This window comes from Lolium rigidum, chromosome 2, assembly GCF_022539505.1.
Source record: "Lolium rigidum isolate FL_2022 chromosome 2, APGP_CSIRO_Lrig_0.1, whole genome shotgun sequence".
Classification (NCBI taxonomy): Eukaryota; Viridiplantae; Streptophyta; class Magnoliopsida; order Poales; family Poaceae; genus Lolium; species Lolium rigidum.
In genome coordinates, this window is record NC_061509.1 from 45284041 (window position 1) to 45354934 (window position 70894).

The following is a 70894-nucleotide window of genomic DNA, read 5'->3' on the forward strand; positions in this document are numbered from 1 at the left end:
GTTCCCCTTGTGAAGACTTTGCAAAGTTCTCATGTTGACATGGGCTAGGCGGCGATGCCACAACCAACCCACGTTCGCCTTTCCGAATAGGCACATCGCACTTATCATGGTGGTCCCCGAAAAGTCCACCACATACAAGTTGTGTTCGCGATACCCAACGAATGCGACTTTTAGAGTTTTGCTCCACAAGAGGACCACAATATCATTATCAATAAAGACGGCGAAACCCATCTTGCCAAGGGCGGAAACGGAAAGCAAATTGTAACCAAGGGTTTTGACAAGCATGACATCCACAAGAGTAATGTTGTGTGCAACCACAACCTTGCCAAAACCCAATACCTCGGATGTAGAATTATCGCCAAAGGAGACGGTGATATGGTTTATGTTGGGCCTCAACTCCTTGACGAGGTTCTTGCCGCCGGTCATATGACTTGTACATCCACTATCAAGTACCCATTTTGAACCTCCGGCGACATAGTCCTACATGAGATCAATTCTTGGATTTAGGTACCCATTTTTCAATGGGTCCTCTTTTGTTAGCAACAAGGGTCTTTGGGACCCAAATAGACCAAGCAACATAACCATCATATGGACCAACATATTTAGCATAAACATCACCATAATAATCTTTAAATAGAACATAGTGAGGGTTATCTATTCCCGCACCATCATCATTAATGGTTTTGCCCTTTCGGGTTTCACCATTAGCTTTCTCATGTGCGGGTTTAGCCTTTTTCTTGTTGGCATTATTAGCCTTGGTATTAAAACCAAGTCCCTCCTTCCCATTGTTTGACCTTTGCTTACTCAAAAGATCATCCAAGGAAAGTTTATTTTGGGGAGAGGAGGCCTTAGCAAGTTCATCTTTCAACCTAGCATTTTCCTCAATAATATTTGCATGTTCACATGAAGGAGTAGAGGTACTAGGTATGTCATATGAAGCAAGCCTAATTTGAATTTGCTCATAAGACTCGAAGAGGAGAGAGTATTCACTCTTCAAGGCTTTGTGAGCCTTGTCTAGTTCATCTAGATCCTTCACAAGTTTCTCATGATCAACACCAAATTTGGCCTTTTCCTTTATAAGCACTTTGGTCTTAGCTCTAGCAAGATCTCTAGCTTTAGTGAGCTTGTTAAGTTTATCTTGAAGTTCTTCAAGATTTTCTAGCTTCTCTTCAAGAGATGCTATAGTTTCTTGACATTCCTCAAGAGCATTTTTAAGAGCATGTATTTCTAGAGAGTCTTCTCTCTCTATTTGGCACTTTTTCTCAAGAGTATCATTTAGTTGAGCCACACGTACCATGAGACTTGAAACATGCTTCTTAGTGTTACCTTGTAGGTTACTAATGAAATCATCAAACTCTAGCATTTCTTGTTTCACTTTTAGACTAGCGGGGTCAACCCCTAGATCATTAGAAATGTTAGGCATAGAGGGGTTAGGAGATGATATCTCGGAAGATTTAGCCATGAGGCAACTTTCTTCCTCCACATGAATGACTTCATTGGGAGATTCACTTGTTGATGAAGAGTTAGTAGAGAGGGAGGCAAGGGCAACCAATCCATTTGAGGTTGCATCTTCTTCATCATCAACATCTTCATCTCCGGAGGTATACTCTTCTTGAGTTGATAGCACAATAGATGTGTCCAAGGTGGACCTTGCCATGAAGCAATGTGCATTCTTGCGTTCAGGGTTCTCATTGGGTGAATCAAAGAGAGAGGAAGAGGGAATGTTGGTGGTGACAACGGCGGCCACTTCTCTTGAGCTTTCCTCTTCATCATCACTACCACTTGCAATCTCATCGGAAGAGTATTCTTCATTAGCAACTAGCACAATCCTTTAGGGCCTCTTGCCCTTCTTGTTCTTGTTATAGAATTTCTTGTTGGGGGGCTTTGAATATTTGCCCTTTGAGTCTTTGCTCTTGTCCTTGGGGATGAGCCTTCCACCATGAGTCTCCCCATTCTCATAGGGACATTCGGCAATGAAATGGCGCTTGTCATTGCAATTGTAGCAAGATCTTGTTCTTGGGCCCGAGCTTGAGGGACCCCTTGAGTTGTTTCTCTTGATGTTGTCCTCCTTGGCCTTGGAAGGATCAATCCAAAAGGTGTTTGCATGGAATGCCATGTGGTCATGGTAGTGGTGTTCCAAGTCTTCCGGATAGGTCATGCTCCAAGATGCCCTATAAGATTCTTGAGGAATCACTTCTTGCACGGGGTCAACCACCAAGGCAAGGTTGGACCCTTTTGTCATCCCAATGGCACGATTGCGGGAATCATGAGAGTTTTGCTCAAGCACCTTGAGAGCTTGCATCTCGTGCACGGCTTGTTGAGAGGTGAGAGAGGCATAGCATTCTCTTCCGACAAGAGTCTTGACATCAATAGGCTCGAACGGCATCATGCACTCAATGTACTTCTCCTTGATCCAAGAGTCATTAATGTGAGCGGCTCCAACAATCCGGAAGGCGTCGGCAACGGTGAGGAGTCTTCCATACATGTCTTCATGATCTTCATCCGGAAGCCTCATGAATCCTTCGGCTTTATTCCGAAGAGCATTATACTTGTTCCTTCTTGTGCTCTCACTTCCAATGCAACTCGTGGCCAAAGCATCCCAAGCATCCTTGGCGGTGGTGAAATGCCGAACACGAGACAACTCCTTTGTCCCCACGGCAGTTTGAATAATGTGCAAGGCGGTGTTGTTGAGTTGACTATCAACCACTTCTCTTCTAGTCAACTTCTTGGGGTTGTAAGGATTGAAGCCTTCCTCGATGATTCTCCAAAGTTCATTGGAGGCACTGCGAACATGAGAGCTAAACTCAAATTGCCAAGTATCGTAATCATTAACGGAAAACTTAGGTGGGTCGCCCCGGATGTTTATATGAGGATGGGGAACTGGTATATCGGGTGATTGGAAAGGTGGAGGTACTCGATTGTAGCTCTTACTTCCACTAGTTCCCTTGGGAGATGCAATGGGGGGTTTGATAGTGTTTAAGTTATCACCATCCATGGGTGTGGTAGCGGAGGGTAATACCGAAGTATCACCCTCTACAACCGCATCCGTGATATTAACCTCTATGGTGGGAGCCACGGGACGGGGAGGAGCCAAAAGCTCGGAAATCATTTTTCTCATGCTTTCCATTTGAGCATCCATGGATGACTTCAACGAATTGATATCCTCCATGGTGACCGGCCTAGTCTCCCCTTCCGAAGGTCCATCGTCCGGCATACTCTTAGGCGGTTAAGCCTGAAATAAGAGCCGAGGCTTTGATACCAATTGAAAGGATCGTATGCCGCACCTAGAGGGGGGGGGGGTGAATAGGTGCTAACCAATTTTTAGTTCTTTTTCAATTTAGGCTTGACACAAAAGGTAAATTCTCTAGATATGCAACTAAGTGAATTTACCTATATGACAAGGCTAACAACTAAGCAAGATATAGCTAAGCAATATAAGAGATAGAATAGGATAGAGGTAACCGAGAGTGGTGCACGCGGTGACACGGAGATGATTCCCGTAGTTCCCTTCCTTTGCAAGAAGGTACGTCTACGTTTGGAGGAGTGTGGTTGCTACGAAAGCCAAACCAACAGCCACAAAGGCTTCACTCAGATCTCCGGTGAGCAACGCCACGAAGGCCTAGCCCACTTCCACTAAGGGATTTCCTCGAGGCGGAAACCGGGCCTTTACAAGGTTCTTGGGGCACACATCCACAACTGAATTGGAGGCTCCCAAATCAGTAACAATACAACAATCAACAACAACACATCAACACAAATCAACTAGGGAACCAAATAGGAACACTAGCATGAGATCCCTCAAACAAGAGAGGGGAAATGAAGAACGCTTCGGTGAGGATGTAGATCGGTGTCTTCTCCTTCGAATCTCCAAAGATCAAGAGCTTTGGTTGGGGGATGAAGGAGATCTTGCAAATCTTGTGTTTCTTGAGGTGGCTCTAATGGAGGTGGCTTGGCAGATTTCTTGTGCAATGATTGAGCAAGCAACCAAGGTAGAAGAAGGTGTTATTTATACCCCCCCAGAAAATGAGCCGTTGTAGCTTCCGGGGGGCCGGATATTCCGGCCTAAGTAAGGGCCGGATAATCCGCCCCCCCTGATACGTCTCCGACGTATCGATAATTTCTTATGTTCCATGCCACATTATTGATGATACCTACATGTTTTATGCATACTTTATGTCATATTTATGCGTTTTCCGGAACTAACCTATTGACGAGATGCCGAAGGGCCAGTTGCTGTTTTCTGCTATTTTTGGTTTCAGAAATCCTAGTAAGGAAATATTCTCGGAATCGGACGAAATCAACGCACAGCATCCTATTTTTCCACGAAGCTTCCAGAACACCCGAGAGTCGCCAGAGGGGGCCCACAGGCCCACCAGGAGGGTGGCCGGCGCGGCCTGGGGGTGGCCCGCGCCCCCCTATCTCCTCGCCGCTTCTTCGACCCTCTGACTCCGCCTTTTCGCCTATATAAAGGTCCTCGACCTAAAACCTCGATACGGGAAAAGCCACGGTACGAGAAACCATCCAGAGCCGCCGCCATCGCGAAGCCAAGATCTGGGGGCAGGAGTCTCGTTCCGGCACGCCACCGGGACGGGGAAGTGCCCCGGAAGGCTCCTCCATCGATACCACCGCCATCTCCATCAACGCTGCTTGTCTCCCATGAGGAGGGAGTAGTTCTCCATCGAGGCTCGGGGCTGTACCGGTAGCTATGTGGTTAATCTCTCTCCCTATGTACTTCAATACAATAATCTCATGAGCTGCCTTACATGATTGAGATTCATATGATGATGCTTGTAATCTAGATGTCATTATGCTAGTCAAGTGAATTTTACTTATGTGATCTCCGGAGACTCCTTGTCCCACGTGTGTAAAGGTGACGGTGTGTGCACCGTGTGGGTCTCTTAGGCTATATTTCACGGAATACTTATTCACTGTTATGAATGGCATAGTGAAGTGCTTATTTATATCTCTTTATGATTGCAATGTGTTTTGTATCACAATTTATCTGTGTGCTACTCTAGTGATGTTATTAAAGTAGTTTATTCCTCCTGCACGGTGTAATGGTGACGAGTGTGTGCATCGTGTTAGTACTTGGCGTAGGCTATGATTGTGATCTCTTGTAGATTATGAAGTTAACTATTGCTATGATAGTATTGATGTGATCTATGCCTCCTTTCGTAGCGTGAAGGTGACAGTGTGCATGCTATGTTAGTACTTGGTTTAGTTGTGTTGATCTGTCATGCACTCTAATGTTATTTAAATATGAACATCGAATATTGTGGAGCTTGTTAACTCCGGCATTGAGGGTTCGTGTAATCCTACACAGTTAGTGGTGTTCATCATCCAACAAGAGAGTGTAGAGTCTAGCATTTATCTATTTATTCTGTTATGTGATCAAAGATGAGAGTGTCCACTAGTGAAAGTATGATCCCTAGGCCTTGTTCCTAAATACTGCTATCGCTGCTTGTTTACTGTCTTACTGCGTTTCTACTGCCTGCAATATTACCACCATCAACTACACGCCAGCAAGCACTTTTCTGGCGCCGTTACTACTGCTCATATTTATTCATACCACCTGTATTTCACTATCTCTTCGCCGAACTAGTGCACCTATTAGGTGTGTTGGGGACACAAGAGACTTCTTGCTTTGTGGTTGCAGGGTTGCTTGAGAGGGATATCTTTGACCTCTTCCTCCCTGAGATCGATAAACCTTGGGTGATCCACTTAAGGGAAGCTTGCTGCTGTTCTACAAACCTCTGCTCTTGGAGGCCCAACACTGTCTACAAGAATAGAAGCACCCGTAGACATCAAGCACTTTTCTGGCGCCGTTGTCGGGGAGGAAAGGTAAAAGGCACTCATACTCCGGTTCCAGGTAACAGTACTTTTCACGGCGCCATTGTGTGTGTGCTCGAAGCTATTTCCTTTAGATCCTGCAATTGCATCTTTTTGTTTCTTGTTTACACTAGTTAGGCATAATGGAAAACAACAAAAATATGAGAGATCTTTATGAACTTTATCTTGAATTAGGACATGATGTGTTTGAAGAGAGAATTAAAAAACCCATGGAACTTTATATGCATGCTAATGGGAATGTTATTAATATGAATGCTTTGAACACTATTGTTGCTAATGCTATGGAAAATTCTAAGCTTGGGGAAGCTGGTTTTGATGAGCATGATCTTTTTAGTCCCCCGGGCATGGAGGAGAAAATTTTCTTTGATGATACTTTGCCTCCTATTTATGATGATTATAATGATAGTAGTCTTTTAGTACCGCCTGTTATGGAGGATAAATTTGATTATGATTACAATATGCCTCCTATATTTGATGATGAGAATAATAATGATAGCTACTTTGTTTAATTTGCTCCCACTACAACTAATAAAATTGATTATGCTTATGTGGAGAGTAATAATTTTATGCATGAGACTCATGATAAGAATGTTTTATGTGATAGTTATATTGTTGAGTTTGCTCGTGTTGCTACTGAAAGTTATTATGAGAGAGGAAAATATGGTTGTAGAAATTTTCATGTTACTGAAACACCTCTCTTTTTGCTGAAAATCTTGAAGCTGCACTTGTTTTATCTTTCTATGCTTGTTGCATTATGCTTCTTGAATTTATTTATTTACAAGATTCCTATGCATAGGAAGCATGTTAGACTTAAATGTGTTTTGAATTTGCTTCTTGATGCTCTCTTTTGCTTCAACTACTATTTCTTGCGAGTGCATCATTAAAACTGCTGAGCCCATCTTAATGGCTATAAAGAAAGAACTTCTTGGGAGATAACCCATGTGTTTATTTTGCTACAGTACTTTTGTTTTATATTTGTCTCTTGGAAGTTGTTACTACTGTAGTAACCTCTCCTTATCTTAGTTTTATTGCATTGTTGTGCCAAGTAAAGTCTTTGATAGTAAGGTTCATACTAGATTTGGATTACTGCGCAGAAACAGATTTCTTTGCTGTCACGAATCTGGGCAAAATTCTCTGTAGGTAACTCAGAAAATTATGCCAATTTACGTGAGTGATCCTCAGATATGTACTCAACTTTCATTCAATTTGAGCATTTTCATTTGAGCAAGTCTGGTGCCTCAATAAAATTCGTCTTTACGGACTGTTCTGTTTTGACAGATTCTGCCTTTTATTTCGCATTGCCTCTTTTGCTATGTTGGATGGATTTCTTTGTTCCATTAACTTTCAGAAGCTTTGGGCAATGTCCAAAAGTGTTAAGAATGATTGTGTCACCTCTGAACATGTGAGTTTTTGATTATGCACTAACCCTCTAATGAGTTTGTTTCGAGTTTGGTGTGAAGGAAGTTTTCAAGGGTCAAGAGAGGAGGATGATACAATATGATCAAGAAGAGTGAAAGCTCTAAGCTTGGGGATGCCCCGGTGGTTCACCCCTGCATATATCAAGAAGACTCAAGCGTCTAAGCTTGGGGATGCCCAAGGCATCCCCTTCTTCATCGACAAAATTATCAGGTTCCTCCCTTGAAACTATATTTTTATTCGGCCACATCTTATGTACTTTACTTGGAGCGTATGTGTGCTTTTGTTTTGTTTTTGTTTGAATAAATGCTTGTGTGGGAGAGAGACACGCTCCGCTGGTTCATATGAACACATGTGTTCTTAGCTCTTAATTTTCATGGCGAAGGTTGAAACTGCTTCGTTAATTGTTATATGGTTGGAATTGGAAAATGCTACATGTAGTAATTGCTAAAATGTCTTGGATAATGTGATACTTGGCAATTGTTGTGCTCATGTTTAAGCTCTTGCATCATATACCTTGCACCTATTAATGAAGAAATACATAGAGCATGCTAAAATTTGGTTTGCATAATTGGTCTCTCTAAGGTCTAGATAATTTCTAGTAAGAGTTTGAACAACAGGGAAGACGGTGTAGAGTCTTATAATGTTTACAATATGTCTTTTATGTGAGTTTTGCTGCACCGGTTCATCCTTGTGTTTGTTTCAAATAGCCTTGCTAGCCTAAGCCTTGTATCGAGAGGGAATACTTCTCATGCACCCAAAATGCTTGAGCTAACCACTATGCCATTTGTGTCCACCATACCTACCTACTACATGGTATTTCTCCGCCATTCCAAAGTAAATTGCTTGAGTGCTACCTTTAAATTTCTATCCTCTACCTTTACAATATATAGCTCATGGGACAAATAGCCTAAAAACTATTGTGGTATTGAATATGTACTTATGCGCTTTATCTCTTATTAAGTTGCTTGTTGTGCGATAACCATGTTCCTGGGGACGCCATCAACTACTCTTTGTTGAATATCATGTGAGTTGCTATGCCTGTTCGTCTTGTCTGAAGTAAGGGAGATTTACCACCTTTATGGTTAGAGCGTGCATATTGTTAGAGAAGAACATTGGGCCGCTAACTAAAGCCATGATCCATGGTGGAAGTTTCAGTTTTGGACATATATCCTCAATCTCATATGAGAAAATTAATTGTTGCTACATGCTTATGCATAAAAGAGGAGTCCATTATCTGTTGTCTATGTTGTCCCGGTATGGATGTCTAAGTTGAGAATAATCAATAGCGAGAAATCCGATGCGAGCTTTCTCCTTAGACCTTTGTACGAGCGGCATAGAGGTACCCTTTGTGACACTTGGTTAAAACATGTGCATTGCGATAATCCCGGTAATCCAAGCTAATTAGGACAAGGTGCGGGCACTATTAGTATACTATGCATGAGGCTTGCAACTTGTAAGATATAATTTACATAACACATATGCTTTATTACTACCGTTGACAAAATTGTTTCTTGTTTTCAAAATCAAAGCTCTAGCACAAATATAGCAATCGATGCTTTCCTCTTTGAAGGTCCATTCTTCTACTTTTATTGTTGAGTCAGTTCACCTATTTCTCTCCACCTCAAGAAGCAAACACTTGTGTGAACTGTGCATTGATTCCTACATACTTGCATATTGCATTTGTTATATTACTCTATATTGACAATATCCATGAGATATACATGTTATAAGTTGAAAGCAACCGCTGAAACTTCATCTTCCTTTGTGTTGCTTCAATACCTTTACTTTGATTTATTGCTTTATGAGTTAACTCTTATGCAAGACTTATTGATGCTTGTCTTGAAGTACTATTCATGAAAAGTCTTTGCTACATGATTCATTTGTTTACTTATGTCATTTACCATTGTCTTGGATTGCTGCATTCATTACATGTGTTTACAATAGTATGATCAAGTTTATGATGGCATATCACTCCAGAAATTATCTTTGTTATCGTTTACCGCTTCGGGACGAGCAGAAACTAAGCTTGGGGATGCTGATACGTCTCCGACGTATCGATAATTTCTTATGTTCCATGCCACATTATTGATGATATCTACATGTTTTATGCATACTTTATGTCATATTTATGTGTTTTCCGGAACTAACCTATTGACGAGATGCCGAAGGGCCAGTTGTTGTTTTCTGCTGTTTTTGGTTTCAGAAATCCTAGTAAGGAAATATTCTCGGAATCGGACGAAATCAACGCCCAGCATCCTATTTTTCCACGAAGCTTCCAGAACACCCGAAAGTCGCCAGAGGGGGCCCACAGGCCCACCAGGAGGGTGGCCGGCGCGGCCTGGGGGTGGCCCGCGCCCCCTATCTCCTCGCCGCCTCTTCGACACTCTGACTCCGCCTTTTCGCCTATATAAAGGTCCTCGACCTAAAACCTCGATACGGGAAAAGCCACGGTACGAGAAACCATCCAGAGCCGCCGCCATCGCGAAGCCAAGATCTGGGGGACAGTAGTCTCTGTTCCGGCACGCCGCCGGGACGGGGAAGTGCCCCCGGAAGGCTCCTCCATCGACACCACCGCCATCTCCATCAACGCTGCTGTCTCCCATGAGGAGGGAGTAGTTCTCCATCGAGGCTCGGGGCTGTACCGGTAGCTATGTGGTTAATCTCTCTCCCTATGTACTTCAATACAATAATCTCATGAGCTGCCTTACATGATTGAGATTCATATGATGATGCTTGTAATCTAGATGTCATTATGCTAGTCAAGTGAATTTTACTTTTGTGATCTCCGGAGACTCCTTGTCCCACGTGTGTAAAGGTGACAGTGTGTGCACCGTGTGGGTCTCTTAGGCTATATTTCACAGAATACTTATTCACTGTTATGAATGACATAGTGAAGTGCTTATTTATATCTCTTTATGATTGCAATGTGTTTTGTATCACAATTTATCTGTGTGCTACTCTAGTGATGTTATTAAAGTAGTTTATTCCTCCTGCACGGTGTAATGGTGACAGTGTGTTGTGATGACCCAGCGTACCACTGCATGGTGTAGTACACAAGTCGTTGACATAACACAAGTGAAACACCGTTCCACTCATATTACATCTCTCAGAGTGGTACAACAGAAACATATGCGAGTCCAAGGTATGTCTATATAAGTACACACGAGCTGTTTACATAAGATCCACACAACCTCCTACTTTACAGTGAGGTAAAACTTCAAATAAAGCTCCAGAAGAACGACTCGTAGTCTATCTTATTGCTAACTCAAGTTTAAGAGCTAATTGGCTTGCTATAGAAATCTAGCTACTTAGGTGCTAGGATTAGGGAAAGGTTCCCTTCTATTACTAGTCTAGGTTTCCATTATAGTTGGTGCAGAAGTTGACTCCATTGACTTCTTTGATTGAATTCTTCATCTTGTTGCAGTTGACTCCTTTGTCTTAGAGTTCCACGGTAGTTTCTCCTTCGGTGCTTTGATCTAAGAAGGGGGTTCAAACGAGATAGAATGAGTACGAGCGTACTCGAGCAAGTTCATATTAGGAAATATGTGTATCATGCACTAGCTACAGCCATAGACCATAAAGTCATAGGCCAATGCAAGTTTTTGTAATCATTTCTTCAAAAGGTTTATTTTATTCTGAAAACTATGCCCGTCGGTCTTCACGGAGTTGACCAGAACTTCATGGAGTTCCTTTCTGCCGCGTTCGCAGTTCCCTTCCCGGAACGGGGAGTGACGACCACAATTTGATACACTCGCAGAGGTGCGTTACTTTTCCCATAAGAGACCTTATCCTTGTTGCCAACCAGGCGATATCTTTCCCGTCCACACTTCCTTTGGTGTGAGGCCAGGTGTAAGATCCAAGCCCACACCGCCTTCTCCGCGACTGCAAACCCACCCTTTTGTCCACCCGCACACCTCCAGTAGACTTTCCCCCGATAATACGGCTTTACTCATGGTGTACTTTGGACAATCCTTCATAGATCGGAAGAGATTAACATCACCAATGGATGGGGATTTAAAAGGATTTCCCAACCTATTGCGGCAGTGCCTCCAGCACCCCACCGTCTCTCCGATCCGTTGGCGTGCAGAAGGGAAAAGATACAGCTGGCTTCCCCAGAGCCATTATAGATCTTATGGTCAACGCGGTTTGTACGGCGCTAGAATCACTGGACGGCATTGGTAATTAATCCTAGGGTGATATAAACCCATGCAATGGAACCTCCACCATATCAACACATACCATGGTTCCATTGCCCACCACATAGTCATATTCATAATTGTAAAATAATATTTGCTTTTCAATGCATGAGTGATAAGTATAGTACTTTGCATATAGTTTGATAAAAATAATCAAATGACATGAGCAAGCGATGAACTTGCCTTTCTTGACTGCAAGATTATGCAGGCAAAAGCTTCGATACGTGATAACTCCAAATGCTGAAATACCATCATCGTCCGGTAAGGACAATGTTTAAAGAACCGGCAAAGATGCTATAATGCATAGTATGAGATGCAATCGTCCCGAGCGTAACCTAACCTCGATGATTTAGGATGGATGAGTTGTAAAGATTTCTTTAGGGTTGGTTGCACTTTTAGAATGGTTCTCAAACAAGGTTCTTATTAGGGTTTGGTTATATTAGCATCATAATCAAGTGATATAAGACATCATAACAAGTACACACATAAAGAATAGTGGTGGTACAATATGTAAAGAACAGTTGTCAATTTTAAGTTCTACGGATCATGGTTGATGATTACCGATACTATACAAAAAAGAATAACTTTTGAAGAACATGTTGTTTAAGAAATAATGAGTATTTAAATGAAGAACTATGGCTTCTATGGTTTGATTGACATTTGTACTTCAAAAGAATAACTTTTGAAGAACAGAGTTAAATAAGAATATGAACTACTATACATAGGAGCTATGTAACTCTAGGGTTTACTATTGAGTTCATTTGGTTATACTAATAGAAACTAGTTGGGTTCTTAAATAGAATGGGTTTCTATATAGCAAGTATTGGTAAGTTTATTGCTATGGTTTCTTCTAAGCATCATATCAAAGGATGGTTATTTAAGATGGTTCTATAAATTAGCTATTAGGGTTTACTATGGTTTCACAATTTCTTTACTAAATAGTCTCTAATGGTTTCTAAGCTAAGTGGTTTATCATTTACTAAGTAGGGTTGAGTGGGATAGGAACATGTGTTGTGAATTATTACACAAGGTTGATACTAGGGTTCATAATTATAGTTCTACTAAATTATGATGATTAAGGTTGATCCTAATGGTATGGTATATAGTAATGAGGATCAATGGTACTAATTCAATTAACAAGTTAGGGTTTATACTTAGGTGATACTAGTGAATCATGTAGGTTTTAATTAAGAATAGGAACATGAAATGATAATCTCATGTGACTTGGTTTTTATGCTAGTGGATCATAAGCATGCATTCAATTGGTTACCTATCAAGGTTCTACAAGTAAAGTTGAAATTCACATGATCACATGTGATAAGCAGCTAGGGTTTTAGGGTTAAAGCATTTTCAAATGATCACATGAAATAATGTGATCAAGGTCTTACTCAAATTGAAACTAGGGTTTCTAAATTATGGTACAACTCCCAAAATGCTAATTGATAAATAGAGTTGTGGTTACTAATTACTTTGAATCAAAATTAGTAATGGTTTAACATTTTATTAATTTTCCATAAGAATTAATAATTAGGGTAACTCCTATTTAGGTTTAATTAAGAATCAGGGTTTAATAATTGTTATTAGGTTTAAAGTATTTAATTTGTTAACTTAAGAATGTTTAAGTAAATAAGTTTTGATTTACCAAAATAATATTGACTTATAATATTTTCTTGAGTTATTACTTATTTAAAGAAAATAGAAAATAGTAATTTGCAAATTAGGGTTTATGAATTACCACTAACAATTAAGTTAAGGCAATTATGGTAAATAAAATTAATCCTAACATTTTACTTAGTTACCGAATAACTAATATTTAATTTTGAAATTTCACTAATTATTGAATTCGAATTATATTTTGAATAAATGAAATGGCATAATTAATAAGATTAAAAATAAGTGAATTTTTATTTTGACACACATTTTTGTTTTGTATTTTATTTGAATAGAGTTTATTCTTGTGAGCATTTTGATATATTATTTATATTTTTCTGAGTTGAATTGAAATTTCTATGATTTTGGAAAGTTTCAGACATTTTCTGGAATTTGAAATAAAGTGAAAATGCTAAAGATACCGATCTAACCCTACTCCCACCCACTGACTCGTGGGGTCGATGATCGGGTCCATTGCCACGCGGGCAACGACCAAGTCAAAATGACCACTGGGTCCCCACGGCCACGTCACCCTACCGGCGGCTTAACGCCGGCGAGGCGGGGCACGACGGAGACGCCGTTTTAAGGCCTCCCGGGACGGGCCATCGGCGGCATTCGATTCACCGCAACATCCCGAGCAAGATAGTGGTGATGGTTTTCACGGGGAGTCACCGGAGCGTCGACGGCGAGAGGAACTGCGGCGGTGAACTCCGGCCAATATGCGAAAATAAGCTACGTGACGGCGAGAAGAGGCCAATTAGGGATCTATGGATGCGCAATCTTACGCTGAAGCTTCAGGCGTGGTCGACTCCGGCGATTGTCGACGGAGTTGATGGCGATTGACGAACTCCCGGCGAACCCGACGGAAAGGGAACGCCGAAATTCTTCCTCGACTTGGCTTCCCCCGATGCTCTACTCCTCCAGACGACTCTACTCGATCAGGCGCGTCGATCGAGCTACTGCACGGACCCTGGGATGCCCTCCATCGACGGCGTCATGGAGTTCGCCGGCGACAGTGAGTGGAAGAACACGCGAAATAGAGGATGTCTGAGAAGCAATGGATGGGCGGCGAGGTACTAGAGTTTCACAACGGAGCTACTGGTGGTTTTATAGCGTGAGGGGAGCTCTACAGCGGTGATGCGGTGGCGGAGACGGCCGGGATGCGTCGGTGAGAGGGTGAATGATTTGGGCACGAATCGGGACGCACGTGAAGATAAGACGGACGCGAAGATGCTTGTACGGGGTTCAGAGACCGTCTGCGACGTCCGGGGCGTGCTCATCCTCCACGAGGACGTGGCCGAGCTCGCCGTCGCCGTGTCGTCTGCGGGGAAGAAGAAGAAACTTCTTTTCTTCCTCGCCGAAACGGTACGGTGGACTGGGTGGCTTTGTTGCTGGGCTGGGCCAGTGCTGGGCTTCGGCTTGGGCTGCTGTGTGGGCTGCTGCGGCCTGGTAGGGTAAGTCCTCTCCCCTCTCCTTTTTCTCTTTTTATTTTCTGTTTTAAACTTGTTATTTAAATTCCAATTTGATTTCTGTCTATTTTTGCAGGTTCAAAAATATTAAATATCAATATCACTTCATAAAAATACTTACTGCTTAGTTCTATTGTGTAAACAACTATTTGATGGGTGATTAATTGGTGTTCTTGTGAAGTGCATTTTAAATTTAACATAGATATGGTTTATGTGTTTATCTCAATTGCCTTTTAATTTAGGAACCAGATATATTTAAATGGTTTGAATTTTTTAATAGGTGCATGGTAAGCATATTACTAAATTTTACTAAGGTTCTTAACAATATGAATGGTTCACATATAATTCTCCTTATGGCTAGAGTTTAAATTAAATGGTAATGAGAATGAGATGAATTCATCATTTTATGTGAAGGATTATTTCTAGGGTTTAAGAAGATGGTTTGATGAAATCTATCTTTAATACTCTTGCTTAGCAATTCTGGCTTGGCTTACTTGAAATAGATCCTAAGCTCATCAGGGTTAATTCACTTGTTAAGGTGATTCTATTTCATACCCTACTATTTCATTTGGTTCCCAGAGCAAGTACTTGGGAGGCAAAATAGAATTGAATATTGGTTCACTCTACTCACCAAAGGCATTTAGTCCATAAGCATATATGGCTGGGTTTATTACTTGTGATACATGATACACAAGTTAGGTAACAATATTTTATGTGGGATGGATCCTATATGAAAGGGTTAGAGTTTTAGGAATACTTCACTAATTGAAGTATTGAATAGGCATGAGGCATGGCAGGGTTATATTTATACTCCAAAGTGATACTTGGATTGAAATGCAAAGGTGATCTAGGGTTTTAGTTGTGATCACCCAATTGATACACAACCAAGAATTAGGATATGGACATAAGCTTTGGTTATGTTTCACTAATGGAACATGGCTCTTATCTACAAGATTAAAGGTTGGTTTAAACAAGTAAGATGTAGTTCTACTCTAAAATTCTCTAGGATAGACATGGCTATGGTTAGCATCTATAATCTCTCACACTTCTAATTGTCTTGTAATAGCCTAAGGTCCTACTCAAGATATGATGATATGATCCTCTAAAGATATGGTTTGCCTAGGGATTCTACCTTGCAATATTATGTAGCTTGTTCTTCAGAAATCCGATAAACCTGCATCTTGTGGTATGCCTCCACCTCCTAGCTTCTTCATCTTGATCCTAGCTAATTCACATGGAGTGGCTCTATGTGTTTTCTTCCTTGTATCATACTACAAGGTGATCAAATGGATGAAGGGTGTGGCTCTATTTATAGGCTTGGGCAAGCTCTAGTATCATGACACATAAGTGGTGACTCTTGGGTTGGTTTGATGAGTAAGGTGCTTGGTTGTCATGCCCTCATCCATAGCAATCCTTTGAGCATGAGGTGGCATAGCTTGGAAAGCAAGTCATGTAGATATTTTCATCCCATGTGGCATAGAGATTATCCTCTCATATGATTTATTTTTGGATAGCCAAGTGGCATTTGCTACTAAATATCTTGTGGATGGTTTTATTATTGTGGATGAGTCACTATATCATATTGGATTGGATTTATATCATAATACTGATCAAAAGATCAAAGTTGAAGGTTATTCCTCAATTTTTGGATAGATGGGTTTGATTTCACCAAGGCATGATCATATGAGTTTCAAAATACTCATAGTTAGTTTTATTCAAGTAGTGTGGACTATAATTCGTAATGTAAATGGGTTTAGTTTTATGATATTCCATATACTTAATAAGTTATGATTTAAATAAGAATGTGTGGCTTTTATGCACTTTAGACCCTATGGTTTAACTTATTTATAAGTGAATTAAATTACACACAAAGGTAGTTGCTAACTTTTAAGTGTTAATAAGTTAGAGTTTGATTCTTAAAGAATGTGTTGTTGTAATTCTAATTCCATTTGATCTAATCCATAGATCAAATCATCTCTACCCAAAATAAGGTTTTAGCAAAGATCACAGTGAAGTTTATAGCGCTGAACTTGATGATCTACTTCAATTCCAGCAAGTCAAGTGAAACTTCGATTCATCGTGGTAAGTTTTATTTGAAGCGCGAAAATTCCCCGGATTTTCTATGCATGAATGCAATGCACACTTTGGTGTTCTCTTATTTTATAGCCTCTAAACCTGGGATATTACAGCCTCTCCCCCTTAAACTGAACTTCGTCCCGAAGTTCGAACGCTCTCATGTTTCGGATTTGTTGAAATGTCTTGAACAGATCACCATCCTTCAACTCCATGGTGATCACACTAGATATAGTGGAATATATCCCTTGTCCAGATCCTTCCTGGAGTCTTCTGATGTCTGGCACTGATACTTTCTTCTATTCAATGATTTCTTCCAACACTCTAAGCTTATAGGCTTACTCTCCAAAGATTCTTGGATTAGGACATCTTATTGTGTTAATGGCCTTTACTAATGGTTGTGATGACATCTTCCTATTTGGGTACTCAAAGCTTGGTTCTACCAGCTGCGGTAATCCAGCTGCGATGTAATATGGCACTATGGTGTACCAGCTGCGGTGTCCAAACCTTAATTCTAAAAGATTCATTTAAGGTAGGGTATTGTTTTCCCTTACTACCATAACGAAAGTAATGGTACTTGGTATGGTATTTACAATAGGCATGGTCCTGGTCGTTTAGTCCTATGAATGGATTAGACTCATTTAGTCCATCCCATCATGGCTTCTAGTTTGTACTAGTTATCTTCCTTTTGGTTCCTTTAGGTTCCCTGAAAGAAATCTTTCTAATAGGCTTATGTTTTAGTATGGTCAAACTTCTTCGTATAGTATCTTCTTAAGCTTGGATTGTCCTCCGACAGCTTCTTCATCCAACTTAATTATCTTTAGCTTACTTAAGTCTCTTGATTTTGAGTGATTACAATTACCCACTCAAGTTAAGGTCTAACCCTTACTTCCTCGAGATATGAACCTCGGCTTCTGGTCTGACATCCTCCTGAGAGTACTATTATATGGGTAGTTCCCAACAACCTTATGAAAATAAGATCGGACTTCCTCTCAGTTCAGACCTTCTTCTTGGTCCATCATACTCCGAATATCATAGTTTAATACTTCTCCTTCAGCCTTCCTCTCCCCCTTGGAGTTTACTAATGATCTTCAAACTTCCTTTCTTCTAATCATTAAACTCCAAGGTTAGGTAGTTGGTTTAAGTCTGGTTTATATTTTGTACCTTTCTAAAGTCTCATGAAGAATTCTTTGTGGTGTATCCACACAGTTGTGGGTATCCATTATGAATCCTCCGACTAAATATTTACCAACCACGAGATACCAGCTGTGAAATACTAGCTGCGGAATCCCCCTTTCTTTTAGGGTAAAGAAATGTTCAGGCTGTGGGCTATCTGGTACCAGCTGCAGACTACCTAGTACCAGATGTGGCTTATTGGATACCAGCTGTGGCTATGTTATGGTTTTAGTCAACATCTACCTGCCAGTTGTGGCTACTTACATAGTTTTAGTTAAGATATACCTCACTTTACATTCTTTCTCTTCATGATTATCCTATATCAGCTGCGGTCTCATTATACCAGTTACGACTTCACTTGTCTATTTTCCTTCTTCCAGGGTTTGTTTTGCAAGATAACCACTTGTGGATACTATGAAAATAGTATTTTAAGTGACTTCACTTGCATTCCCTTCTTCCATAATGAATACAGCTCTACTTCTATTGCTCCATATTCACTATTTTTCTCACTTTCATGATACTTCCATGTTGAAGTACTCCTTAATTAAGGATAAAAGTAAGTTTTGATTGGTCCTTCCTTCAGATTGTTGTGGTTGCTTCCCACAATTTTACTTCCTTCTTCAAGTGAACCTTCATCTTGTCTTCAAATCTTCATAATTCGTCACTTCCTCACACGAATACCTTTACCCTCTAGACCTATAACATCAAGTAAGAGCTTGATATTGCAACATGCATTTGCATATCAAATTCAAACTTCATGTATGGATCTAGTCAATCAATGAAGATTCAAGAAAATCCAAGAAAATCCAGCTTTGTGCATACAATACACATCTTTATATGCCCGAATATAGTAGTTGGGTAAGACATCCCTAAACATCGGGATCAGATGTGTAGTATATAACACCACATAAGATAGGTTTAGGTTGTGATACTTAGCACAATACGTGAATTTCTACTAGTGGTCTCAACATTTATCTTAATTGCACATTTGCAATGAGACAAACTTGAAACAAAATGGCTTGGGATAATTGGAGTTAACCTAGTTTTCTTTGGAAGTACTAACAAAATAGTATACCATATATATGTGCTATGGAGGACTACTTCCTATAATACAATTAGTTCTAACATGTCTACTCTAAACACATGATTGTTTAGAATATACTACCTATAACTCTAGGATTTCTCGATGTGATAAGCTCTAAATAAGTCTTCTTTAAATTAAGGACTAACATACTTGGTACAGTTATTAGGATTTTAAGGCCTAAGCTTTCGAACTATTCCCTAAATCCTACTCTTTATCATCCTTTTGTTATCGTACTTATGATGTTCTACTCCCCCACATTATGATTCTCAAGTGAATCATATATTATTACCAACTTTACCATGAAAAGTAGAGTTGTATAACTCCTATCACTCTTCCTTACCTCCTATGATTGACTCATCATAGACATATACTACCTTATATAACTTATCTCCCTTACTTAACATCAGTCAGTTGACATTTTTAATGACTCTTACTTAACTATAACTTGCATTGGTATACTTCTTCCAATAGGATATCTTCCTTATGGTTGTATCCTCTCTTTGGACTACCATGTATTGTATACCAATTGTGGTCTACTACCACCATTTATCTTAAGCTTCAATGGTGTTCTAATTATTTGGAATGAAACCATATAACTAACTAACTTTACTTAAGAAAGATAGATAAGAAAGATTGACTCAAGTGTGTCAGGATTATTCTCAAGTGAATACCCATCTCAAGTCAAAAGAATAGTTGGTTTGGATAAGACAACTTCCTATAGACACTACCAAACCTATAGGTCTCCTTTAAAGGTTTTTATTCCTAGGGTCAAAGCATTTGCTCTGATACCAGCTGTGATGACCCAAATGTACCACTCGCATGGTGTAGTACACAAGTCGTTGACATAACACAAGTGAAACACCGTTCCACTCATATTACATCTCTCAGAGTGGTACAACAGAAACATATGCGAGTCCAAGGTATGTCTATATAAGTACACACGAGCTGTTTACATAAGATCCACACAACCTCCTACTTTACAGTGAGGTAAAACTTCAAATAAAGCTCCAGAAGAACGACTCGTAGTCTATCTTATTGCTAACTCAAGTTTAAGAGCTAATTGGCTTGCTATAGAAATCTAGCTACTTAGGTGCTAGGATTAGGGAAAGGTTCCCTTCTATTACTAGTCTAGGTTTCCATTATAGTTGGTGCAGAAGTTGACTCCATTGACTTCTTTGATTGAATTCTTCATCTTGTTGCAGTTGACTCCTTTGTCTTAGAGTTCCACGGTAGTTTCTCCTTCGGTGCTTTGATCTAAGAAGGGGGTTCAAACGAGATAGAATGAGTACGAGCGTACTCAGCAAGTTCATATTAGGAAATATGTGTATCATGCACTAGCTACAGCCATAGACCATAAAGTCATAGGCCAATGCAAGTTTTTGTAATCATTTCTTCAAAAGGTTTATTTTATTCCGAAAACTATGCCCGTCGGTCTTCACAGGTTGACCAGAACTTCATGGAGTTCCTTTCCTGCCGCGTTCGTAGTTCCCTTCCCGGAACAGGGAGTGACAGCCACAATTTGATACACTCTGCAGAGGTGCGTTACTTTTCCCATAAGAGACCTTATCCTTGTTGCCAACCAGGCGATATCTTTCCCGTCCACACTTCCTTTGGTGTGAGGCCAGGTGTAAGATCCAAGCCCACACCGCCTTCTCCGCGGACCGCAAACCCACCCTTTTGTCCACCCGCACACCTCCAGTAGACTTCCCCCGATAATACGGCTTTACTCATGGTGTACTTTGGACAATCCTTCATAGATCGGAAGAGATTAACATCACCAATGGATGGGGATTTAAAAGGATTTCCCAACCTATTGCGGCAGTGCCTCCAGCACCCCACCGTCTCTCCGATCCGTTGGCGTGCAGAAGGGAAAAGATACAGACTGGCTTCCCACGAGCCATTATAGATCTTATGGTCAACGCGGTTTGTACGGCGCTAGAATCAACTGGACGGCATTGGTAATTAATCCTAGGGTGATATAAACCCATGCAATGGAACCTCCACCATATCAACACATACCATGGTTCCATTGCCCACCACATAGTCATATTCATAATTGTAAAATAATATTTGCTTTTCAATGCATGAGTGATAAGTATAGTACTTTGCATATAGTTTGATAAAAATAATCAAATGACATGAGCAAGCGATGAACTTGCCTTTCTTGATCGCAAGATTATGCGGGCAAAAGCTTCGATACGTGATAACTCCAAATGCTGAAATACCATCATCGTCCGGTAAGGACAATGTTTAAAGAACTGGCAAAGATGCTATAATGCATAGTATGAGATGCAATCGTCCCGAGCGTAACCTAACCTCGATGATTTAGGATGGATGAGTTGTAAAGATTTCTTTAGGGTTGGTTGCACTTTTAGAATGGTTCTCAAACAAGGTTCTTATTAGGGTTTGGTTATATTAGCATCATAATCAAGTGATATAAGACATCATAACAAGTACACACATAAAGAATAGTGGTGGTACAATATGTAAAGAACAGTTGTCAATTTTAAGTTCTACAGATCATGGTTGATGATTACTGATACTATACAAAAAAGAATAACTTTTGAAGAACATGTTGTTTAAGAAATAATGAGTATTTAAATGAAGAACTATGGCTTCTATGGTTTGATTGACATTTGTACTTCAAAAGAATAACTTTTGAAGAACAGGTTAAATAAGAATATGAACTACTATACATAGGAGCTATGTAACTCTAGGGTTTACTATTGAGTTCATTTGGTTATACTAATAGAAACTAGTTGGGTTCTTAAATAGAATGGGTTTCTATATAGCAAGTATTGGTAAGTTTATTGCTATGGTTTCTTCTAAGCATCATATCAAAGGATGGTTATTTAAGATGGTTCTATAAATTAGCTATTAGGGTTTACTATGGTTTCACAATTTCTTTACTAAATAGTCTCTAATGGTTTCTAAGCTAAGTGGTTTATCATTTACTAAGTAGGGTTGAGTGGGATAGGAACATGTGTTGTGAATTATTACACAAGGTTGATACTAGGGTTCATAATTATAGTTCTACTAAATTATGATGATTAAGGTTGATCCTAATGGTATGGTATATAGTAATGAGGATCAATGGTACTAATTCAATTAACAAGTTAGGGTTTATACTTAGGTGATACTAGTGAATCATGTAGGTTTTAATTAAGAATAGGAACATGAAATGATAATCTCATGTGACTTGGTTTTTATGCTAGTGGATCATAAGCATGCATTCAATTGGTTACCTATCAAGGTTCTACAAGTAAAGTTGAAATTCACATGATCACATGTGATAAGCAGACTAGGGTTTTAGGGTTAAAGCATTTTCAAATGATCACATGAAATAATGTGATCAAGGTCTTACTCAAATTGAAACTAGGGTTTCTAAATTATGGTACAACTCCCAAAATGCTAATTGATAAATAGAGTTGTGGTTACTAATTACTTTGAATCAAAATTAGTAATGGTTTAACATTTTATTAATTTTCCATAAGAATTAATAATTAGGGTAACTCCTATTTAGGTTTAATTAAGAATCAGGGTTTAATAATTGTTATTAGGTTTAAAGTATTTAATTTGTTAACTTAAGAATGTTTAAGTAAATAAGTTTTGATTTACCAAAATAATATTGACTTATAATATTTTCTTGAGTTATTACTTATTTAAAGAAAATAGAAAATAGTAATTTGCAAATTAGGGTTTATGAATTACCACTAACAATTAAGTTAAGGCAATTATGGTAAATAAAATTAATCCTAACATTTTACTTAGTTACCGAATAACTAATATTTAATTTTGAAATTTCACTAATTATTGAATTCGAATTATATTTTGAATAAATGAAATGGCATAATTAATAAGATTAAAAATAAGTGAATTTTTATTTTGACACACATTTTTGTTTTGTATTTTATTTGAATAGAGTTTATTCTTGTGAGCATTTTGATATATTATTTATATTTTTCTGAGTTGAATTGAAATTTCTATGATTTTGGAAAGTTTCAGACATTTTCTGGAATTTGAAATAAAGTGAAAATGCTAAAGATACCGATCTAACCCTACTCCCACCCACTGACTCGTGGGGTCGATGACTGGGTCCATTGCCACGCGGGCAACGACCAAGTCAAAATGACCCTGGGTCCCCACGGCCACGTCACCCTACCGGCGGCTTAACGCCGGCGAGGCAGGGCACGACGGAGACGCCGTTTTAAGGCCTCCCAGGACGGGCTACTGGCGGCATTCGATTCACCGCAACATCCTGAGCAAGATAGTGGTGATGGTTTTCACGGGGAGTCACCGGAGCGTCGACGGCGAGAGGAACTGCGGCGGTGAACTCCGGCCAATATGCGAAAATAAGCTACAGACGGCGAGAAGAGGCCAATTAGGGATCTATGGATGCGCAATCTTACGCTGAAGCTTCAGGCGTGGTCGACTCCGGCGATTGTCGACGGAGTTGATGGCGATTGACGAACTCCCGGCGAACCCGACGGAAAGGGAACGCCGAAATTCTTCCTCGACTTGGCTTCCCCGATGCTCTACTCCTCCAGACGACTCTACTCGATCAGGCGCGTCGATCGAGCTACTGCACGGACCCTGGGATGCCCTCCATCGACGGCGTCATGGAGTTCGCCGGCGACAGTGAGTGGAAGAACACGCGAAATAGAGGATGTCTGAGAAGCAATGGATGGGCGGCGAGGTACTAGAGTTTCACAACGGAGCTACTGGTGGTTTTATAGCGTGAGGGGAGCTCTACAGCGGTGATGCGGTGGCGGAGACGGCCGGGATGCGTCGGTGAGAGGGTGAATGATTTGGGCACGAATCGGGACGCACAGAAGATAAGACGGACGCGAAGATGCTTGTACGAGGTTCAGAGACCGTCTGCGACGTCCGGGGCGTGCTCATCCTCCACGAGGACGTGGCCGAGCTCGCCGTCGCCGTGTCGTCTGCGGGGAAGAAGAAGAAACTTCTTTTCTTCCTCGCCGAAACGGTACGGTGGATCGGGTGGCTTTGTTGCTCGGGTCTGGGCCGGTCTGGGCTTCGGCTTGGGCTGTCTGTGTGGGCTCGGCTGCGGCCTGGTAGGGTAAGTCCTCTCCCCTCTCCTTTTTCTCTTTTTATTTTCTGTTTTAAACTTGTTATTTAAATTCCAATTTGATTTCTGTCTATTTTTGCAGGTTCAAAAATATTAAATATCAATATCACTTCATAAAAATACTTACTGCTTAGTTCTATTGTGTAAACAACTATTTGATGGGTGATTAATTGGTGTTCTTGTGAAGTGCATTTTAAATTTAACATAGATATGGTTTATGTGTTTATCTCAATTGCCTTTTAATTTAGGAACCAGATATATTTAAATGGTTTGAATTTTTTAATAGGTGCATGGTAAGCATATTACTAAATTTTACTAAGGTTCTTAACAATATGAATGGTTCACATATAATTCTCCTTATGGCTAGAGTTTAAATTAAATGGTAATGAGAATGAGATGAATTCATCATTTTATGTGAAGGATTATTTCTAGGGTTTAAGAAGATGGTTTGATGAAATCTATCTTTAATACTCTTGCTTAGCAATTCTGGCTTGGCTTACTTGAAATAGATCCTAAGCTCATCAGGGTTAATTCACTTGTTAAGGTGATTCTATTTCATACCCTACTATTTCATTTGGTTCCCGGAGCAAGTACTTGGGAGGCAAAATAGAATTGAATATTGGTTCACTCTACTCACCAAAGGCATTTAGTCCATAAGCATATATGGCTGGGTTTATTACTTGTGATACATGATACACAAGTTAGGTAACAATATTTTATGTGGGATGGATCCTATATGAAAGGGTTAGAGTTTTAGGAATACTTCACTAATTGAAGTATTGAATAGGCATGAGGCATGGCAGGGTTATATTTATACTCCAAAGTGATACTTGGATTGAAATGCAAAGGTGATCTAGGGTTTTAGTTGTGATCACCCAATTGATACACAACCAAGAATTAGGATATGGACATAAGCTTTGGTTATGTTTCACTAATGGAACATGGCTCTTATCTACAAGATTAAAGGTTGGTTTAAACAAGTAAGATGTAGTTCTACTCTAAAATTCTCTAGGATAGACATGGCTATGGTTAGCATCTATAATCTCTCACACTTCTAATTGTCTTGTAATAGCCTAAGGTCCTACTCAAGATATGATGATATGATCCTCTAAAGATATGGTTTGCCTAGGGATTCTACCTTGCAATATTATGTAGCTTGTTCTTCAGGAAATCTGATAAACCTGCATCTTGTGGTATGCCTCCACCTCCTAGCTTCTTCATCTTGATCCTAGCTAATTCACATGGAGTGGCTCTATGTGTTTTCTTCCTTGTATCATACTACAAGGTGATCAAATGGATGAAGGGTGTGGCTCTATTTATAGGCTTGGGCAAGCTCTAGTATCATGACACATAAGTGGTGACTCTTGGGTTGGTTTGATGAGTAAGGTGCTTGGTTGTCATGCCCTCATCCATAGCAATCCTTTGAGCATGAGGTGGCATAGCTTGGAAAGCAAGTCATGTAGATATTTTCATCCCATGTGGCATAGAGATTATCCTCTCATATGATTTATTTTTGGATAGCCAAGTGGCATTTGCTACTAAATATCTTGTGGATGGTTTTATTATTGTGGATGAGTCACTATATCATATTGGATTGGATTTATATCATAATACTGATCAAAAGATCAAAGTTGAAGGTTATTCCTCAATTTTTGAATAGATGGGTTTGATTTCACCAAGGCATGATCATATGAGTTTCAAAATACTCATAGTTAGTTTTATTCAAGTAGTGTGGACTATAATTCGTAATGTAAATGGGTTTAGTTTTATGATATTCCATATACTTAATAAGTTATGATTTAAATAAGAATGTGTGGCTTTTATGCACTTTAGACCTCGTGGTTTAACTTATTTATAAGTGAATTAAATTACACACAAAGGTAGTTGCTAACTTTTAAGTGTTAATAAGTTAGAGTTTGATTCTTAAAGAATGTGTTGTTGTAATTCTAATTCCATTTGATCTAATCCATAGATCAAATCATCTCTACCCAAAATAAGGTTTTAGCAAAGATCACAGTGAAGTTTATAGCGCTGAACTTGATGATCTACTTCAATTCCAGCAAGTCAAGTGAAACTTCAGTTACTGTGGTAAGTTTTATTTGAAGCGCGAAAATTCCCCGGATTTTCTATGCATGAATGCAATGCACACTTTGGTGTTCTCTTATTTTATAGCCTCTAAACCTGGGATATTACATGTGTGCATCGTGTTAGTACTTGGCGTAGGCTATGATTGTGATCTCTTGTAGATTATGAAGTTAACTATTGCTATGATAGTATTGATGTGATCTATGCCTCCTTTCGTAGCGTGAAGGTGACAGTGTGCATGCTATGTTAGTACTTGGTTTAGTTGTGTTGATCTGTCATGCACTCTAATGTTATTTAAATATGAACATCGAATATTGTGGAGCTTGTTAACTCCAGGCATTGAGGGTTCGTGTAATCCTACACGATTAGTGGTGTTCATCATCCAACAAGAGAGTGTAGAGTCTAGCATTTATCTATTTATTCTGTTATGTGATCAAAGATGAGAGTGTCCACTAGTGAAAGTATGATCCCTAGGCCTTGTTCCTAAATATCGCTATCGCTGCTTGTTTACTCGTCTTCACTGCGTTTCTACTCGCTGCAATATTACCACCATCAACTACACGCCGGCAAGCACTTTTCCGGCGCCGTTACTACTTGCTCATATTTATTCATACCACCTGTATTTCACTATCTCTTCGCCGAACTAGTGCACCTATTAGGTGTGTTGGGGACACAAGAGACTTCTTGCTTTGTGGTTGCGGGGTTGCTTGAGAGGGATATCTTTGACCTCTTCCTCCCCGAGATCGATAAACCTTGGGTGATCCACTTAAGGAAGCTTGCTGTGCTGTTCTACAAACCTCTCGCTCTTGGAGGCCCAACACTGTCTACAAGAATAGAAGCACCCGTAGACATCACCCCCCCTCCGGATAATCCGGCCTACGGGACAAAACCATGACAAAATCCGGCCAAATGTCCGGCCCCATGCAGAACTTGTTTTTCTTCGGGTCCTTAGCCAAATTCGAGGGGCCGGATATTTCCAAAATATCCGGCCCGGATATTCGGCCTCGATACAAAGCCGGGACAATATCCGGGCAAATGTCCGACCCCTATCTTGCCGTTGCTTTTCCTCAAAGACTTAGCCGAGACCGGGGGCCGGATATTTCCACAATATCCGGCCCGGATTATCCGGCACGACCAACATTTTGTCTGTTTTCTTTTGACGGACCGACCATATCCAACACACATGAACATGTATCTATGTAATCCCTGTACCACTTAAACAAACATTAGTGTATCACATATATTGACATCAAACACACAAAACATAATGTGAGAGATGTTCTTTTAACGGGTCAAGTTTCTAATTCCCTTCTTGCTCGTCATGGTGGCGAGGAAAGGAAGTGCATCCGGGACTTCGGTTGGTGGCTGCTGGATCTGTGGCAAGGGGGGAGCTACGCTTCTCTTGGGAGAGTCATCACGGCGACGCCCTCGCCGTCGTTCTACACACCCGAAAGGCGGCTGCTCCCACCTCCTGCGTTAGCTACGGTGTACTTCGGCCAGCGTCTGAAGGACATCAACCTCTAGGCTATCATGCCGCATCGGAGGCCCTCTAGCGACAACACTCCTCTCCGCACCAAGTGGTATCGTCCTCGACGGCGTAAAGGTTGATAGCGTTGAGGTCAATGGTGGTGGTCATGGAGCTGGACCTGATTGCTTTTTAGCTTCTCTTCTCAAGATCTTTTGTGCAAATTGTATGAGCCTAACTTTAGTTTCTAGTTTTACTAAGACCCTTTATGTAAAATGTAACGTCACCGCTTTTACCATGGATAGCTCTCGGCCCTTCCAGGCCGATCCCTTGTTAAAAAAATGGTCAAACTTAGAAGGCGAAAAAACAAGGATACCCTATGCATTTTAACTAGTAATAAAAGTGATTGGAAAGCTAAAATTATGCATTTATGCATTTTTTAAAAACTATGTCCACGGTGTCCACTTCGCTCTTGTGCGGCAAAAGTGAAATATCTATCCTTTGAATGCCGCCGCCTCCCACTCCGGTGGCGCCAAACCCCGCCGCCGTCATCCATGCCGCGCTCTTGAAATGCTCCCCTTCCGGCCTCCCTCCCCGCCTCTCCTTCAACTCCCTCCTCGCCGCCGCGGCCTCCTCCTCGCACCCCCGCCTCCGCTCCCTCGTCCTCCCTGCCCTCGCGCTCGCGCACCGCTGCGGCCCACTCGACTCCTACGCCCTCTGCTCCGCGCTCCGCAACGCCTCCGCCGCCGACGCGGCCCCCCTCCACGCGCTCGCCGCGAGGTCCGGGTGGCTCGGCAGCGTCTTCGTGTCCTGCGCGCTCGCGGCGTCCTACGGCGCGTCGGGTCACTTCTCCGACGCCCGCAGGCTGTTCGACGAGAGCCCCGTCAGGAACGGCGTCTTCGGGAACGCCGTCCTCGCCGGCTACGTGGGGGCGGGGAAGTGGATCGCGGCGCTGGAGTTCGCCAGGAGGTTTCTGGAGTTTGGGCTGCCGGCCGATGGGTACACGATGACGGCCGTGGCGAGGGCTTGCGGAGAGACGGCGAACGCTGATTTGGGCGGCGAGGTGCACGGGCATGCGATTAGGAGGGTGACAGGCGTGGAGTCTGACGTGTTCCTGACCGGCGCGCTCGTGGACATGTACGCCAAATGCGGGCTTGTCGGGCGTGCAGAGCAGGTGTTCAGGTTGGCGCTGCGGGCGAATGCTGGTGGAGACGATGTGGTGTTGTGGACGGCGATGCTGAACGCCTATGGGCGGCATGGGCAATGCAAGGAGGTTATCCGGACGTATGACCAGATGGTGGCCTTTGGGGTCTGGCCCGACGAGCTGGCTATCCTGGCCGTGCTCTCAGCTTGCCAGCATGCTGGGGAGGTTGCCAAGGGGCTCAAGTATTTCGAGTCTATGCGTGCAGATTACGGGTTGGTGCCTACACCAGAGCACTATGGTTGTGTGGTCAACATGCTATGCCGGGCAGGAGAAGTAGCCAAGGCATGGGAGATTGCTACTAGGGAGGGATGTGGATGTGATATTGGCGTGTCTACATGGGGCGCTCTGCTCAGTGCGTGCCGTAGTTGCGGCAATGTTGAGTATGGGAGAATGGCAGCTCAGAGGGCAATTGAACTGGAGCCTGGGAATGTCGGGATTTACGTCGAGTTGTCAAATCTGTATGCGAGTGCTGGCTTGTGGGAGGAGATTAACGAGCTAAGGGAGGTGATGAACGAAAGGGGTTTCGAAAAGCATGCCGGGTCTACTTGGGTTGATCAGAATTTGTGAAAGGGCCTACAGAAATTCAAAGATCTTCATAGGACCATATGATTTGATCGTTATGATTCAGGGGAATCTGGTTTTATTATAAGCTGTCACCAGATCTACAAGAAAACAAAATATCTGTTGCTGGGTCAATATTTGAGTGTAATCCTGCTGACACACAAGATCATCAGACAGAAACCAAGGTGAGACCAATCATGGACGTGTTTTTTGCTTGTTTATGTCAGATTTATCACTGTTCAAGAATGAAGATAAAATGATATGATACTGTCATTGAACCGTGGGAAGCAGACAATGTAATGCATTTTTTACATTCTTCCATAAGCTCTTCTGAGTTCTGACTTCCAACGTTTATGTATTGTTAAGAGTGGTGGAGCATACGATTTTGACTCCCATCAAAACTGGAATTTACATCAAATGCCCCACCTATCTTCTAGTTTAAGTGTCTAGTATTGCGTGCTGTATGTTAAAATTTGGAACATAAACTAATGGTCTCCAAAAGACATAAAAGGAAACAGCAAGAGGAATCTCTCCTTTTTAAGCTAAAGCATGGTCATTCAATTCATCTTATGGAAGCAAAAGCATACAGATGTGCTAGAAAGCATGCCTAGCATCATCCTTCTAGCCCAGCTCCTTGTTCCACTAAAAAGTGGTGTTAGACCGCTCTAAAAGTTACAGTACCGACTTAAGTTTTTGATATTTTGCAACTCACTAATTTTTTAACGTAGAAAAGAGGCAGCTCTTGTTTGACAGCCACACAGTTGGACCTTTCACCATATTCTTTCAGCAGCTGGGCCAATCCTAACTCACCTGGTAAATTATGTGCAGAACACACTTCAGAAGGTAAGAGAAACTAGACCTTAACCCTCATTGCGGAAACCCAACCAGGAGCCGAGTTGGTACATTTTCCCTCAAATGATTCCTGCAGCTCAACTGCTCAAGAACCGGACCAACTCTAACTTCACAGCCAGGGCAGGAATCAAATGGAAAGGGCAGAAAGAGAACTTGTAAGATAGAAAGGGGAAGAAAGGAATGCATTCCAAGCTTGCCTTCCATTGGTTTTCTCTGACTATATAAACACTCAAGTTTCCTTACATCTTCTAAGGAAAATAACTCTCTCTGTTCTGTCTCTGTTCTTTCTCTTTTACCAATAATGGGTCTTCCCTTTAGTGCATTCAACAAGTTTGGTGAGTTTATTTCCGTGGTCTTGTTCTCTAGGCTGCTGCTACATGATATGACATTGCTCTTCTGGTTTCGTTCTGTTATATTTCTTGCCTGCTCTTCAGTTCCATTTTCTAAATTTATTAACTTATGTTGGCGTCTTTATCAGGGCTGCCGGGAATTAGCTCGGTAACTACCGGACAAGTTTATGATCGACATTTCAAGGACAGGGAAACTGGCAACTTTAGAGATTTTCATATTGCCTATGTTGATTTCTGCCAGTAAGCTTTCTGTTTCTGCAGTTTTGTTGCCTGCACTCTCTCTGCCCCCACATTTTATTTATGACATTGTCCAACATTGTAGGTATTTCAACACTGTAATGCCTGGCCAAGATTTTGATACTCCAGGACTTGGAGATATTAAGGTAAACCCAGCATCCATCATTTTTCTCATGGACGTGATTCGGTGAGAATGTTTCCGGACAGCAGATAATTGCAACTGAACATGCTACATGCATTTAATGCAGGACTTCTATGAAAAAACATGGGAACCTCTGAAGGACGAGGTCGAAAAGAAAAAGACGTTCATTAAGTTCATGGAGGAAAATATCCACGAGGCCAAAGTTGACGACAGCCTCTTCATCATGGCCGGCTTGGCTGCACCAGCAGCAGCCATCATCGCCAAGAGGAGCAGCGAGAGCATCCCTCAGGTGAAGAAGTTCAAGCTGCAGTACATCCCCAACGTCGTGTTTGTGCCGCTGTGCACGCTGTTCGCCATCATGGGTGCCACCGCAGTCCAGATGAATAAGAAGAACAAAAAGCCTACCAGCTGATGATCTCATATCGCTATGTATGTAGTTAAAATAAGATGGACGTAATAATCCTAAGAAACCTGGAACGTGTATATCATCCAAGTTATGATTCTATAAATTTGTAAACTGTAAGGCACGTGGTAAATTAATGCTTCCTTTTGTCACTGAAATAGCCAACGAAATGAAAGGGGAGTTTAAAAATTCACCACGTAACAAGTTTATTCTAGTTTGCCTTTTGTTTTTATTTTGTTTCTATATATAAATCTTCTGAAATAAACATCAAGGTCCATGGCAGAAAATATCACATGTGTGTTCAGGACCTGTAAAAAATTCATCCATGTGACTCAACTGCGTGCAGAACACTGCACCTATAAATAAAACTAAACTTCTACTTGCTGCAAGAAAGCTACCTTCTAAGAGAAGTGCAAACCAAGCTTGGAATCAAATAAGCTACCAGCAACAAAAGGTATTGTTCATCATCAGAACTTGAAAAGAAGTATCGTTTATCAGGGTTTTTTTTTTGCAGGTAAGGGCCCTTTCATATTACGAGGGTCTCGAAAATTCAAACCAATTCCATGACCATCTGACCAAGTTCATATTTCAATGAAATAACAAACCACCAGAGCATCAACACCACTGCATAATAATGAAGCTAGCCCAAGCACGAAATTCATGGTCTGGATAACACACTTCAACTTCACAGGGCCCCTACTATGCCTGGCCAATATGGTATATTACAATCAAATTTGGACAAGACGGAGATGAAGTCTACTACAGCCTCAATTTCGCCTTCATTCGAGCTCAGGATATATAGGTTGATACTTATCCTTGCAATAAAGCAGACATAGAGCTATTGTTACTTTCCCCTGAAAAGCAAACATGAACAACAAATAGGTAAGCGCATCAAATAAAGCAAAAGAAAGTAAGATAATGTAGTTTGCTCTTCACTTACGTGTTCATCATTAGCGTAATGTTATCTCCTTTCAAGAGGATCCGACCTGCAAACGATTGAGGAAATAAATTTTGGAGTTTTCAGCAGTGTGGAAACAAGAACAAAATGATAACGGAGAGCACAGTTTCTTTACCCAGAGATTTCCTAGTGTCTTTCTTGATGTTGATCTCCTCGGCATCCTCCAGGACCAAATTCATGTATTCATCAAAGCCCTACAGCACTTGCTGCGGTAAGTATACAATGCTTGATTAAAAGTCAACAATGCTTCTGGCAAACTTTATTCAAAATACAATGCTTCTTTAGAAGTCAGTGATACTTCTGGTCCACTTTATTCAAAATAAATGCTTGTTTAAAAGTCAACAATGCTTATGGTCCACTTTATTCAATACAAACTGCTTGTAAGAAGGCTTCTGATCCATTTTACTCAAGGACATACCAAAAATTGTATGAAAAGGCTACCTCAAAACGCATATCCAAAGCCATAAAATACAGTATTCACAGTTTTGAACAATATTTGCTTCTAGATAATAAGAGTTATTCCTTTCATTTGCATACACACGAGACTTCATGATTGATAAAAAGGGGACAAGTTGTTGACACACATGACCTATATCTAAAAAGAAACTGCGAGCAAAGAGCAGCATAATAGAACCAAACATTAGACTAAAAGAGACATTTTCCTTTCTGTAACAACTGCATCGTCAAGCATCAGTTCTCTCAATGTTAACACACATCGGTTCAACTAATAGCAATATTAGGTGTCTAATGTATTGGCAAACACTCAACCAATAGTGCTACTTCTGTCCCATTTGATATGTGGGTATAGTGTGTTTGGATAATCCAATATGATATGGCAAATACGATTACATGTAAATGCAACAAAAACTATCACAAGAACCTGCACTTCGACCCAACCCCAGTGGCAGTACTACTGAAAAATAGCACCTATCATGCCAAATTACGCTTCTAATACTTTCATCCAAGGCAAATACCGCATTACTCAGGCGTTGGACACTTTGGGCAAGTCCAAAGAGTTCAACTCTGCTCGCCGAACAGAAGAGAACCTCCCTCATCTCCCCACACGGTGAAATCCTCTCCACTGCCACTACCAGGCAAACGTTTCCGCCTCAATACAGGATCGAATCCCAGCAAAAAATGAATAAAACCTGACACGGCTAGTGCGCGAGTACTTACGATGATCCTGCCCTCGATCCGCATGTCCTTCTGCTCGAAGAGCCAGATCTGGATGCGCGCCTTCTGCTCCACGAGGATAAGAGTCAGTAAAAGCGCAAGCAGAGGAGAGGAAGGGGTCGAAGGAGCGGGTGTGTCGGGAGGAGGGTAGGGAATACGTACGCTCTGGAGGAATCTGAAGATGAGGTTGATGGGCTGGGTCATGATCCGCTGCACCTTGGTGGACGCCATGGCGGCGGGCTAGGCTGCGCTCCTCTCGCCCCCCTCCTCTGGCGCGCCGTCGACGAGCTTTCACGGCGGCGGAAAAACCCTAGCTTGCTTGGCGCGAGCTAGGCGGGGGCTTTCCCTTTGCGGTTCGTCAAACCTGAGGTCAAGAGATCTAAGCCCAATGGACCTTCTTGTGGATAAGAAGAAAGTCCACTTCTCATCCTTGCATTTCTGGGATGGGAAAGTTCACTGTTGGTCCCAAAATTACTTTTAATTTGAAACGAATCTTGAACTTTTAGAATAGTTTACTTTTCATTCATTTTCACTTAAGTTGAGCAAACCGCTGATATGGAAAAAAGAACTAGTGAACCAACCGAATTGGTTTAGAACTAGACCAAGACTAAACTAGCTGAGATGTCGAACCAAACATCTTAAATGCAAAAAAGGAAAAGAAAGCATTGGGTACTTGAACTAGTCTTCGCTTTATTTCTCTCCCTTCCAATTCACTTGAAGGGTTGCGCCAAAAAGGCCTGCTTGTCCTACCTCTACCCTTGCACCCTTGTTTTGAGTTTTTGACCACTGATGGCAGATATTTGTATAGCTCAACTGGAATAAGGACTAAAATTGAATGATTATGAGAGTTTAAGGTTCATTTTGAACCAAACGAAAATTCTAGGACCAAAAGTGAACTTTCACTAGAATTCAAGGACCAAAAGTGGAGTTTCTTCTGTGCATAATAGTAATGCTTTTTTACTCTAGCAAAGTGTCGACTACTCTGGGGCCTCTCCTCCGGGGTGAGTTCTATTTGACGCTTTGTGTGAACAATATTTGTTGGATTAAAGGAATTGAGCAAAGAAAAAATGGAGGAAAATTTCCGTTAATATCGATTTCAAAGGAAAAAAAATGGAGGAATTTTGCACTTCACTTGGACCTCCTTTTTTAAAATTCCTAGGCACGAAGAACAAGACCCGGTTCTCTAGTGGCATAATAACATCCTAATTATACTTTTTACCTGGTATGACTTTGTTTGACCTTGTCCATTAGGAATCCTATGATTTTTCTATTCCCATGGACCAAACAACTAAGATTATAGAATTTATGTGTTTTCAATCCTTGTCTTGTACCTGCATTTCTTATCTTTCCTCAGTTTTTCATGTTCTTGTATTTGAAATACAGCGAACTAAAAGACCCTTAATATGTGGATGGAACAAATGTTGCCTTAGTTACAAATTTTCTAGGTGGTTTTAACAAATTAACGAGGAGGGATTACATGTCTGTGCCGTCGAGTACCATATATAAAATGTTCTCCCTTTTCAATGAAAATACAATGCATCTTGCTAAAGCCGAGTACTCATTTGGTAAGAGGAGATGTTTTCCATAGACAACAAGATAGTTGTTGTGACTCCATCAACCTTAGACCATCTTTAGCTCCAACCTTCCCGTATGCAGTATGCAAGTATTTTTCTTAAATATTTAAGAAAAATACTCCGCTTTTTTCCTAAAAAAATAAAATAGTTCTACTCGGTGTTGGTGAGAAAAAGAAAAAAACAATCTCGAAATGGCCACAGCGTCTCCCTCTTCGATTCTCTGCTCACAGATCTCGTCGGCTCCATCTCAGCCGTCAAACTCCACGATCGAACGGACGCCCTAGACCTAGAGTCTCATCTCGGAGATCCAGCCTCCTCCAACCTCCTCGCGAACAAACCCCGAATCCAAATCCTCGCACTCCATTCCATTCCACCCTCAGATCACGAGCAGCAGAGCAGGGGAGACCGGATCGGAGATGATGCACGGCGCGGGATCGTCGGACGCGGCGGCGGCGGCGTCGCTGGAGCTGCAGGAGTCCGGGTGGGAGGAGCTGCGGCGGGAGGCGCGGAAGCTGGAGGGCGACCTGGACGTGAAGCTCTCCTCCTACGCGCGCCTCGCCGCGCGCTCCTCCTCCTCCTCCCCCACCGCCGACCGCTCCTCCTGGAAGTCCACGGAGCTCGAGATCCAGGCGCTGCTCGACAAGCTGCAGGACGTCAACGACGCCATGAGCCGCTGCGCCGCGCCCGCCGCCCCCTCCAATGCCTCCGTCTCCCAGAAGCTCGCGCGCCACCGCGACATCCTGCACGAGTTCACGCAGGTCCTCTTCCCTTCCCTTCCCCCTCCCCCACCCACCACCAACTCTGCTCCTCTGCCGCTCCGGTCGCTGATAAGCTTGTTGTTTGGTTGACCGACCCGATCGATCGGAACAGGAGTTCAGGAGGACGCGGGGGAACCTGAGCTCCATGAGGGAGCACGCGGATCTCCTCAGCTCCGTGCGCGGCGACATCACCGAGTCCAAGGTTCGTCTCACCTGCCGCGGGCTCTCAACTTCTCATCGAAGCGTTGCAGTGTCTGATCACTGGAATTTCTCCCTCTCTCTGTAGGCTACCGGCGGCATGTCGCCCAGGGTGCATTTGCTCCGGGAGAGGGCTTCGATTCATGGCAGCATCAACCAGGTATGGCTCCAGACCTTGAGTTGTTGAGCTGGACAAAGGCTATGCTGGTCTGAAATACTACGTATTGTTCAACAACTACACGCCAGTTGCTTGGCTTCGCACACTTACACTTGTAGGATCTACGTTTAGACATGTGATGTTCATCATGCATTCTCTCATCTGATGCACAAAGTCAATATATATCTGTGATCTGAGTGATGTCCCATACTCCCATTCGATGCGAAACTTAGGGGCAGTATGCTCCGAGCACCAACTGCTACAACATTCGGCCATTCCATAAGTATAACACAACATTAGCAAGACCATGGTGTTTTTCTTTGTGTGTGTGGGTAGCAAGGACAAGGTGTTTTGTGCACTGGTTGGTGTAGCGACATGCGAACCTTGAATGGTGATGTTAGTGAAGAAGAGAGAAAAATAGCTTACTTTGCCACTGTCAATATGATGTTTGCGATAGACTCTAGGTCATCTAGCACAAGGCATTGAGTTCCTGTTTTCCCCAAATTCCAGATCGATGAGGTAATTGGCCAAGCTCAAAGCACAAGATCAGCCCTATCCAACCAGAGGGCCCTGTTTGGAGATGTTCAGGGAAAAGTCAAGCAGCTTGGTGAAAAATTCCCTGTTGTCCGAGGCCTTCTTGGTACTGTATAGACCCCTAATATTTTTTTTAACTTTGAACATTAGTCTTTCCACTGTATGTTTTTTTTATCATGTATCGCAGTATGCCTACACCCTAACTATTGAACGCGTACTTGTTTGCAGGCGCCATCAAGAGGAAGAAATCAAAGGACACAATCATTCTTTCAGCAGTAATCGCAGCCTGCACCATGTTTTTGATCATTTATTGGCTCTCGAAATGATGAGAACATTGCTGGAAATTGCGGCGGCGGCTTTCCCTCTCGGCACAGGCGACAACAAATGGCATAGACTAGGGAACGTGAGATTCCATAGTCATCAGCTTCCAGCTAGCTTCCCCTGACGTATCTTATTCCTGGAGATCTCTGTAGAGCAATTTAGCTTGGTGGATTGCCTGAGAGGCCACACCGGTTGAGTATATATGATGGTGCCCTTCTGATACTTTATCTTACAATACAACTTGTTTGGACTTGGCCTCTTCTGGGGTGCTGTAATTTTCTCTATTATTGCGGGAACTGATCACAGGGACAGTGAACTGGTTGAGTAAATATGGTGACACTCGACTGATACATCATCTTACAGCGGTCCCAACTAAAACTCTTTTGTAATGCTGGGATTTTCCCTGTTCTCGCGGGGGCTGAACAATATATGTTCCATCTCAGCGAAACACATGATGCACTGCACTATTGTTGTAACTCAATGCAAATGCTAATTGATCATCCAAAATCAAAGATTACATCTATAAATCTCAACACCAGTCAGGTAGTGGCCAAATAGGCTTTGGGGTATCAAAAAAGTTTGGGAATCAACAATGTATAGTTTGGTTCCCAGGATCCATTTCCCATCAACCACCTTAATACACTTCACAAGATATGTAACTCAGTAATTAATCTTCCTTTTACTCTACAAAAAGTCAAAAAACTATGTACACCAAAGTGATAAGTTTTCACCATTCTGGTGCTCAAGAAGGAACAGACTTGATCCATACGAAGAAACACTTGCTTAGCAGCCGTGTCCCATTGGTGCTCACGAAGGAACAGACTTGATCTCACTTTACAGCCAGACACAAAATTCCATTGAGCGGGAGGACCATATTGTGCAGTGAAGGGTTGGTCCTGGGCATCTCAGACCATGCTGCTGAAGGTGTACAAGGAAGGCACAAGACAACCAATTTGCTCGCTGCAGTAATCAGACTCCGTACAGGGGCAGAGCCACTCTGACAAACGAGTAACAGAGCGCCCCCGTGAAGACATAGCTGTCGACCCGGTCCAGAATCCCACCTGAATTGCAAATATGGTATAACTTACAGTTTGGAAGTATGAGACTAACTCCATGGTAGACATAAAACAAATATAACTGCATGGAGTAATGCTGCTGAAAACTTGGCATGCCACAACATGAAAATATGTGTCCAATGGGGCTCTAAGATGATCTCAAGTCATGGCACATGATTCCGATCACTAGATGAAATATAACAAAACAGAGCTAACAATGTTTACCATGGCCAGGAATGAGTGATCCAGAATCCTTCACACCAGCGTCGCGCTTAATCAGAGACTCGATAAGATCCCCGAACAACGAACCCAAAAAGATCAGGATTCCATAAGCAGTAGCACTGGTACCAATGAATGAAATAATTAGGCAGCGAAGCAAAGTTCTATACAAATATATATCATTAGAGATACAAATGCACAATCTATATGCATCTAAACTCAACAAAGAGATGAACACACACATGTATGTTGCGTTAACATTTTTTAGGCTAATATGGTACAGTATTAATATCTTTGTTTATATGAATTCTGAAGGACATTAGAAACAGGCTTGTTAATATTTAAAGTAGGTTAATGCTGTACAGATAGGGTTACAGAAAGATAAAAGAAAAGAGCTAGCTACCCTAACTACTGGGAGATACCAAAACTGACCCTTTTGAGAAACTCTAAATGTTGGCAAATCCCTACCAATAGAAGTTTCTCCATCTCAACTTTACTGAGAGGGACATATTCTTTTGCAATGGGATAGCATTAATGACTAATCAGTTCCCATGGATTTATTAAGGAAAATCCTGGCAGTTGTGAATTTGTTGTTAATATGCGAAGAAAATGTGTCCACCTTAAAACCTAAATTTGATGGTTTATTCTGTTCAAGTAACTAATCATTTAAGAATTCAGCAAAGAAAAATAATGTTTCAGAACTAGGACAATAATAATCCCGCCGTTCACTAATATAAGCCGTTTGGAAAGCCAGAGGTTGTAATAGAAAGCTGTCAGAAATTAGCAATACCTTAACAGAGATCTTGGCCAGCAAAAGAGAGTCGACAGAAGCAGAGTGGTAAGCACACAGCCAGTTAGACCGGCTAAAGCACCCTCCAATGTCTTCTTAGGGCTTATGTTAGTCAAAGGAGTACGGCCAAATGCCTGGAACAAAAAATGGATAACACAATGACATGATTTACTTCCTTTCAAGTACACAGCTGTCCAAATAAATTGCTTGGTTGAAAAGGTACAGAAAAAATAAATGTCTTCATTCAACAAAGATGCATACAACTAAAGCGCGCATGACTAAAAATTAGTAGTTACTTTGGCAAGGAAAGAAATAAGCTCGCAGCTGATATGTGATCTGACATTTTTTTAATCAGTGTGGTTGTGCTACATCAAAATCATAATCTTAAAACGTTGCCTTCTGTACAAAAAATCTCTTGGTGTAAACAACAAACACGACAAATACTATACTCGTTCAAAACGAGTAAAAATGTTTATAATAACCCACACAACTGTAGGCGAAGTTGTTTCCAGATAAATCACGAAAAACTAAAAAGACTGTTTTAGTAATAACATGACAAAATGAAATTGGGTAAAATAAAACTGAAGGTAATTAGGAAAGAGCATACCCTTCCACAAAGGAAGGCTGATGTATCAGCGGCAATAATGCTACTAATAGATATCAAGGTTGCTACAAGTCCAACTGTCCAGTGAGCTTGCCCACCGAGAAGTATTGGCCAATTATGCGCTATACCTGGCAAAGAACACTGTTATGACTTATAACCACAAAAGAAAAAAATATATATACCAAGAAAGAGAGACACATTTACAACTTCTTGCACTGGTAAGCACTTAGCAAACAGAAGGACACATTGATATAGAAACATGTATAAACAAAGTAGTCAGAGAAGTACGCGGACGTATAGGGTGCACTACACACTTGAGGTGTACTAAGAGTACCATGTTGGCACTATTCAGTGTCAGATTTGTCTTTTTTATCTTGAGATATATATCGAATTTGGATTTGAAAGTTTGAGACATGGTAAATGTAAATTGTGCCAATGTTGTAATTTGTTTTTCAGAGTTTTTCATTACAGTTAAAAATAGTAATCATCGTCTAGTACATTAGTACGCCTAATTAGTTCATAGTATATGCCCCTGAGAAGTAAAAAGAGAATTTGATCCACGTACTTGTGTTTAAGGCAGGAGCTGCTAGTCCGCAACGGAGCTTAACCCAGAAAGAAGGAAGATAGCCGCAATAAAATAAACCAAAAACTGAACTAGTTAGCTGCGCAAAACGGGGGTTCCCTCTTTGCAAGAGCAAAGATATTGCAATAATAAATGCCGAAAACGTCAGGGGAACATCCATGCGGCCATAGTACCTACGCAAATATACATGAGAAACATCAGAACTGGAAGCTGTGACCATATTAACAGGAGATGACAACTAGATGTAGCGTCCTTTCTTCTGACAGTATACACACACCCGAAGAAAAGAAAATCCAACTGTTAACAAGCATTATGATCATTAAGCTATATTTTTGGTTCATTCGTCTGTATTGTTCAAAAAAATGATGCAGTCGTCATGAAATGATGTTGCGAAACAAAGCATACGGGTTATGGAAGTTTTTCTTTTGCATCTAGATTGGTCCGAATCCAAAACATAAATCCACTAGACATCAAGTTTTTGCTCCGAGGAAAATATCTACAGAATGACTAACAGATTGATGCGGAAGCTCAGAAGCAATAAAGGGCAGTGAACTAATATCTCGAAAGTATATGAAAATGTACTGGTACTGAACAGTGCTGAGATGGTAACTAGTGAGGCATGATTCCTATCGTGTCCAATGATCCCAAAATCTGAAATGTATGTTCTTGAATCGAGCTAAAGCTAGAACTTCCAGACTAAAAAGCTCCAATGCCGATAAACAATTTCAAGTAATTGCTGTCTTGAACCTTCTTTGGTCAAAACTTAAACCAGGCAGTAATTAATTGAAACTGTTGGTTGGCATTAGAACTTTTCAGTCTGCAACTTCCCCTCAATGACCCTTGACCACAACCACTGGGAACAATGTCAGCCTAGGTAGCACTACAACATGATACATTTTATTCCTAAAATCCTGACTAAATACCGCCTCAATTACAGTAATCACAGCATTCTTCTAGCTTAGTCTGACAAGGGACAGAACGAGAGCAAATGCAAGGCTTCCTTACAGTGTGAGGATGGGCATGAGAGCGCAGATGGCGGTGCAGACGCGGGAGACGTAGCGCGGTGGCGGGGTGCCGCCGCCTACGGCGGTGCCGCGGACGAGCCCGAAGTACTCGCGGGCGCCGGCGAGGCCGACGGCGGCCATGGCGGCGGCGAACACCCAGCCGCCGGCGATCACGACACCGCCCGCGCCCACCCCGATGGCGACGCCCACAAGCACTCTCCGCTGTAGCTTCCGGGCCTTGTTGCTCTTCTCGGCGGCCTCCTCCGCGCTTCCTTCGCCGGCGGAGGTGGAAGCGGCGGCGGAAGCGGAAGCGGCGGCGACGGCGAGGAGCGGGAAGCGGCGGCGGAGGCGGAGGGGTGGCGGGGAGGGGAGGAGGAGGCGGAGGCGGAGGCGGAGTTGGGGCTGGGGCCGTGGCGCGGAGTGGAGGAGGAGAGGCGGGTGGAGGCGGGTGGCCGCCACGGCCGCCGTCGCAGCAGCAGCAGCAGCCATGGAAGATGGGTGGGGTGGGGGGCGGAGAGTTCGATGTCAGAAAGGAGTTTCCGCTACCGTTGTTTTTGGCTGCAGGCGACGAAGCAACCGAGGAGTTTTTTTTTTTTCGTTGGCAAAGCCACCACAGAGATTTTTTTCCTTCGGAAATTCTACCGATAGATTGTTAATCATAGATAAATAAATCACTAAAAAGAAAGATGTAAAACAAACCTTATAATACCTCTGGTCAGATTAAATTGACGCCAACTTGTGAAGATTGCATGCCTGTGTATGTTGTATGCTCGGGTCAATTAAAATAGACTGGTGGGAGTATTAGTAAAGTTTGTCATAGTAGACATATGAGAGGTCGTCGTGCTAAGACCGAAGAATAACACACCAGAATAGGAACCATCGTCAATAAAGATAACCATAGATCGGAAGTGACTGAAAACACACAAAAGAACATGAAAACCGACCAGATCTCTAGAGATCCGCCGGATACATGACCACACTCCCTCCACCGATGCTAGACACATCGGAGATGACCTTATTCTGACTCCAGAATACAATTGTCGCCTCACCATTTCGAAGAAGACATTGAAAAATAACCTAAACAAAAAACGGGAACTCTCTCACCGGCGAGTGGCCATGGTGCGCCATGCCTACAAGGCCCCAAGGCCACCGAAGATGGTGTCGCCGACGAGGAGGACATAACCGTAGATGAGTTTTTAGGAGCTCCTCATGATCACCTCTCTTTTACCACCATTATATTAATAGATATCGGAAAATAATTATTACATCGTTTGTGATTACACAACTAAAACCCGCGAAGGATCATCCTTCAAAACATTGGATCCGTGGAAGAGACGGTATATTTGTTTGGTATCATAGATGTTGGTATTTTTCAAAACAAATTTGGTTAAATCTAGAAATCTTTGGACAAATTTATCAAATTTGATTCAAGATACAAGCTGTATATGTCTTATATTTCGGGAGAAAAGGAGCACCTAGAGGATGCACGATTAACATCGGACAAGGACATGGTGTCCATATTACTTTTGTAGGTCCTCAAACATGTTGATTTTTTTCCACGTACACATGTAATTTTCTGCATATGTATATAGTTTTTTCATACACAATACGTTAATTAAGAATCTTCGGAAAGAAGACAAAATTCTCGGATCTATACTTGCAAATGGTGCATCCATTTAGAATGGAGGGAGTCCCATGGCGCACACTAAAGGCCAAGATCAATTATGCATTTTCAGGTTTTAGGAACCATGTCTTACTTGGTTGATACCCACGACTTTGTTAGTTTTTTTTAGGCTAAACATTGGGTTTCCCCACTGTATATTTTTTCTTTTTTATTAATAAAACATAGAAGTTCCAACTTATTATAAAAGTTGCTTGAGAGTAGCAACTTTAAAAAAGCCAAAAACTCTCCAAAGGAAGGAAAATAAAATGACTATCTAAACTGCTCTACCCAAGAGAATAGTCCCTTATAAGATTTCTTTTTTCCTTATGTATAATGAGGACCATGTCATCTTTGAATTTCTTGCGACATCTATAAATACTTGAAGTAACAACCTTGAAGATAAAGTCATTTCTGGTGGTCCAGATTGCCCATGTGATCAACATGATAATTTCCATGAAGAAAGACTTGGCAATGACAGTCTTAAGGCTCAGAATCGTCTGTTGAAAATCCAAGGGGGTCCCAGGCTATAAAGACCAAGCAGGATATAGATATTGCCAGCACATGGTAGCAAAAGGGCATTGGAAGAACATGCGATCTCTGGTTTCAATGTGTGACCCACACATCACATATGTGTAATCTGGTAGAAAGAAATTCTTTCTCTAAAGCATGGCTCTAGTATTCAACCTATTATGAGTGAGCAACCAAAAGAACACTTTATGCTTTTGCTGGCAACAACCCTCCCACATCCATTTCAGGGCAGGGATAACATCATTATTTGTCATCATGTCCTTATATAGTTGGGAGACGTTATAGGATTTGCTAGAGCCAACGATATTCCAAGAGTCATAAGTCATAACCATCTCCAGGTGACAAACTATGCAGCATGGTTCGAAAGAGGTCCAGTTGAACCATGGCTTCTTCGGACAGAGGAAGATGAAATAATTTAGTAATATCTATAATTTGAAGAGCTGTCTGCAGATAGATGAGTCGTTCTTTGCAAAGGAGCAAAGTTGTGGCCATGTTGCTTGCAAAGTGTCAGCAGCCTATTTATCCTTCCATAGAAGAATAGAATGGCCTTAATATTCACATGTGGCTACTGCTTAAAAGCAGGCAACATCTTTCAACAGTCTCTCGACCAAAAGAAGATCTCTCTAAGCTTGGAGGAGGCAGAGCAGAAGAATAGTAAAGTTTCCAACTTAATCTCACCTAAGGAATATCGGCATGATTGTAAAATTTGTGCAGATGTTTCATTAATAGACAATCATTCTGGACAGATAAATTAAGTACTCCAAGTCCTCCTTAATCTTTTGGCTGACAGACCAAGTCCTAGATCGCTAAGGGTGGATTCTTCTTTTGCAAATCTTTGTCCTATGTACACGACTTTGTTCATGCATTTCCATGGTGTATTATGAGCCCTTATTTATCACTAGTGTGGATGTATGTAGAATCAAAATATGTCAAGATACATCTATATTAGTTACAACTAAAATAAATCGGAGAGAGTATAATTGTTTTTTTGGGATTTTCAAATCGTACGGGGGTACTCGAAGCCTGACCAAGAAGAAGCACCCCAAATGAGGTAAACAAAAACTGAAATAACGAAGCAGCTCGGGGCATCACAGAAGCGGAAACAGAGCCCACCCGATCCGATCCGGTCCAGTCCAGTCGAGTCTCCACTCGCCGGCCGCCGAGTCAACCAGCCGCCCGATCTCCTCGTCCCCATGGCGGCCGCGACGGCGACGGCGACGGCGGCGGAGGAGGAGGCGCGGCTGCTAAGGCTGGAGGAGCAGGCGGAGCACGGCGGCGGCGGCGCCTGGGAGTACCTCTCCCTCGCCCGCAGGCTCCGCGCGCGCCGCCCCGCCCCCGTCCTCCGCCTCGGCCTCGCCCTCCTCAACGACGCGTCCGCCCGCTCCCGCCTCGCCGCTGAACGTAATGCCCCTCCTCCCCGATCTCTCCCCTCCCCTTCTCGCACGCGCTGCCGCCGCGATCGGTTTGGTAGGCAGATCTCGTGCCCCGCCCTCCCGCCCACGGTTAGATCTATCTCCCGCGCGCGCGGCTCCGATCTGCCCCGCGGGATGTCCCGGAGCCGGTTGCCGGCTTGTGCTTCCGCGTTACACCGTGGCTCTGCGGGATCTGCCGCTGAATCGGAGCCTTCTGTTGTCCGTGCTTTTTTCTGTTTGTCTGTCGCCTGCAAGCAACTGCGGTTTTGTCGATTGGAGACGTCGCCGAAGCATATTGTAATTTGCAACACTATTGCAATTAAGTTGGTATTTTTTTAATTTGAAATCAGGCCTTATGAAACGAAATATAGTTGCCTGAGTATGAAGTAAACAAATCATATGACACTATATTTATTTCGATGCAAGTGCACTCCGAAGTTCTAGGATAGGGTGGCGTATCCCAAACTCAACACAAAACCCAGAAAACGTGACTTTCTCTCCAGCTCCGGTCAAGGTTCCGTTGCGGTATTGCACATGTATAGATTCCTCATGGACTGATCATTCCCAATATGTCTAGAATATTCCATGTATTACGGAATGAGTTTATTTACAGCACCTTCTACTACCACCTGGGATGCTGGCAGCGATTGCGCCTGTTGATCTCTCGCCGCGCTCCTGGTTGTGTTACTGAACATGAGATCGGTTTCTTTCGGTGCAGAGTGGACGCTCTACGAGCAGGTGGCGGTGGCTGCCATGGACTGCCAGCGTCTTGACGTAGCAAAGGTGAGGTGTTCTCTGCAATTGATTTTGTCCGCTGGAAATTTCATTTTATTTTTGGGTTTGGCTATCACTATCTCTTGATGAAACTACCTCTTTTCATGGTTTTGCAGGATTGTATCGGAGTCCTCTCCAAGCAGTTTCCTGGCAGCGTGCGCGTTAGTAAGCTCTCGTAGACCATATACAGGCACTTTGCAGCTTTAGCTCAAAACTATATTAATTGGTCATAATACAATACAATGCATGGGTAGGAGCTTGAGAATTGTGCAGGCCTGGGAATTATCTAAGAACCGGCTACCTAAATTCTGTAGTACACACCAAGTGTTGCACATACCTAAAATCAGAAACCCTAAATCTTTTATTCAACGACGCCATAATTTTATCGAGTCATATAATACTGGTTATTATGGCCATCTTTCTGCATATGCTGAACACACCTTGCTCTAAAATGCAGGCCGCCTAGAAGCTCTGCTGTTTGAGGCAAAGGGTGATTGGGCAGAAGCTGAAAGAGCATATGCACTTATCCTGGAAAACAACCCATTTGATCAGGTATCGTAATTCGTTATTCAGATGACGAGTCTTATGTTCTTGTGGAAAATTTGGTGTGCAAGACGGATTTGATTTTTTCGTTTATTTCCAGAACCATTCAAATCCAAGGATGATACTTCTGTAAATAATATGCTGACATTTTACACAATAAATATCCTCCTTGTATGGTTGGCAGATTGTCCACAAGAGGAAAATTGCTATTGCAAAAGCACAAGGTGACATGTCTTTAGCTGTCGACTATCTGAACAAATATTTGGAATTGTGAGTACCTGTATCATTTTGTTTATATACCAGATATTGCCACTTTTGTTTGTCTTGTTAGAACATATTAACCCTTTCCCTGTGTTAGATTCATGGCGGATCATGATGCCTGGAGAGAACTTGCTGAAATCTACGTTTCCTTACAAATGTGAGATGTTCGATCTTGATCTATTCAGCATAGTATAATAAGATGTAATTATACTAAATTATATGCCACTTTTTTGTCAGGTACAAACAAGCTGCCTTTTGTTACGAGGAGCTGATATTGGCACAACCAACAATTCCACTTTATCATCTAGCTTATGCTGAGGTACGTGGACCAAACACAGCCTCTCGTGCAAATAAAGAGTAAAATGCAAAAGATCTGTAATTATTTATGGAGAGTGAGTACTAAAGTATTTCCATTATATATGGAACTTCTCATTATCCTGTTGATCATCTATTGATGGTATCTTCGGTCCTATAGTAAATGATGAATGGTCGAAAACCATCGCGAGATAACAATAATAGTCAATAAGCCAGTAAAGATCCAATTAAAATGAAGCACACCAAGTCATAATTGAAGTTAACAAAAAATACTTGACTTAAAGATTTAAGACATAGTGATATAACAAGACAAAATATTAAAAATAGCAAATATAGTAAGTATTCTAAGCTGTGCTTTACAAGATGATGATCCATGTGAAACATGAATTCAAATGTATAAATAATTTACATGTTTGTAAACTTCTCAGATATAGACGATGAAGTATTGTGACACTGACTTTGCAACTGTATCATAATCTGCAGTGAATCAACATAATACGGTGATTGCATCAAATTTTATATTTTTGACTAATTGCTAGTTGGAGGGCTCACAATCTGGTTGTGTCCAGCTATGGAAATTGGTTCTAGTGATATAAGATAAGGACTAGCTTTCATTGGAATCCGTATCTTATGGAGTTTGTTTGGAATTTCTTTGAGGTAGCCTTTTTTCTGATTATGTTACAAGTTTTACTAACTAATAAGTGGGCTTGGTAGGGCATAGGCTGATAGGTGAATGTGTAGTTTTAGGGCCGTGAGTCTGTTGGAGCTTGGCCTTGTTTGTTTTGGGGACGTTAGTAAAATTAAGGTGTTGTTGCATGTTTTTTTGGTAACTCATTTTGTGTGGTATGTGGTAGAGGGAGGCAGCCAGAACAGAAGTACAGTTTATTTGACATATGCTTATATGGCAATACCACAACCAGTGCAAAACAGATTGACTTCACGCAGTAGCTTGGGGAAAAAACAAGCCCAACGGCTCGATGCTCTCGCGACCATGGCGCGGGGCGAGCTAGCGCCGCCGCCGGCCTGATCTCTCTCTGCTGGCGTCCTCTCCCACCGCTGACACCAGATCCGGTCTTCCCCGTGCCTCCTCTTTCCATCCTCACCAATATCCGACCCTGCTTCGTGCGTTGGTGGCGGCTGCCACGTCCAGAGCTAGGCATGCCCGCGCCGGCGACCGCCGGTGTCTCGCCGCCCACCGCAGCTGCTCCTGCCGCCGGGCGCGCCACGGCGCCTCCTGTCCACCCAGGTAAGGTGCTGGAGGCCTCCCCTGCGCCCACCGCGCGGGTCACTCCAGCTCAGCCGGCCAGCTCCGCCGCCGCGCTGGCCGCAGCCGTCCTGGCCTCCCGCAAGGCCGACCCTGCCATTGGGGGCCGTTTGGCTCGTCCTCGACGCCCCCATAAGCCCGCGATGGCGGCTGCACCTTCGCCTTGCCCGTCCATCATCCCTGCTGCTTCCATGGAAGGTGGTTCAGTCACCCTGCTGCCGGTCCCCGAGTCTGTGCCGGTGGCAAAGTCGCCCAACCCTGTCTGGGTTGGCGTCAGGTGTATGTGCGGTTGTGCTGCCACCTAGTCCGGCAGCACCGGCCTGATGTCAATCCTGCCGTGGTCGACACCGGAACGGGCAATGCTGGTCAGGAGGAGGCGCCTTGGGTGCTCGTCCAGCCTAGGCGCTCCCTACGCCGGATGGCCTTTGCCCGTCCGGCTTTGAAGACGCGTCCTCCGCCTCCTGCTTGGCTCAACGGGAGATGCCACCGTTGCCATGAAGCCGGGCACTGGGCTTCGATCTGCTGTGAGCCGCTCAGGTGCAACAATTGTTGACAAGTTGGCCACAAAGCGAAGTGCTGCACTGGGAGAACTGCTCCTCGCCCACCTCCGGTCCTAGTTCGCCACACTGAGCAAACGCATGGTGTTGTTCGTCCTCGACCCTTGCAGCGACCTCCTCCCCGACCACAACTGCGGCCAGAGCTATTGGCCACGGCAGATGTGCAGCCTTCCCTTGCTGAGCAGGCCATGTTGCTCCGCTCCGAGCTTCGGGACTGCCTCGCGAGGGTCGAGTGTTTCTTGGTGAGAGCGGGGGCTGCTCTTGGCACATCCCCTGGTGCACATGAAGCCTCTCCTTCAACCGAGCTTGGTGTCGGTTCAGCTGAAGTTGGGGATGAGGGCCTATATGGTGCTTTCTCCCCTCGTGCCATTCCCTGCCCGCTGCAGCAACCCCATGTGTCGTCTCCTTCTGAGAGTGAGGTCATAGATCCTGTGATGTTGATGATGCCCGAGCTGAAGCTGCAGGAATTGTGTGGGGAGTCGGCTTCTCCCTCATCGTTGATGCATTTGGACATGGACTCGATTGAGCTCTCGGCGGTGGTTCCCATGCCACCATCTTCAAAGCTCAGTCAGTCGCTTGCTTTAGTTGACTCCGAGGCTCTCTTTGCAAAAGAGCTTTGCGACCTTCTTAGCAGTTTGGAGACGGATATCCCAGGATCTAGCAACGAGATTGTGCACCTCCTGTCAGGAAAGGATTCGGGTGACAAAACCAAGAAGGTGAAAGAGTATCTCAAGAGAAAAAGCAAGAAGAGTAGCACCACGAGAAAGGCATCAGCAGCCGCTTGATGTATGATCTCATCTTTCAGTGCGTTGTGTGTAGTGAGCTTTGATTTGAGAGTTTGTGGCCACAACAGGTTGGGAGAGTTGGTTGATCTAGTTTGGCGATCGAGAAGTTGTGGACTTTGGGTTTAGTCCCCATGTGTTGTTGTATCGGTTTTTGCCCGGTTTTCCGTTAATAAACTGGGCATTATCTTCTTAATTAATAGATTGGGGCAAAGCTTTTGCCTCCGTTTCAAAAAGAAAAACAACCAGTGCTATTTGTTTGTTTAATCTGTCTGGTGAAATGCAAATTTGCTGAGTGTTTCTGATTCACAAAAAATTACCAAGTCAAGCCAATAAGATGTCCTGCTCCTGCCAAAGGCACAATTAATTTCACGCATATCCTTGCTTATTTTTGTTTTCTTATTTGTTGAAGGTTTTGTACACTCTGGGTGGCTTGGAAAACCTTCAAACAGCTAAAAAGTATTATGCATCAACGATCCAGTTGACTGGAGGCAAGAACACCAGAGCTCTCTTTGGCGTGTGCCTGGTAAGACTGACATACATCTTGAAAAGTTGCAGTTGCCTGTATTTTTTATTATCGAAGCACTGGACGCTGATGCACATCTCCAACATGGATACACAGTGTAGCGCGGCGATCAGCCAGCTGACCAAAGGGAGGAACAAGGAGGAAGACAGCTCAGAGCTGCAGAGCTTGGCGGCAGAGGCACTACTGAAGGCCTACAAGCAACACGCATCGTCCAAGGAGGCGCTCGTCGCGGGTATGCTGAAGAACATGAAGCTCTCCTGATCCCTATTGGCTTGCAAAAGGCTTTAGCTTTAGCCTGTGGTAAGCTAGCTAGCTAGCTAGGGATGGAGCGAGCAGCACGGTTTTGGAGACGGTACCGACCAGCAGTGTAAAACTTGACTTATGCAAACTTACTACCACATATTCGTTTTTTGGATTCGTTGTGCTTACCATATAGCAATAAGGAGACACTGTACTATTGTAATTTTGAATATAGACCAAAACTTTTTGATCTTTTTGAGTAGCGGCCCTTGGCATTTTAATTCCATGGACGACATGCGAGATTGAACAAGCTCAACCAGAGAACCTTTGGTAACTAAAAACCATAGGTGCAGACTTTAAATTAAGAGTTTCATGGTTCGAAAATACCCAACGGAACCCGGCAACGGGCGAGGATGATATCATCTCCGTCCCATGGTTGGAGATTAGCAATGTATTAACTCTTAATGTTGTATTATGTCTTTGTCCAGCTTTTCTGTCGGCGGTTGGAGATTAGCAATGTATTAACTCTTAATGTTGTATTATGTCTTTGTACAGCTTTTCTGTCGACGTGTATTAGTCGTATTTAGTCCATGCATGCGTTGAGCAATAATTCATGTGCAGAGGCACAGAGGTTTGCCTTGAACTCTACTACTGTACTAGCAACGCTCACCTGCTGCCGAGTGACACAGATATTAATTCCTGCCGGCAGAGGATGAGACCAGACGAGTTCGATCTACTAATTCCTGCCGGCCACCTGCATCTCGTCCTCCTTCGTCAAATCTTCTCACTTTCCCAACGAAACTCCATGTTCATGCCCCAGCCAGCTAGAGCAAGCTAGTATCCGGCCGACATGCCTGGTGCTCCTCCTCAGCCCAAGCTCCAAGACAGCGAGCTGCTCCGGCTGCCTTCCTCGTACGCCTGAGCTCCAAGGCAGCTAGCGAGCTCGTCTAGTCGTCTTACTCTCTGCACGAGCTTCTCCGGCCGAGCTCCAAGGTAGCAACATCCTCCACCGCCTTGTTCTTCCACGCAAGCTTCCTCCGAGTGAGATATTTGCTGGTTATTTTTCGGATTAGATGGGATATCAATGTGTATATTTTTCTCCAGGAGCTCTATTTTAACTCTTTTTTTGTACGTTGGTTGTTGTGGGAAGAAGTAGCGCTTGTTCTTGATTTCTTGTGGATTCTCCTACAACTATTTTTAGTTTAATCTGGCAAGAGAAAATGTATTTTCCTATCTTCTAAAAGCTATGGATCGGTTTCTGAATGCAATGACAAGATGCTTACGGGCTTACGGCTTTAGATTTCAGATTATGTATGCATTTTTAAAAAGTTACTTGACGAAAAAATCATGCATTTTTTCCTTGTTGAAAATGTTTTTTAATTAATCTGTAATAGGAACAGTGCTATGTTCACATGGTCCAAAAAAAAAAGTTATTTTCCTGACAAGAAACTTTTCTTATTTTTGATGACCATCTTACTGTTCGATAAGCTCTAAATTAGAAGCAGCGGTTTGATGATGCATCAACTTATTATTAATCGATGTTATTGCATGCCTGAAAATGTACTGCTCTATTCATATCACTACAGGAATCGACGTAGACGCCGACGGCCGGCTGCCCTCGGCGTAGCCACGCCTGGCCCTCGGCGTAGGCTACGCCGACGGCAGCCCTCGGCATAGCGCCTCGGCGTTCAGGTCCCTCGGCACCTGTCATCGTGCCGTCGGCGTAGGGCCGGCCGTCGGCGTATGCCGCCTATACCGACGGTGCGACTTCCCCTCGGCGTAGCTGCCCTCGGCGTTTGGCCACGGCCGGCCGTCGCCGTTAACGGTGCTCCATCAGACGCCGACGGCCTTGCCCTCGGCATAGCCACGCGATCTGGGCGCCGTGGGGCGACGTGGCGCATCGCGAGGCTGCCACGTACGGCGTCTACGCCGACGGCCCGGCCCTCGGCGTCTGCATGGCCCATGCAGTGGACACGCTGGGTGCTGCTGCCAGGTGGGGGGTCTACGCCGACGGCAATACCGTCGGTATAGCCCTGACCATATGGTCGCAGCAGGGGTCTATGCCGACGGCATTGCCCTCGGCGTAGACCTGCCCAAATTTTTTGTTTTGTTTTCAGCAGTTTAATTTGCACCGTTCCAGCAGTTCAGTTTGCATAATACTACAGTTCACACATACAAATTCATCCAAATTCACCATAATTCACATAAATAGCATGAAATCCACATAGTAGCATACATGGTGCACATAATAGCATAAAAAAGGAGAGTGCCATGTCATCCAAATACATAGTAGTAGCAAGCAAACCCTAGTTCTAAGCTGACTAGCGGAGGAAGGACCCGGGCGGGGTGTGTCCGCCCACATCGTTGGCGAAACGAGGAGCCCGGGGTCGCGCTCCGGTAGAAGCTGCAGAAGAACCACCTGGAGAAGGACCGGTAGCACGCCCAGGAGAAGTCGACGGAGAGGCACCGGGAGTAGTCCCAGGAGTAGTCGACGGAGAGACACCAGCAGAACGCCCGGGAGACCGACCACCTTCATGAACCGGTGTGACCTCGCGCCCACCCGGCGAGGCCTCGGTTCCCGGACCATCCCGTTCCCTACGTGTTCCCTACATGTTAGCAACTTGCGAGGCAAAGGAAAGTGGTAACTACCGGTTTGGCAAAGAACTTACCTCCGGTGTGGATCCGTAGTAAGTCGCAGCGAAAGCTGCCTTCGATGGCATGATAGGCATGTCCCCCGCCACGGTAACTCGAGCCGGTGGCGGTGTACCAGTAGACATAGAGATCATCATTTCCTGCAAGATAGGTTACAAGTTAGGCTTTGCAGAAATAAAGCATCAACCTGAGACTTGTCATCTACTAGCGAGAAGAAAGATTCAGACTTACTCCTATATACGCCATATAGGCCGTATTCTGCCTATTCCACCGGGCGGCGGCTCGCCGATACGCTTCATTGCAGGCTTCGAAGGCCGCCTCGAACTCAGAGCTACAATTTCGAAACAATGAATCTCGTAAACACTTAGCCATGTAGGAAGGAAAACCGGAAAGAGGATGAAAATGAGGAAAACTTACATCGTAGGCGGGTGGACGAGCAGGCCGTGGACGAGGCTGGGGGCTGTCGGCGGTGAGGGTATGCTTGAGACGCGTGTAGCTCGTGGAGTGGGTAGGCTTGACCGCCTTATTCGGAAAGGGGAAACGGCCATGCGGACGCCCGTGCCCCGACAGGACCAACGACTCCTCGTCGACCGGAATGCTCAAGGGGTCATCCACCTCGGGGTGACGAGACTTGACCATGTCGCAGTAGTCCTCCTTGGCGGCCTTGGCATTGCCGTAGTATTGTGGCTGAGGCAATGCGGGATTGGGCTTCGCTTCGTCCGCATCATGTCATATATCCGGGCATCATGAAGCACCACCCAGGTGGTGCCTCGGCCACCCGCATCGCGAAAAGAAAAGTTAAGCGTACCACAAATGAGACATGACGGGAAATGAAAGAAGGTCGTTCCATGTATATACATACCTTTTTCCCCTTGAAGCGGGTGTAGTCGCGGTTTCCCGCGCAGTGTGTGCCACCGGTGCCTCGGTTCTCCATGTTACGCCTCGACACGGCTGCAAACTCCTCGTCCGGCCTGCGCCACCTCGCCCTAATCAGCTCCTCCCATGCCTCCCTATGCTGCTCGGCCCACTCGGGACAAACCTGAAAACGCAATACTCAACTCAAGATAATTCAATGAAAACTTAGCAACAATGTAGAATCTCATTGACATTTTACTCACCGACATGTACTCCTCAATGGTCATTTCCTATTCCTCCGTAGGCTGGTTACCAACATAGTACTCCTTCTTGACCCTCTTACCCTTGTTAGCCCAGAAGGCACTAGCGGCTGGTGAACTTTTGGTTGTACCACTCGCTGCGGTGTCAACCTCTCGCAAGCGCCACGCAAAGTGAGACGCGCCGCGTCTCATGCTCCGTGTCCACACGATAGAAGCACTTCAATCATGCATAAATCAGTTGTGAAAGTCATGAGTTAGCACATTAGGGTCATCAACTATGAACGGTGCTCGAGAAATATATGCCTTACCCGGAACTTGGTGGTCACAGCCTCAGCAGTCGTCGCGAAGCCTACGGCGGGGGCATCCTCATAGTCCGCCCAAGTAGTGGCTAGCTTCGTCGGGCCACCGGGGACCGTGCTAAGGGGAGTGTATCCGCCGGGCCGAACTTCTAATCGTGAGCCCCAAGCAAGCCGTTAGGCATGCGGGGGGCTTGGCATCCCATGTCCAAGTTGCTGCAAATAAATCACACATTAGTACACATGCCAAATTGTTTATTATGCCCAAGATGAAAATACATGTTCGAAATTTCTGAAGTAGTACACTTACTCATCGCTCGAAGGAATGATAAGGGCCTTGTCATCATGGGTCTTCGGCTCCTTCCTCGCATCGGGGACTCTAGCTTCTCCACGAAGCTTCAAGGGCTTCGGCGCACCTTCACCCTCCATGACCTCCAACTCAGCCCTAGAGTCCGACTCGTGTGTAGACTCCGTCTCCATCTCCACCTCCCCACTAGACGGACCCTCAAGGTACAACTCAGGAGCCACGTCGCCGAGCGGAGGGTGGCTCGTCAAAGTCCATGTGTACCCCGCCGCCACCTCGTCCTCCACCTCGTCCTCCTCGTCCTCGTCCTCGACCTCCACCTCGTCCTCCTCGTCCTCCATCGGTACCATCGGCGTAACGCGGATTTTGCACCGGGGCTCGATCACTCCGTCTAGGCACTCTAGGAATATTCCTCTTCACCTGCGCCGGCGTCTTAAGCAAGCTCTCGGAGTCCGCCTTGCCGCTGCTCATATTGTTCGATCACCCGCATTGAGAAGAATAAAACAGTTAAGCACAAAGACATATTATATGAAGATACTAAGAATAAAAGGCACAATGCAATTAAGAAGCATGTTGACATAATAAAATGAAGATACTAAGAATAAAAGGCACAATGCAATTAAGAAGCATGTTGACAAATAAATACTAAGAATAAAAGACCCTCACCAGCCATCATCGCTCTCACGCTCACTCTCATACTCCATCTCTTTCTCTTCTCTTTCTCTTTCTCCGGCCCACTATCACTATCACTATCTTGTGAGTACAAAGTTGAAGGGTCGACGGGTGGAGGCTCATCATAATTGTCATTCGCCTCAAGTAACTTCTCGAGCATAGATATGTCCTTTAGATCCACCACCGACTCACCACGAGTTTCGCATCGTTCCCGAGGTCCTCTTGAACAAACGGTTCTAAAATATATTCCCCGAAGTCCTGTTCCTCTTGATAGAAAATCCCCTCGTATGTCACGGGGTCAATGTTGTTGTAATCATCCTCAGAGGGAATCGGTAGGTTACCATGTGGCGATACCGGAAGACGACTTCCCAACCCTTGAGTTCCGCTTTCTGGCATGGGTAGGGCAAATAATAAACTTGCTTGGCTTGGTGAGCCACAACAAAGACATCGGCTCCGCTATAGGTGGTTGAAGGCTTAACTTCAACTAACCCAATGGACTTATCACTTCTCTGTCCACCTATTGGGTCGAACCAATGACACTTGAACACGACGATATTGAGTTGCACGTTCGTACGATTGAATGTCAACTCGTATACACTTTGTAACCTTCCGTAGTAATCAAAGTTGTTGGCTCCTTTGGTGAAGACCCCAGTATTTATCGTTTTGGGATTCGCCCGGCCCTTCCGGTGCGTCTCCGTGTGGAAGCGAAACCCATTCACATCATACTTCTCATACTTGGTCACCTCACGGCTACAACCTTGGGAAACACATTTCAACTCATCTATCATATCAACGTTTCTCTCACGGCCCTACAAGAACATTTCAAATTTGTTGTGTGCATTAGTTACGTGTAATAAGAGGGACAAGTCACATGTTGCAATGTAAGAGGAAAGGTTAGAAATTACTTTTTCCATGAACCATGTCACAAAGTTTTTATTAATTCCGGGAGCACCGTCTTTCGAGTAGAGTGTCCATCTCCGAGGTTTCGGGCAATTCATCATACGGCCACATTTCATCCATGAATTCGCTGAAAGGAGAAAATAAGCATTAGACCGAGACGAGGTTACTAGGCTGCAAAGTAATTTGTTCACCATTTTACCTTACGAATGGGATCACTTCCTCCATGTTCATAAGCACATATAGCATTATACAATCCTTCTCTTCGTTCTCCAATTTATATTTTGTTCCTTTACCAGCCTTGCCACCGGGGAATTGGAATAGTTTTAGCTTGGGGTCATTCTCGGGCACGTCGACATTGTAATGAGTGACCGGGTTATGCTGAGTGGGAACATCATCGGGATAGTACGTTGTCGCGGCATCTGCCATCTCCCGAAGGCATATTGCCTCAGCTATGCATGCTTCAATCTTGGCCTTGTTTCCAGTTATCTTTCGAATATACTTAAACTCTCTCTCAATACAGAACTGCCAACGAAACGGCACCGGGCCACCCAAGAGTGCCTCGTTGGCGAGATGCACAATGAGATGTGCCATCGGAGTAAAGAAGCTCAGCGGAAATATCATCTCCAAATTGCATAGCAACTCCGGCATTGTATGTTGTAGCTTTGCAATAACCTTGGGACATATCCGCTAGCACGGAGCGTGCGGAAGAAATGGCTCAACTGCGCAAGCACTCGCCGGACTTTCTCGGGGATATACCCTCGAAGCATCACCGGCATGAGCCGCTGAATCCATATATGATAGTCGTGACTCTTGAGCCCGGTGACTTTTCCCGTCGAAAGATTAACTCCCTTACTCATATTCGAGCAATAACCATCCGGGAACATCACGACGTATTTGAGCCACCTGAATGCCTCCTTCTTTTGGATGGAATCAAGGCAGAAGTTGGCATGCGGCTTGAACCAATTCTTTTGACGGCCAATAGGACGCTTCATGTGTAATTTTTCCCTATCACGGAGGATCTCAACATCGACTCTAGCCTTGACATTATCCTTTGACTTCCGGGAATGTTCGGGCATGTGTGAAAGACGGACTCCGCGACATTCTTTACGAGTGTGCATCACATCGATGTTATGGGGAAGTTCGAGGTCCTTGTAATACTCGAGCTTCGTTAAGGCCGCCTCATGAGTCCAGTTGTGCGTTACACCATATCCCTCAAATTGATGGCCAGTTGGCGTCGCTGCCGGCACGAGAGCACGTAGCTCGGCTTCAACAAGTGTACCATCAAACTTCGGCACATCTTTTTTTTTCATGCACAACTTTGCCCTTCTTGAAGTTCTTTTTGTCTTCTCTAAACGGATGCCTCCTTTTGAGGAACTGTCGATTCGTGTCAAACGCAACATACTTGCGACCCTTCTGTAGCCAAAGAAACTCAAGCCGATGCCTGCACACTGGGCATGGCCACTTACCAGCTGTACACCATCCGCATGTTAGGGCGTACCCGGGCATGTCATGCATGGTATACTGCAACCAAACTTTCATGTAGAAGTTTGTCTTCGATGCTCGGTCGTACGTCAATGTCCCGTGGTGCCAAGAGTGGTTCAAATCTTCCACAATCGGCTGCATGTAGACACTCAAATTCTTCCCGGGTAATGAGGGCCTCGGAATGATCAGCGACGTAAACATGGTCTTCCTCGTCATTAGGACTCCGGGAGGGAGATTGAGAGGAATAACAAACACGGGCCAGCAAGTCGTAATTGGCATTCGACATACCATATGGATTGAAGCCATCTGTTGCTATCGCAATTCGACATTCCGAGCCTCGGCTGCCTTAAGCGGGTGTTTTGTATCGAAGTTCTTCCATGCCGTACCATCGGATGGATGTCCCATCTTCAACTTCTTGTTTTCGTCCACGAATCTCTTCCCATACTTGTGCCACGTCATCTGTTTGGCTGTCTCCTCGTGCATGTAAAGCCGCTGGATTCTTTTTATGAATGGGAGATATCGAAGAATCGACTTTGCGGTGCTTGATCGCCTCACCCGACCATCCTTTCCCGTTACCTCTTCATACCTAGATCAGCTACGGATGGGACAAGTACTTGTCCTCCGCATACTGTCTCCAAAATAGAATGCAGCCTTTCGGACAACAGTCTATCCTTTGATAATCCATGTTGAGGTCCTTCATCATTCTCCTCGTCGCGTGCGAGCTTTGAGGCGGACAATGATCTTTGGGCAACATGTTACCAGCTGTTTTCGGACTTGCTTCAAAGCCCTCACGGGTGGTGTTGTACCGGGTCTTGTCGGCTAGACATTGGGAGATGGCATCGAGCTGAGAAATCGCGGCGCCCTCGTACGAGAGGCCTCTTAGCCGCGGCAATCATATCATAGAAGGCCTTCGCGGTTGGCTCGGTTCCTCCGGCTACGGCGGCGCCTCCGGTTCTGGCGGCGCCTCCAGTTCTGGAGGTGGCAAATCCGGGACATCGGCATGGACGAGATCATCTAGAAAGTCTCTAATTCCATCGTACTCATTGCCATTGAGCCGCTGCCGCTGCCGCATCACCTCACCTCTGTCATGTTCGCGCTCATCAAAGTCGATTTCCGTGACGTACCCATGCATATACCCATATTGCAGAAGGTGTCTATACATTTCATCCTTCCCACGACGTTGACGCTTCACGCAGCGAACACAGGGGCAAAGTGCCCGAACCAGCCCCTTTGTACCACGCGCTAACTCATTCACTAGAAAATGGGTCTTCCTTGTCCACTCATCTATTTTCTCAGTCGCACTAACACGCTCATTGTACATCCATCCATTATCAGCCATCCTCTGCTTTATTGGGAGCCAAACCACAGACATAGCATTTATATCAAATAAGAAATTAAATGCATCATATTTTTATTTATTTTACCGGGCGAAACGCATGCATCAACCTACATCTCTACTAGGTGGGCTCCTAGCAGCCGCCGGATCCGTAGTTGGCTACGTTCTCGATGCTCTACCCCGGTCCAAGTCAGAGCTCGGCAGCACCTCCCCGCCGCTCTCCCGATACACGTCTCGGCAAAAAGCTGAGAGGATGTGCATCCGGAGAACAACGGGGAGGCGCCACCGAAATCCTGACTCGGACCGGAGTAGAACATGGAAAACGTAGACAACTACGCATCCGCCGACTGTACCGTAAATGCCGCAAGCGTTACGGTTCAAAATATGCGGACCACTAATGCATATTTATCCGCGTAACGCTCGCGGACGGGAAGTGACACCTAGGTTACGCAACTGGACTTGGAAAATGAATCTAGTGACATAAGAAAATGCGGAGAAGGGGAGGCGATGTTTTAGCTCACCCTCGGCGACCGGAGAGAATCGCGGACACGACGACACGGCGGTCACGACGGGCCGGTCAAGACGGAGCGGTCACAATGGGGCGGTCACGAGGTCGGCAGTCACGACGGCACCTATTTCCATTCAATATAAAACAAATTATTTCACATTTCGATGTTTATTTAAATTTTTATTTCACATTTTCTATTTGTATTTCTATTTCACATTTTCACATTTCTACTTTCACAATTCACAAACTATTTCACATTTTCTATTTGTATTTCTAAATAGCATACAATAATAGAAATAAAGTTACAAAAAATGAAAAAAAAGAAAAAAGCCTTACAGAGATGGACAGGCAGGGGGGCGGCGCGTGCAGGGGAGGCCGGGGGCGGCGCGTGCAGGGGAGGCCGGGAGCGGAGCGAGGCGGCGGCGGGAAGGAAGGGGCGGCGTGTGGCTGCCGGGGGCGGCGCGAGCAGCCACGGCGGCGGCGCGTGCAGGGGAGGCCGGGGGCGGCGCGAGGCGGCGGCGGGGAGGCAGAGCAGGGGCGACGGCGCGAGCAAGGGGCGGCGGCGCGAGCAGGGGGCGGCGGCGGGCTCGGGGGGAAATGGGGGCGCGAGAAGAGAGCTCGGGGAGAGGGGCGTGCGGACCAGCTGCGAGGGGCTCGGGCGTGGATAAGGTCCGGCTCGACCAGGTGCGAGGGGCTATGCCGAGGGCCTCTCTATGCCGACGGCTACCCTCGGCATAGCCCCCCCTTTTTTTCTTTTTTCCGTTTATTTTCTGTTTAAATTTTATTAATGTCAATTATATTTATAAAATATATTAATATAGGTCCATGCTAATTTGTTTTAATCTTCTACATTCCCAAGCTATGCGCATAAAAAAGTTACCATCCTAACTTATTATTTTCTCACATAGAAGAAACCCTAATTCGGTAGCCCCGCAGATCTACCCCTTTGACCGACCTCCGATGACAGCTGACCCATGGACTTTTCTCTTACTTTGTGTTGTGTTAGATCATTGGAACATGTAGTATCAATAATTACCCTATCTTACATCAATATTCCTTCCGGTAGAAGAAACCCTAATCTGGGAGCCCCGCAGATCTGCCCCTTTCACCGGCCTCCGATGACAGTTGACCCATGGAATTTTCTCTTCCTTTGTGTTGTGTTAGGTCATACGAACATGTAGTACCAATAATTACCCTATCTTACCTCAATATTCTCTCCGGTAGAAGAAACCCTAATCTGGGAGCCCCGTAGATCTACCCCTTTCATCGGCGGTCTACCACTTTGGCTGCATCCCATCGGTGGTCCCCCGGTGGGCATATGCCTCCATTTGAGCTTGGTTAGGTCATAGGTACATGTGGAAACAAGGATCATCCCATATGATCTCAAGTTTCTCTCCGGTTCACCTCCGAGGGAGTTCCCCCCTATACATGCATAATCTGCCTAAGTGTAGTAACCCCCTGTCCGAGAAGCCGGACACACCTGGGGGTAGCCTTGGATATAAAACCATCTCAAATCACTTTTGTGCATTCCATGTGGACACACACAAGTTTTGGGGCCATTCCCTAGATCCGATGCTCGATTTCCGACGAAACCCTAGTTCTGTTGACCGCGCGGTCTACCCCTTTGACTGCATCCAATCGGGGGTCCCCCGGTGGGCATATGCCTCCATTTGAGCTTGGTTAGGTCATAGGTACATGTGGAAACAAGGATCATCCCATATGATCTCAAGTTTCTCTCCGGTTCACCTCCGAGGGAGTTCCCCCTATACATGCATAATCTGCCTAAGTGTAGTAACCCCCTGTCCGAGAAGCTGGACACACTCGGGAGGGTAGCCTTGGATATAAAACCATCTCAAATCACTTTTGTGCATTCCATGTGGACACACACAAGTTTTGGGGCCATTCCCTAGATCCGATGCTCGATTTCCGACGAAACCCTAGTTCTCGTTGACCGCGCGGTCTACCCCTTTGATCGCATCCAATCGGGGGTCCCCGGTGGGCATATGCCTCCATTTGAGCTTGGTTAGGTCATAGGTACATGTGGAAACAAGGATCATCCCATATGATCTCAAGTTTCTCTCCGGTTCACCTCCGAGGGAGTTCCCCCTATACATGCATAATCTACCTAAGTGTATTAACCCCCGTCCGAGAAGCCGGACACACTCGGGGTAGCCTTGGATATAAAACCATCTCAAATCACTTTTGTGCATTCCATGTGGACACACACAAGTTTTGGGGCCATTCCCTAGATCCGATGCTCGATTTCCAACGAAACCCTAGTTCTGTTGACCGCGCGGTCTACCCCTTTGACTGCATCCAATCGGGGGTCCCCCGGTGGGCATATGCCTCCATTTGAGCTTGGTTAGGTCATAGGTACATGTAGAAACAAGGATCATCCCATATGATCTCAAGTTTCTCTCCGGTTCAACTCCGAGGGAGTTCCCCCCTATACATGCATAATCTGCCTAAGTGTAGTAACCCCCTGTCCGAGAAGCCGGACACACCCGGGGGTAGCCTTAGATATAAAACCATCTCAAATCACTTTTGTACATTCCATGTGGACACACACAAGTTTTGGGGCCATTCCCTAGATCCGATGCTCGATTTCCGACGAAACCCTAGTTCTGTTGACCGCGCGGTCTACCCCTTTGATCGCATCCCATCGGGGGCCCCCGGTGGGCATATGCCTCCATTTGAGCTTGGTTAGGTCATAGGTACATGTGGAAACAAGGATCATCCCATATGATCTCAAGTTTCTCTCCGGTTCACCTCCGAGGGAGTTCCCCCCTATACATGCATAATCTACCTAAGTGTAGTAACCCCCTGTCCGAGAAGCCGGACACACCTGGGGGGGTTGCCTTGGATATAAAACCATCTCAAATCACTTTTGTGCATTCCATGTGGACACACACAAGTTTTGGGGCCATTCCCTAGATCCGATGCTCGATTTCCAACGAAACCCTAGTTCTGTTGACCGCGCGGTCTACCCCTTTGATCGCATCCAATCGGGGGTCCCCGGTGGGCATATGCCTCCATTTGAGCTTGGTTAGGTCATAGGTACATGTAGAAACAAGGATTATCCCATATGATCTCAAGTTTCTCTCCGGTTCAACTCCGAGGGAGTTCCCCCCTATACATGCATAATCTGCCTAAGTGTAGTAACCCCCTGTCCGAGAAGCCGGACACACCTGGGGGTAGCCTTGGATATAAAACCATCTCAAATCACTTTTGTACATTCCATGTGGACACACACAAGTTTTGGGGCCATTCCCTAGATCCGATGCTCGATTTCCGACGAAACCCTAGTTCCGTTGACCGCGCGGTCTACCCCTTTGATCGCATCCAATCGGGGTCCCCCGGTGGGCATATGCCTCCATTTGAGCTTGGTTAGGTCATAGGTACATGTAGAAACAAGGATCATCCCATATGATCTCAAGTTTCTCTCCGGTTCAACTCCGAGGGAGTTCCCCCTATACATGCATAATCCGCCTAAGTGTAGTAACCCCTGTCCGAGAAGCCGGACACACCGGGGGTAGCCTTGGATATAAAACCATCTCAAATCACTTTTGTACATTCCATGTGGACACACACAAGTTTTGGGGCCATTCCCTAGATCCGATGCTCGATTTCCGACGAAACCCTAGTTCTGTTGACCGCGCGGTCTACCCCTTTGACTGCATCCAATCGGGGGTCCCCCGGTGGGCATATGCCTCCATTTGAGCTTGGTTAGGTCATAGGTACATGTAGAAACAAGGATCATCCCATATGATCTCAAGTTTCTCTCCGGTTCAACTCCGAGGAGTTCCCCCTATACATGCATAATCCGCCTAAGTGTAGTAACCCCCGTCCTAGAAGCCGGACACACCGGGGAGGGGTAGCCTTGGATATAAAACCATCTCAAATCACTTTTGTACATTCCATGTGGACACACACAAGTTTTGGGGCCATTCCCTAGATCCGATGCTCGATTTCCGACGAAACCCTAGTTCTGTTGACCGCGCGGTCTACCCCTTTGACTGCATCCAATCGGGGGTCCCCGGTGGGCATATGCCTCCATTTGAGCTTGGTTAGGTCATAGGTACATGTGGAAACAAGGATCATCCCATATGATCTCAAGTTTCTCTCCGGTTCAACTCCGAGGGAGTTCCCCCTATACATGCATAATCCGATAAGTGTAGTAACCCCTCGTCCGAGAAGCCGGACACACTCGGGAGGGTAGCCTTGGATATAAAACCATCTCAAATCACTTTTGTGCATTCCATGTGGACACACACAAGTTTTGGGGCCATTCCCTAGATCCGATGCTCGATTTCCGACGAAACCCTAGTTCTGTTGACCGTGCGGTCTACCCTTTGATCGCATCCCATCGGGGTCCCCGGTGGGCATATGCCTCCATTTGAGCTTGGTTAGGTCATAGGTACATGTGGAAACAAGGATCATCCCATATGATCTCAAGTTTCTCTCCGGTTCACCTCCGAGGGAGTTCCCCCTATACATGCATAATCTCGCCTAAGTGTAGTAACCCCCGTCCGAGAAGCCGGACACACCTGGGGGTAGCCTTGGATATAAAACCATCTCAAATCACTTTTGTGCATTCCATGTGGACACACACAAGTTTTGGGGCCATTCCCTAGATCCGATGCTCGATTTCCGACGAAACCCTAGTTCTATTGACCGCGCGGTCTACCCCTTTGACTGCATCCAATCGGGGGTCCCCCGGTGGGCATATGCCTCCATTTGAGCTTGGTTAGGTCATAGGTACATGTGGAAACAAGGATCATCCCATATGATCTCAAGTTTCTCTCCGGTTCACCTCCGAGGGAGTTCCCCCTATACATGCAGAATCTCGCCTAAGTGTAGTAACCCCTCGTCCGAGAAGCCGGACACACCCGGGGGTAGCCTTGGATATAAAACCATCTCAAATCACTTTTGTGCATTCCATGTGGACACACACAAGTTTTGGGGCCATTCCCTAGATCCGATGCTCGATTTCCGACGAAACCCTAGTTCTCGTTGACCGCGCGGTCTACCCCTTTGATCGCATCCAATCGGGGTCCTCCGGTGGGCATATGCCTCCATTTGAGCTTGGTTAGGTCATAGGTACATGTGGAAACAAGGATCATCCCATATGATCTCAAGTTTCTCTCCGGTTCACCTCCGAGGGAGTTCCCCCCTATACATGCATAATCTACCTAAGTGTATTAACCGCCTGTCCGAGAAGCCGGACACACCTGGGGGTAGCCTTGGATATAAAACCATCTCAAATCACTTTTGTGCATTCCATGTGGACACACACAAGTTTTGGGGCCATTCCCTAGATCCGATGCTCGATTTCCAACGAAACCCTAGTTCTCGTTGACCGCGCGGTCTACCCCTTTGATCGCATCCAATCGGGGGTCCCCCGGTGGGCATATGCCTCCATTTGAGCTTGGTTAGGTCATAGGTACATGTAGAAACAAGGATCATCCCATATGATCTCAAGTTTCTCTCCGGTTCAACTCCGAGGGAGTTCCCCCTATACATGCATAATCTCGCCTAAGTGTAGTAACCCCCGTCCGAGAAGCCGGACACACCGGGGGTAGCCTTGGATATAAAACCATCTCAAATCACTTTTGTACATTCCATGTGGACACACACAAGTTTTGGGGCCATTCCCTAGATCCGATGCTCGATTTCCGACGAAACCCTAGTTCTCGTTGACCGCGCGGTCTACCCCTTTGATCGCATCCCATCGGGGTCCCCCGGAGGGCATATGCCTCCATTTGAGCTTGGTTAGGTCATAGGTACATGTGGAAACAAGGATCATCCCATATGATCTCAAGTTTCTCTCCGGTTCACCTCCGAGGGAGTTCCCCCCTATACATGCATAATCTACCTAAGTGTAGTAACCCCTCGTCCGAGAAGCCGGACACACCTGGGGGTTGCCTTGGATATAAAACCATCTCAAATCACTTTTGTGCATTCCATGTGGACACACACAAGTTTTGGGGCCATTCCCTAGATCCGATGCTCGATTTCCAACGAAACCCTAGTTCCGTTGACCGCGCGGTCTACCCCTTTGATCGCATCCAATCGGGGTCCCCCGGTGGGCATATGCCTCCATTTGAGCTTGGTTAGGTCATAGGTACATGTAGAAACAAGGATCATCCCATATGATCTCAAGTTTCTCTCCGGTTCAACTCCGAGGGAGTTCCCCCTATACATGCATAATCTGCCTAAGTGTAGTAACCCCCGTCCGAGAAGCCGGACACACCTGGGGGGGGTAGCCTTGGATATAAAACCATCTCAAATCACTTTTGTACATTCCATGTGGACACACACAAGTTTTGGGGCCATTCCCTAGATCCGATGCTCGATTTCCGACGAAACCCTAGTTCTGTTGACCGCGCGGTCTACCCCTTTGATCGCATCCAATCGGGGGTCCTCCGGTGGGCATATGCCTCCATTTGAGCTTGGTTAGGTCATAGGTACATGTAGAAACAAGGATCATCCCATATGATCTCAAGTTTCTCTCCGGTTCAACTCCGAGGGAGTTCCCCCTATACATGCATAATCCGCCTAAGTGTAGTAACCCCTGTCCGAGAAGCCGGACACACCTGGGGGGTAGCCTTGGATATAAAACCATCTCAAATCACTTTTGTTCATTCCATGTGGACACACACAAGTTTTGGGGCCATTCCCTAGATCCGATGCTCGATTTCCGACGAAACCCTAGTTCTGTTGACCGCGCGGTCTACCCCTTTGACCGCATCCAATCGGGGTCCTCCGGTGGGCATATGCCTCCATTTGAGCTTGGTTAGGTCATAGGTACATGTAGAAACAAGGATCATCCCATATGATCTCAAGTTTCTCTCCGGTTCAACTCCGAGGGAGTTCCCCCTATACATGCATAATCTGCCTAAGTGTAGTAACCCCCTGTCCTAGAAGCCGGACACACCTGGGGGGGGGGGTAGCCTTGGATATAAAACCATCTCAAATCACTTTTGTACATTCCATGTGGACACACACAAGTTTTGGGGCCATTCCCTAGATCCGATGCTCGATTTCCGACGAAACCCTAGTTCTGTTGACCGCGCGGTCTACCCCTTTGATCGCATCCAATGGGGGTCCCCGGTGGGCATATGCCTCCATTTGAGCTTGGTTAGGTCATAGGTACATGTGGAAACAAGGATCATCCCATATGATCTCAAGTTTCTCTCCGGTTCAACTCCGAGGGAGTTCCCCCCTATACATGCATAATCTGCCTAAGTGTAGTAACCCCCTGTCCGAGAAGCCGGACACACCTGGGAGGGTAGCCTTGGATATAAAACCATCTCAAATCACTTTTGTGCATTCCATGTGGACACACACAAGTTTTGGGGCCATTCCCTAGATCCGATGCTCGATTTCCGACGAAACCCTAGTTCTGTTGACCGTGCGGTCTACCCCTTTGATCGCATCCCATCGGGGTCCCCTGTGGGCATATGCCTCCATTTGAGCTTGGTTAGGTCATAGGTACATGTGGAAACAAGGATCATCCCATATGATCTCAAGTTTCTCTCCGGTTCACCTACGAGGGAGTTCCCCCCTATACATGCATAATCTGCCTAAGTGTAGTAACCCCCTGTCCGAGAAGCCGGACACACCTGGGGGTAGCCTTGGATATAAAACCATCTCAAATCATTTTTGTGCATTCCATGTGGACACACACAAGTTTTGGGGCCATTCCCTAGATCCGATGCTCGATTTCCGATGAAACCCTAGTTCTGTTGACCGCGCGGTCTACCCCTTTGACTGCATCCCATCGGGGGTCCCCCGGTGGGCATTGATGGCGTGTAACTCACACGTTCGTTGGGAACCCCAAGAGGAAGGTATGATGCGCACAGCAGCAAGTTTTCCCTCAGAAAGAAACCAAGGTTTATCGAACCAGGAGGAGCCAAGAAGCACGTTGAAGGTTGATGGCGGCGGGATGTAGTGCGGCGCAACACCGGAGATTCCGGCGCCAACGTGGAACCCGCACAACACAACCAAAGTACTTTGCCCCAACGAAACAAGTGAGGTTGTCAATCTCACCGGCTTGCCGTAACAAAGGATTAACCGTATTGTGTGGAAGATGATTGTTTGCGAGAAAACAAGTAGAACAAGTATTGCAGTAGATTGTATTTCAAGTATAGAGAATTGGACCGGGGTCCACGGTTCACTAGAGGTGTCTCTCCCATAAGATAAACAAGCATGTTGGGTGAACAAATTACAGTTGGGCAATTGACAAATAAAGAGGGCATGACCATGCACATACATATTATGATGAGTATAGTGAGATTTAATTGGGCATTACGACAAAGTACATAGACCGCCATCCAACCGCATCTATGCCTAAAAAGTCCACCTTCAGAGTTATCATCCGAACCCCTCCAGCATTAAGTTGCAAAGCAACGGACAATTGCATTAAGTATGGTGCGTAATGTAATCAACAACTACATCCTTAGACATAGCATCAATGTTTTATCCCTAGTGGCAACAAGACAACACAACCTTAGAACTTTCTCATCATCTGTCCTGGTATCAATGCAGTGCATGAACCCACTATCGAGCATAAATACTCCCTCTTGGAGTTACAAGCATCTACTTGGCCGAGCATCTACTAGTAACGGAGAGCATGCAAGATCATAAACAACACATAGACATAACTTTGATAATCAACATAACAAGTATTCTCTATTCATCGGATCCCAACAAACGCAACATATAGAATTACGGATAGATGATCTTGATCATGTTAGGCAGCTCACAAGATCCGACAATGAAGCACAATGGGGAGAAGACAACCATCTAGCTACCGCTATGGACCCATAGTCCAGGGGTAGACTACTCACACATCACTCCGGAGGCGACCATGGCGGTGTAGAGTCCTCCGGGAGATGAATCCCCTCTCCGGCAGGGTGCCGGAGGCGATCTCCTCGGATCCCCCGAGATGGGATCGGCGGCGGCGGCGTCTCGGCAAGGTTTTCCGTATCGTGGCTCTCGGTACCGGGGGTTTCGCAACGGAGGCTTTAGGTAGGCGGAAGGGCAGGTCGAGAGGGGCACGAGGGCCCCACACCACAGGGCCGCGCGGCCAAGGGGGGGCCGCGCCGCCCTAGGATTTGGGCACCTCGTGGCCCCACTTCGTTGACTCTTCGGTCTTCTGGAAGCTTCGTGGCAAAATAGGACCCTGGGCGTTGATTTCGTCCAATTCCGAGAATATTTCGTTACTAGGATTTCTGAAACCAAAAACAGCAGAAAACAAGAATCGGCACTTCGGCATCTTGTTAATAGGTTAGTTCCGTAAAATGCACGAATATGACATAAAGTGTGCATAAAACATGTAGATAACATCAATAATGTGGCATGGAACATAAGAAATTATCGATACGTCGGAGACGTATCGCATCCCCAAGCTTAGTTCTCGCTCGTCCCGAGCAGTAAAACGATAACACGGATAATTTCCGGAGTGACATGCCATCATAACCTTGATCATACTATTTGTAAAGCATATGTAGTGAATGCAGCGATCAAAACAATGTATATGACATGAGTAAACAAGTGAATCATATAGCAAAGACTTTTCATGAATAGCACTTCAAGACAAGTATCAATGAGTCTTGCATAAGAGTTAACTCATAAGGCAATAATTTAAAGTAAAGGCATTGAAGCAACACAAAGGAAGATTAAGTTTCAGCGGTTGCTTTCAACTTATAACATGTATATCTCATGGATATTGTCAACATAGAGTAATATAACAAGTGCAATATGCAAGTATGTAGGAATCAATGCACAGTTCACACAAGTGTTTGCTTCTTGAGGTGGAGAGAAATAGGTGAACCGACTCAACATTGAAAGTAAAAGAATGGTCCTCATAGAGGAAAAGCATCGATTGCTATATTTGTGCTAGAGCTTTGATTTTGAAAACATGAAACAATTTTGTCAACGGTAGTAATAAAGCATATGTATCATGTAAATTATATCTTACAAGTTGCAAGCCTCATGCATAGTATACTAATAGTGTCCGCACCTTGTCCTAATTAGCTTGGACTACCGGATCATCACAATGCACATTTTTTAACCAAGTGTCACAATGGGGTACCTCTATGCCGCTCGTACAAAGGTCTAAGGAGAAAGCTCGCATTGGATTTCTCGCTATTGATTATTCTCAACTTAGACATCCATACCGGGACAACATAGACAACAGATAATGGACTCCTCTTTTATGCATAAGCATGTAACAACAATTAATAATTTTCTCATTTGAGATTGAGGATATATGTCCAAAACTGAAACTTCCACCATGGATCATGGCTTTAGTTAGCGGCCCAATGTTCTTCTCTAACAATATGCATGCTTAACCATAAGGTGGTAGATCGCTCTTACTTCGTACAAGACGAACATGCATAGCAACTCACATGAAATTCAACAAAGAGTAGTTGATGGCGCCCCCAGTGAACATGGTTATCGCACAACAAGCAACTTAATAAGAGATAAAGTGCATAATTACATATTCAATACCACAATAGTTTTTAAGCTATTTGTCCCATGAGCTATATATTGTAAGGTGAATGATGGAATTTTAAAGGTAGCACTCAAGCAATTTACTTTGGAATGGCGGAAAAATACCATGTAGTAGGTAGGTATGGTGGACACAAATGGCATAGTGGTTGGCTCAAGTATTTTGGATGCATGAGAAGTATTCCCTCTCGATACAAGGTTTAGGCTAGCAAGGCTTATTTGAAACAAACACAAGGATGAACCGGTGCAGCAAAACTCACATAAAAGACATATTGTAAACATTATAAGACTCTACACCGTCTTCCTTGTTGTTCAAACTCAATACTAGAAATTATCTAGACCTTAGAGAAACCAAATATGCAAACCAAATTTTAGCATGCTCTATGTATTTCTTCATTAATGGGTGCAAAGCATATGATGCAAGAGCTTAAACATGATCACAACAATTGCCAAGTATCACATTACCCAAGACATTATAGCAATTTACTACATGTATCATTTTCCAATTCCAACCATATAACAATTTAACGAAGAAGAAACTTCGCCATGAATACTATGAGTAGAAACTAAGGACATACTTGTCCATATGCTACAGCGGAGCGTGTCTCTCTCCCATAAAGTGAATGCTAGGATCCATTTTATTCAAACAAAACAAAAAACAAAAACAAACCGACGCTCCAAGCAAAGCACATAAGATGTGATGGAATAAAAATATAGTTTCGTGGGAGGAACCCGATAATGTTGTCGATGAAGAAGGGGATGCCTTGGGCATCCCCAAGCTTAGACGCTTGAGTCTTCTTGATATATGGAGGGGTGAACCACCGGGGCATCCCCAAGCTTAGAGCTTTCACTCTCCTTGATCATGTTGCATCATACTCCTCTCTTGATCCTTGAAAACTTCCTCCACACCAAACTTAGAACAATTCATTAGAGGTTTAGTGACAATAAAAATTAACATGTTCAGAGGTGACACAATCATTCTTAACACTTCTGGACATTTCATAAAGCTACTG

General features: G+C 44.4%; 5 protein-coding genes across 5 annotated transcripts; 3 read left to right on the plus strand and 2 right to left on the minus strand.

Annotated features, from left to right (window-relative positions):
* The first annotated feature begins 30406 nt into the window (after positions 1-30406).
* On the plus strand, positions 30407-31348 carry LOC124686341. The gene is made up of 4 exons (XM_047220306.1): positions 30407-30508; positions 30652-30763; positions 30846-30906; positions 31009-31348. The coding sequence occupies exons 1-4, from the start codon at positions 30475-30477 to the stop codon at positions 31312-31314; spliced, it is 513 nt and encodes a 170-aa protein (XP_047076262.1). The 5' UTR covers positions 30407-30474; the 3' UTR covers positions 31315-31348.
* Positions 31349-31891: 543 nt separating this feature from the next.
* Positions 31892-33779, minus strand: LOC124686343 (small nuclear ribonucleoprotein E-like). Its single transcript, XM_047220307.1, has 5 exons — positions 33599-33779; positions 33440-33502; positions 32379-32457; positions 32246-32291; positions 31892-32159 (listed from the first exon to the last, which is right to left on the minus strand). The coding sequence occupies exons 1-5, from the start codon at positions 33665-33667 to the stop codon at positions 32150-32152; spliced, it is 267 nt and encodes an 88-aa protein (XP_047076263.1). The 5' UTR covers positions 33668-33779; the 3' UTR covers positions 31892-32149.
* A 1530-nt stretch (positions 33780-35309) lies between these two features.
* Positions 35310-37340, plus strand: LOC124691683 (Golgi SNAP receptor complex member 1-2-like). Its single transcript, XM_047224959.1, has 5 exons — positions 35310-35768; positions 35881-35970; positions 36055-36126; positions 36634-36763; positions 36886-37340. The coding sequence occupies exons 1-5, from the start codon at positions 35427-35429 to the stop codon at positions 36981-36983; spliced, it is 732 nt and encodes a 243-aa protein (XP_047080915.1). The 5' UTR covers positions 35310-35426; the 3' UTR covers positions 36984-37340.
* A 131-nt stretch (positions 37341-37471) lies between these two features.
* On the minus strand, positions 37472-41722 carry LOC124691682 (phosphatidate cytidylyltransferase 4, chloroplastic-like). The gene is made up of 6 exons (XM_047224958.1): positions 41235-41722; positions 40212-40402; positions 39650-39774; positions 39043-39176; positions 38259-38374; positions 37472-38039 (listed from the first exon to the last, which is right to left on the minus strand). Exons 1-6 carry the CDS (start codon positions 41720-41722, stop codon positions 37948-37950), a joined length of 1146 nt encoding a protein of 381 aa, XP_047080914.1. The 3' UTR covers positions 37472-37947.
* A 2895-nt stretch (positions 41723-44617) lies between these two features.
* LOC124691684 (ER membrane protein complex subunit 2-A-like) lies at positions 44618-50360 on the plus strand. The gene is made up of 9 exons (XM_047224960.1): positions 44618-44825; positions 45555-45619; positions 45727-45775; positions 46068-46162; positions 46338-46423; positions 46512-46571; positions 46652-46733; positions 49745-49858; positions 49955-50360. Exons 1-9 carry the CDS (start codon positions 44618-44620, stop codon positions 50117-50119), a joined length of 924 nt encoding a protein of 307 aa, XP_047080916.1. The 3' UTR covers positions 50120-50360.
* Positions 50361-70894: the final 20534 nt, after the last annotated feature.

Excerpts from the sequence above, each read along its gene's own strand:
- LOC124691684 (XM_047224960.1), top strand. The coding sequence starts at position 44,618 with ATGGCGGCCGCGACGGCGACGGCGACGGCGGCGGAGGAGGAGGCGCGG. Across the intron at positions 45,776-46,067 it reads TCCTGGCAGCGTGCGCGTTA|GCCGCCTAGAAGCTCTGCTG; the intron begins GTAAGCTCTCGT and ends TCTAAAATGCAG. Across the intron at positions 46,572-46,651 it reads ATCTACGTTTCCTTACAAAT|GTACAAACAAGCTGCCTTTT; the intron begins GTGAGATGTTCG and ends CTTTTTTGTCAG.
- LOC124691682 (XM_047224958.1), bottom strand. The coding sequence starts at position 41,722 with ATGGCTGCTGCTGCTGCTGCGACGGCGGCCGTGGCGGCCACCCGCCTC. Across the intron at positions 39,775-40,211 it reads AGCTCCTGCCTTAAACACAA|GTATAGCGCATAATTGGCCA; the intron begins GTACGTGGATCA and ends GTTCTTTGCCAG. Across the intron at positions 38,040-38,258 it reads ATCACTCATTCCTGGCCATG|GTGGGATTCTGGACCGGGTC; the intron begins GTAAACATTGTT and ends TTTGCAATTCAG.
- LOC124686343 (XM_047220307.1), bottom strand. The coding sequence starts at position 33,667 with ATGGCGTCCACCAAGGTGCAGCGGATCATGACCCAGCCCATCAACCTC. Across the intron at positions 32,458-33,439 it reads GGATCGAGGGCAGGATCATC|GGCTTTGATGAATACATGAA; the intron begins GTAAGTACTCGC and ends CAAGTGCTGTAG. Across the intron at positions 32,292-32,378 it reads AGACACTAGGAAATCTCTGG|GTCGGATCCTCTTGAAAGGA; the intron begins GTAAAGAAACTG and ends AATCGTTTGCAG.
- LOC124686341 (XM_047220306.1), top strand. The coding sequence starts at position 30,475 with ATGGGTCTTCCCTTTAGTGCATTCAACAAGTTTG. Across the intron at positions 30,509-30,651 it reads TAGTGCATTCAACAAGTTTG|GGCTGCCGGGAATTAGCTCG; the intron begins GTGAGTTTATTT and ends CGTCTTTATCAG. Across the intron at positions 30,907-31,008 it reads CAGGACTTGGAGATATTAAG|GACTTCTATGAAAAAACATG; the intron begins GTAAACCCAGCA and ends CATTTAATGCAG.
- LOC124691683 (XM_047224959.1), top strand. The coding sequence starts at position 35,427 with ATGATGCACGGCGCGGGATCGTCGGACGCGGCGGCGGCGGCGTCGCTG. Across the intron at positions 36,127-36,633 it reads TTCATGGCAGCATCAACCAG|ATCGATGAGGTAATTGGCCA; the intron begins GTATGGCTCCAG and ends CCCAAATTCCAG. Across the intron at positions 36,764-36,885 it reads TGTTGTCCGAGGCCTTCTTG|GCGCCATCAAGAGGAAGAAA; the intron begins GTACTGTATAGA and ends ACTTGTTTGCAG.